Source organism: Ostrea edulis, chromosome 4, assembly GCF_947568905.1.
Source record: "Ostrea edulis chromosome 4, xbOstEdul1.1, whole genome shotgun sequence".
Taxonomy (NCBI): Eukaryota; Metazoa; Mollusca; class Bivalvia; order Ostreida; family Ostreidae; genus Ostrea; species Ostrea edulis.
Window position 1 is genome coordinate 55488056 of NC_079167.1, and position 72089 is coordinate 55560144.

General features: G+C 35.9%; 3 protein-coding genes, 1 long non-coding RNA gene and 3 pseudogenes across 16 annotated transcripts in view; 3 read left to right on the top strand and 4 right to left on the bottom strand.

The window, feature by feature from the left end:
* Window positions 1-1130: 1130 nt before the first annotated feature.
* Window positions 1131-5319, top strand: LOC125672353 (uncharacterized; annotated as a pseudogene).
* Window positions 4045-13643, bottom strand: LOC125672355 (piggyBac transposable element-derived protein 4-like). The gene is made up of 3 exons (XM_048908606.2): window positions 13151-13643; window positions 12478-12824; window positions 4045-4327 (listed from the first exon to the last, which is right to left on the bottom strand). Exons 1-3 carry the CDS (start codon window positions 13334-13336, stop codon window positions 4315-4317), a joined length of 546 nt encoding a protein of 181 aa, XP_048764563.2. The 5' UTR covers window positions 13337-13643; the 3' UTR covers window positions 4045-4314.
* A 7468-nt stretch (window positions 13644-21111) lies between these two features.
* On the bottom strand, window positions 21112-23542 carry LOC125672357 (uncharacterized). The gene is made up of 2 exons (XR_007368947.2): window positions 23375-23542; window positions 21112-23195 (listed from the first exon to the last, which is right to left on the bottom strand). It is a non-coding gene; the product is annotated as an uncharacterized LOC125672357 (long non-coding RNA).
* Window positions 23543-29196: 5654 nt separating this feature from the next.
* LOC125669052 (uncharacterized) lies at window positions 29197-35695 on the top strand (annotated as a pseudogene).
* A 1915-nt stretch (window positions 35696-37610) lies between these two features.
* LOC125669055 (uncharacterized) lies at window positions 37611-42414 on the top strand (annotated as a pseudogene).
* Window positions 42415-46236: 3822 nt separating this feature from the next.
* Window positions 46237-49902, bottom strand: LOC125672351 (uncharacterized). 2 transcript variants are annotated; one of them, XM_056163045.1, is made up of 4 exons: window positions 48591-49902; window positions 48054-48207; window positions 47416-47609; window positions 46237-47193 (listed from the first exon to the last, which is right to left on the bottom strand). In XM_056163045.1, the coding sequence occupies exons 1-4, from the start codon at window positions 49039-49041 to the stop codon at window positions 46886-46888; spliced, it is 1107 nt and encodes a 368-aa protein (XP_056019020.1). In that variant the 5' UTR covers window positions 49042-49902; the 3' UTR covers window positions 46237-46885. The 2 variants fall into 2 exon arrangements, with proteins under 2 accessions (XP_056019020.1, XP_056019021.1); XM_056163046.1 differs by having other exon boundaries at window positions 47416-47521; window positions 48055-48207; window positions 48591-49899.
* Window positions 49903-56547: 6645 nt separating this feature from the next.
* Window positions 56548-72089, bottom strand: part of LOC125672354 (allatostatin-A receptor-like) — a 104144-nt gene continuing 88602 nt past the window's right edge. For 5 of the 12 annotated variants that reach the window (XM_048908600.2, XM_048908601.2, XM_048908597.2 and 2 more), the window contains one exon: window positions 56548-58046. In XM_048908600.2, the coding sequence (XP_048764557.1) occupies window positions 56859-58046 (1188 nt within the window). In that variant the 3' untranslated portion in view covers window positions 56548-56858. Of the gene's footprint in view, window positions 58047-59657; window positions 61201-72089 lie in introns of those variants that run through there. The other 7 variants (XM_056163048.1, XM_048908603.2, XM_056163049.1 and 4 more) reach the window with 4 other exon arrangements.

Here is a 72089-nt window from a genome sequence, read left to right on the forward strand (position 1 = left end):
GGTGAAATCTTAAATAAAACAAATGTCTCAACGAAAAAACAAAACAATTTCAAGTAAGAAAATGATATACTTACGACTTCTTATGAAAGCTATGGCGATTCAGTATTTGATGAATTTATTGATAAAGCCGCATGAAAAAACAATTAGCAATAATTAACACGTGCTAACTGCTCTGGACATTATTGGCTGACGATTGTCATCCTACCTGCCATATACACTGTACATGTACTAATTAAATCGACGCGTGCGCATGAAAACTACAAGGTTTGTTAGTCTCCAGTCGGTAAAGCAGATATCATGTGTACTCTGTCCGTCCGTTATAGCTTACTTTTCCGGACTTTTTCCCGCTATGCTTTCATTTAGGAAATCGAAATTTCGGTACCTAAATATATATATATATATATATAGAGAGAGAGAGAGAGAGAGAGAGTATGTATATCCGTACGGATTTATATCACTCTATCAGCAATTATTTGAGCTCCTGTTTCTGTTGGTTGCCCATTTACTAATGTTTTTGATAATAAGATACGATGGTAGTGTTACTCAACAATGAAGCTTGGATTTGGTGCTACTATATCTCTAAATGATATTCGAGAAAATTTAGCAGAAATAAAAACAAAATGATCTCAAGAAAACCCTTAAAGATAAACAAGAAACATTAGTCAATTATTAAGAAGCCAAAGCAACTAAATAGCAAAGAAATCAGTTCAGAAGTAGAGAAAAGATGCAAAATAATGTAAGGATTAAGCACGAAAAAAATTATAGCATACTGAGAAATATAAAATTAATATAGATACACCTGTCTCAAAAATATACCGAAACTTTGAAAATGTGTCTCATTTCTATTACATTGACGTAGTTAAAATACGCAAGGAACACAAATTTCCGGAAATATTCATAAAATATACCCCTTTAATAATATATGCAGACATGCGCAGAAGTAGTTCCGAGTGGATACGAACGTGAAACGAACCGCGTTGAAAATGAATGAATTATATTTCACATTTTAACTATTATTTTCGCTTTAAAAAACTAGTAATCATTTAAAAATAAATAAAAAATATTTTCTTGATAATTCCTTTATGAAAAGTAACTTCCTGTTTAGCGTTGCCAAGTTTACGTTAGTTACCATGCGTGTAACAAGTATGGCGATGCGGGAGAACTTAAAGAAAACAAATGTTAACATTTTAAAATCAATAACGAAAGATCTTGGCATCGAGTGTAACAAGAAAAAAGATGATCTAATTTGCGATATTCTTGCAAACAGTACTTCTACAGATGCTCTCTCTCTCTCTCTCTCTCTCTCTCTCTCTCTCTCTCTCTCTCTCTCTCTCCCATTGTTGAGGTATTTTCTTCCTCTGACCCTGCACTTACGTAGTTTAAAGAACATTTGCCACCATTCAACAAGGCTTGTTATCAGCTGTTAGGTTCATCAAACAATGTGAAACCACCTGCCATTTCATCTTCATCTTTGTATGAGTTCATTATTTCGAGGACAAGACAGGGAGGTCAGAGTATTAACAAGAGGCCCACAGGCCTTATCGGTCACCTGAATACTAGTGAAAAAGTATCACTACTTCCATGGGCTATGAAATCTAGAAAAAATTCCTGTTCTGAATATCTAAGCTAAATTCTAATGTTCAGCAACAGTATAATACAAGATGTGTTCTTAAAACTTCACTGTCTTCAAAAGTGCATACACTGATGGAAGGCTTTAAATAATAGGTGTATTAATACATGACTAATTTGGACTCATCCTTAAGTCAGTACCCTGGGTTTTGATTGGAATTCACTATTTTTTGTACATCCTTTTCTGCTATTCCTAAGTATGCATTTAGATTTGATACAGTATCTGCAAACTTACACATATATACTATATACTAAGTTTGACCCCACCCTGGGGTCAGAACCCTTACTTTGGGGATCATCAAATTTACAATTTAGGTAAAAGACTACCTGCTCTATCCATTTAGTTTCAATTTAGTATCAACAGCACTAAATAAGATGTTATTTAAGTGTTTTACACATAAACGCTATATAACAAGTTTGGCCCCACCCTGGGATCAAAACCCCTACCCCGGGGATCATGAAATTTACAATTGTGGTAGAGGCCTTCCTGCTCTCCATCACCATGCATTTAGTTTTTCTTACACATATGCGGTTCTTGAGGAGAAGAGTTTTGAAAATTTGGGGCAGTTTTTGTCCCCGCCTTAAGGCCCCAGGGGTGCAGGAATCCTGAAATTTACAATTTATGTCCCTCTTGTTCCAAAGATACTTCATACTAAATATGAAAAGAATAGGAATGATAGTTATCAAGAAGTTAAAAATGTCTATTGTTCACACATTTGATAACTAACCATTTTGGCCCCACCCTGATACCAAAACCCCTACCCCTGGGATCATCAAATTTACAATTTTGGTAAAGGACTACCTGCTCATTCTAAATATCTATTTAGTTTGAATATAGTATCAACAGCACTAAAGATGTTATCTAAGTGTTTTACACATAAACACTACATACCAAGTTTGGCCCCGCCCTGGGGTCAAATCCCGTACCTCGGGGTTCATGAAATTTACAATTTTGGTAGAGGCCTTCGTGTTCTCCATCACCATGCATGTAGTTTTTGTTACACATGTGCGGTTCTTGAAAAGAAGATTTTTTTGAAAATTTGTCAGTTTGGGACAGTTTTTTCCAGGGGTGCTGGAGACCTGAAATTTACAATTATCTCCCCCTTGTCCCAAAGATACTTCATACCAAATTTGAAAAGAATTGGACTGGTAGTTATCAAGAAGAAGTTAAACATGTTCAATTGTTAACGGACGACGCACGACGACGGACGACAACCGATTGCAATAGGTTTAAAAACTTTAAAGGGCTGGACAAGTCTCTGAAACATTTTGATGCAGGATACATTAAGTATTGCCAACGTAGGTAGAACTCCTCCATATGATTTTTAAAGAGATATTATTTGATGTAATTTGTCGTTATAATTATATTTTCGACATAAAATACTAGCTATAGTATGTCTGCATTATTGATTAAATTCATGTGCACCTAATACTGATAATTGTGTCATTATTAAGAAAGAAATGTTTTAGACTCTTACACGGGTGCATTGTGGTTTAATATTGATGACACTACAGTTTACGTAAAGGCCTTTTGTTTGGCTTCTATGAAAAAGCAGATATATCAGGTTTACCTTTGCATGACAAATTCCGGCATCACAAGCAAAGTGGACCTTGCATATTGCCAGTGCCCCATTGAGTTAGTATTAAGTGTTTTACATCAAGCAGTTAAAATCACTGTACTTGTATACACTTAGAAATAATTAAACAATTAATATATATTTAACATTTCCATCAAATTAACATTTTACTGTAGGTTAGCTCAAGCTTGTAGCCATATTGGTGGGTTGCTTTTTGCAATATGCAATGGTGTCTTTACATCATCCCAAGGAAGTGATGAGAGCTGTACATCAACACTTTGTACATGGAAGATGCCAAGGTCGGTCAATCAGAAACCAACACCACTTAGCACTCTGAACCTGTCAAAGCCTCATACCCAGTTAGCGAGGATAATGTTACAGTAACCTCTTCCCTACCACACGTATCAGCCATGGCTAAATTTGATCCTCGCTATTCAGAAGATAAGAAAAATGACACTGACTGGTCTCTGCAGCAGTTTGCAGAATTGGACATTTTCCCTCAAACGGGTATTGATTGCAGACATGTTTACCCTTTCTAACTGATGTCACATTTCAGTATTTGCAGTAGTTTGTCAGTACAAATGCAACTCGGCTTTATATTAGACCCTTTTTTCATGTGAAGAACTCCTTGTTCTATAAATATTAAGCACTGACTATGGATGTCACTGTTTGCTGTCCACTGTTGCTTTCATATTTTACATTTGCAGTAATTCTAATTCTTTTAGATCATTCTATAAATTTGTTGCATTTCACACCATAGCATTTTAAGCCTTGTCATTTCAATGAAGCAAGTGCACACATGTATATTAGATAAATAAATTTTAATTTTATTCTTAATACAAATCATTCAAATATATACCTGTATAGTCTTAATGTGATATACAGGCATATTGCATGAGACATTAAAGTATCATAATGATCTTTTAAAATTTAAAAAGAAACTCCTTAAAGTATAGTCTAGTTTAAAAGAAAATCCAAATGAAATGTACACTCAACAATTTAAAAAAAATGTTTTAAATAATTAGGCATGGCACATATATATGTGGAACATTCCTGACTCCAGAGCACCAACTGCAGTGGACATTGAAATGGAGGTTGAAACATCTGTTCACCCACTCCACCTGAAAATGGAAAAAAAATGATATTCTCTAAAAACAATGGTAAGCCATAAAAATACTTTCCGGGGTATATTATTTATATACAGAGTAAAATGATTATAATACATATAAGTTAGCTTGATAGAGGCATATTTGTTTAATTTTCTAGTTCCACCACCTATGATAGACCTGGAGTTAGTGAGCTATATAGAAGAGCACACACGAGCACAAATACTTAGTGACCTATGGAAAAAACTACTCTCGGAAAAATCATTAGTTCCATCTTTGATGATGTTCTTCAATCAGGAGACAAACCTACATCCCTTATCCAACAGATTTTGTATGGATAAAATTTTGACAAGTAATTCCATTTTTCAACAGTCTAAATGACGCAGAGCATCATAAAACTGAAATCGAATATTTCACTTAAGATTTAATACTTTATATTAATGCTGAAAATTAATCAACAAAATTAGAAACAAATATCTACAATTTTAGATACTCTAAGTTACCACTTGCTGTACAATGGGGAATTGACCATGAAATGGAGGCAAAGGGAGACTATCTACAGATCAGGAGAGCTATTCAAATAGAAACTGAAGTACAGGCATCCGGTCTTACTTTGTGTTCAACACATTCTTTTCTAGGGGCTACCAGTGATGGGAGAGTGGTTGATAATGAAGGTACTGGACTGCTAGAAATCAAATGTCCATTTTCCATCTCAGGACAAAATGTAACATTGTTGGGAATATCTGACATTATGTCAATGAACTCAAAACAGTTTTGCCTTAAATTCAGCGAACTGGGCCCAACATTTAAAAAATCGCATAAATACTATGCACAAGTTCGGGGTGAGATGGCCATCATTGGGCTCCCCATGGTGGACTTTGTTGTATGGACGGCAGCAGAGTCCGACAACATTTTTATTGAGAGAATTTACTTCAATGAACAATATGTGAAACATGCTACCAAAATTAGTGGAGTTTTACATAAGGCATATTTATCCATTATTGTAAAATTGTTGGAAATATATGTATTTTCAATTTGAAAAATTGAACCTTGCATATAACTATTTGTAATGTAAAAATATATACTTTTACAGCACTTACTCAAGTCTCGTCTGTGGTTTGCTTCTTTCTATCAACAAGTGGGAAATTCAAATTCGTTAACCAGCAACAAATTTGAAAAAATTTACTTATGAGAGGCACAATACTAAGGGGGAGCACTCCTTCCAAAATGTGGAAATTCTTTACCCGTCTCCGTAGCCGAGTGGTTAGAGCATCGCGCTCAAAATCACACGGCCTCTTACCTCTGCTCGGCGCGGGTTCGAATCCCGCTCGCGCCGGTAAGTGAGAAAGTTTCCCAGTTTACTTGCGGAAGGTCGGTGGTCTCTTCCCAGGTACACTGATCTTGGTTCTCTCTTCCACCAACAAAAACTGGGCGCCACCAGATAACTGAAAAATTGTTGAGTGTGGCGGAAAACATCAATCAATCAATCGTCACATTGCACACCTATAATTTGTGATTAACTATAAATATTGTAACAAAATTCAATACCTATAATTTCTACTGGAAATGCATAAAAATTACACATATTATTGAGAGTAAACTTTAAAAATTTTCATCCTACCAAAAATAAACTGTTAACTGATGGCCAAATGAGTGATTTATTCAAATCTTTGGTTATATCAATCTGTTGTTACAAATGTATAGTTGTACAGCTTAAGTATTCCTTTTTTTTCAGTCCAGTCTTAATTGAATCACATGCGAGATGAATGTTAACATAATCTGTTGGGATGGCAGATGGATCCTCATAATTGCTACAACATTTATCTGTAGCCTCTTCTGCTCTGGACGAACAATATGATCCATGAGCCAGCAGTGAAAAATGAAGTCTTGCTATCTCCCTCTCCTTTGAGATCATTTCTTCATATTCTTTTTTCTAATGAACGAAAAAAATTCTAAATTATATTTATTAAATGCATAATTGACACAATTTAATTCTAATCATTTAATTGATAGTATTCTCAACTATGCATATTATCAGATATAAACACTCATATATTATAATCAGTTGGCTATATTTTTAGAGGTGTGAACTAACTGAAACACTTGAATGTTCATCCCACCCCAACCCCTTCATTAAGATTTCAATTCTGATTAATAATTTCTTAAATTGTATATTTTATTCAACACATTTACATAACATTAATAACAATTCATTGTAGTTACTTGTCATCTGTATATTGCGTAAATTGATACACACTTACACAGACACTGCCTGGAACCTCCCGCCTACACACACACTCCTTTTCACTGTGGAAAAAAGCAAAGTTTCGTATATTAATATTAAAATTCCTCATATATCATACATTTACATACATTTCAAATTAAATCTGTATTGCTCTTTGTCCAACGTGCATGTACTTTAATAAGTATAGATCTCAGAATCAGTTTGGTTTTTTTAATGCTGGGCATACCACGATCACAAACATGTACATGGAATAGGTTTATCATATATACCTTTGTTGATTCACGATCTGATCGTCTCTTTTCTCTCTACATGTATATCTTCCTCAGATCGAATGTCTCTGTAGGCAAATAATGTGGGGCCGTAATTGTCATCACTGGAGTCTTCTCCGTGCCACCCATAGAGAAAGTGATCGGAACAGATCCATGAATGGCTGCTTGGTTCCCATTTCTCTCGATTAACTGCTTTAATCAACACCCTACGTTTCCTTTTATCTTTGGGAAAGCGAAAGAAATTTACCCTCCTCGATCTCGAGTCAGCATTGCAGACATTGTGACATTTGTATACCCAACAGGTTTTAACCATTTCCTTTGTGTCGCTACAGACGCTGTATCCACTCGGAAGTATTTATACGCATGCGCCACTACTGCGGGACAGATACGTTAAATGAGCTTATTTAACCACTTTTGAAGATATTTGAATAGGTCTGCATAATATCACCACTTTAAAGAGACACTACAGCTCATTTTCCACATTTTAATAAAGTGTTTTTTAAAGCACGTATTGATAAAATGATAAATAACATATCGATACTGATTTGAACAATTGGATGCATCAATTTACTCTCAACTGCGCTTTGAAGATCGTCCGGAATTCAAAGGTTTCTTCATGCTGACTCGGACAATTGAATGCTTATTTACATCACGTGGTTCTGAATGACAGGAAAGGTGTTGTGTAGGAAATTATTTAAATTCCCCTTCAAGGGGGTCCACACTCACCTTTCAAGTATAAGATTATTCCCTGCTCCTTATAATAAGTAATTATATAAATCATTGTTTCAACAGAAGCCCTCCCATGTTCCAATTGACCGATGTTTTTACAACTAACACGTGTGTGTTCAGATAAAAATAGCACAAGTTTACTTTTAAAAAGCAGTGTCTTCGCGGCTAGTCCCAATGGCAGATTTAGGGAGGGGGGGGGGCAGGATCCCCCTCCCTCTCGCCACAAATTGTGAGTGAAAATTCAAATTTTGCACCCAGAAAGCCGATTACTTTGGCTAATATTTGACTTTCTCATTCCCCTTCGGAAATCCTAGCTAGATCCGCCACTGAGTTATAATCGTTTCTCCTAGCCATTTGTTTTCCAACAGTCATACTGATCGCAAGGTCAATTTTATTTCACATATTAGTTTTATCTCATTTTATTTTTACCTCTTTTCTTACAGAATCTGTCAATATTCTGGATCTATCTATCCACTACACTTCCTCTCACTGGACGACATGCTGCACTGTTTACTGTCTGTGCACATGCGTCTGAAGACCGAAAGGAGGAGACTCGATATTTCTAAAACACTAAGCGTAGCTACGCTTAGCGCTTTATTGTTGACAGTTGCATTCGTCATCACGTTTCCGGTTTATCGCCACCTATAGGCAAATTTATGCATCGCTGTAGTAAACAAGTCGTGTTTAAAGTAGTCGTAATTTTGCGACCGATCTAGTTTGTATAGGCCATCAAAAAGTATTAAATTTTACGTTAAAACGAGAATTTTTGACTTTAGATAAGTGTTATTTTCGCAAAATTCATACTTTCAACAATGCAACAAAATTGAAAAAGCGCTGGGAAAATTGTCATTTAATGATTTTTGCGCAAAATGAGCTGTAGTGTCTCTTTAAAGTTTTTACGCATAAAACATCTATTTGTAAGCATTTCACATACAAAAAATTACGATGGTGATATTGTGCGGACTATAGTTATTTCTTATTAGTCCCCTACCGACGAAGTCGAGGGGACTTTAGATTTGCGCTCCGTCCGTCCGTCAGTCCAGTTTCCCGCACTTTTTTCTCTGTTTTTGCAGATATTTATTTTATATTTGATATGTGGCTTTGCCATAACAAGTTACAGATCAAGTTCGAAGTTCGTCTCGGTCCGTTGATTTTTCACTTAGTTATGGCCCTTGGACTTAGAAAAATAGCATGAATTGTCAGTTTTCCAGACTTTGTAAATATGGGGGTTTGACGTAGAGAAGCTGAAATCATCCCTTTTGTCATACAGTTGAGTTGTCAGTTTGCCGTTAATGTCTAATTTCAATAAAATATCTAAGTATGAAGCAGAAGTGGACGACTTTGTGGTGTCCTTTATTTCGAGCTCACAGGGATATATCAAATCGACATATGAATGAAAGTTAATGTTATCATTGTTAATAGACAATACGTCATCGATATATCGAATTGAAGGCCACAGCGAGAGATTTTTTCTTCTCACGTAGAAGTTTTTGAATAAATTCTGCGTCATATGAATATAGAAACAGGTCAGCTAACAAAGGAGCACAGTTCGTACCCATGGGAATTCCAACAGACTGTTGGAAGACCTGATCACCAAAGACCACGAAGATATTGTCAATGAGGAACTCTAGCTTATTTTTTATTTCAACTTCAGAGTACTTGTGCGTGGAATCAGTGGTGTTTAACAAGGTAAGTTTTTGAATGACTGATCACTAGATATGAATATTTCCGTTTTCCATTTTTGTTGAAGAAGCAACTGTTTATGATATCAAAAAGTCTAGTCTTTAATTTATCGTGAAGAATGGTTGTGTAAAGAGTTGAAAAGTCATACGTTTTGATGTTGATTTGAGAAAAGTTTTGTGATTCAAGTTTACTAAAAGTTCTTTAGAATTTTTTAGAATCCACATTTGATTAATACCACTTCTGGCATATGTAGTCGCACAGTGAGTTTGAAGTTTCTCCTTCACAGCTGTTAATATTTTCGTGAGGAGCAAATATAGGGGCTTGGTAGAGCACTTACTGGATCCAGCAATGTATCTTTGTATGTAAGGGTTTTTATGTAGTTTAGATGTATGTAGGTGTGCAGAAATGTTTCTGTTTTCAGATAAAAGGGGATTAGGGTACATTTTGGGGGATCAAATGGGGGTGGGGGAACTCTATGGGAGAAAAACAATTAATTCCAAAATTCAACAAATCTAACTTGACAAATATGATAGGTAGGGTCTTTGGAAGTGAAAAGAGAATGACAGGGCATACAAATTAGTATCAAGATCAATTGACTCCAGTGCCCTTGACTTCTGACTATGAACATAAAAACTGGTATAACTTTAAAACCGGGACTAATAGTAACATGGGATTTTCAGAAAATGGCAAGAGGATGACAGGACCTACCAACTAGTATCAAGGCCAAATGAGTCCAGTGACCTTGACCTCTGAACATGCAAGTATCAATTAAGAACCAGGTCTGATAGAGACATAAAGTCTTCAGAAATGATGAAAAGATGTTGGTATCTACAAATTACTATCAAGTCAAGTGACTCCAGTGACATTGACCTTCAATATATAAACTCATATAACTTAGAACTGGAATTGATAAAGATATGGGACCTCAGAAACGATAAGATCTACAAACAAGGTCAAGTGCAACTGACCTTGACCTTAGAGCATAGAATTGGTATTACTTAAGAACCAGGTTCTGATAGAGATATGGGATCTTCAGAAAGGGTGATGATATCTACAAATTAGTATCGAGGACAAATCACTCCAGTGACCTTGAACATACTAGCTCATATAATTTTAGGACTGGAATTGATGGAGACATTGGATCTTTAGAAATGATAAGAGGATGATCAGATCTACAAACTAGTATCAAGGTCAAGTGAGTATATCATCCGTGACTTCGAACATAATCTGGCCGAACTGGGACTGATAGAGACATGGAATCTTCAGAAATGATAAAAGAATGTAGTGACTTACAAACTAGTATCTTCAGTTACCTTGACCTTCACTATAAAACTTGCCTAACTTTAGAACTGGGGCTGATAGAGACATGTGATCATCAAAAATGATGAAAAGATGTTGGGACCTACAAACTAGGATCATGGTCAAGTGACACCAGTTTTACAGAAGAAAAAAAGGGGGATTTTTTTTTTTTTAATTTCAAAACCAAAGTCTTCGTGATCTACAATTATAAATGAAGTGGATTTTGTCAAGGGAGTAAAATAGTAATACTCGGAAAGAGCCACATTTATACAACCAGTACTTCGTTTGGGAGACTTTATAATCGGTAGATTATAATCATATCTTTTTTTACTGAGTGTTTGTTTGGGTATTGAAGATGTGCATGGCAAATATTTTTATTAGGCCAAGTGAAGCAAGGAAAAATCCACCAAGGGCAGCCAGAGGAAAATTGGGTCAGTATTTAGTGGGTGAACCAATGGAGAGAGTGGCCATAGACATCCTTGGTCCATTACCACGGACCGAGAAGGGTACATGTAACAAGTATGTTGTTATCATTTCGGATTACTTAACACGATGGATAAAGGCTTATCCGGTGAAAAACCAAGAGGTAATAACCATTCACAAAGGTTAGGGAGTTCAGTCTGACTTCCGTGACGTTGTAATTTTTGGTTCAATCGGCATAAAATTGGCAAATTTAAACTCCCGATATTAAAAAAAATATGTTTAATTCTGTCATAATTTTTTTTTACAAAAATGATGAACACTATACAGTTATTGACTGGGTTCGAGGACAACAGATGTTTTGTTTGACCCGAGAACGGGTCTGTTGCCCGAAGCCGTAGGCTGAGGGCAACCGATCCGTTCGAGGGTCAAACAAAACAGCTTTTGTCCGAGGACCCAGTTAATAACTGTTTTGTTATACACCTTTATTTTTTAGGTTGCTTTTACTAGGTGCACATGGTTTGTTGACTTTAAACGGGACAATGTGATTGCGTACATTTATCACCGATTCCACTAGTTTAAAAGAAAACATACCTAACATCCTAATTGATGATTATATTTTTCGTGTATCTGCTCTGCTTTTCATCAACTAAATTCTGTATACCCCTATAAAACAGTTCCTATATGACTCCTTACCAAAAAAATTCCAACATTTCGACTGTTCTGGCGACTGTTGGACCGGGAACTGTTAAAATCGACTGTTAAAAAAGACTGTTGACCGATGACGTCATATGGCGCTAACTCGAGTTATCTTTTCGTGCCGTTTGGATAAAGAGAAATGGTAGCCTGGTACCCGAGGCCTTCCGATGTTCAAAGAACGAAGTAGCGGATTCATAATTTGTAATAATTTTGTAAGGAGTTATATAGGAACTGTTTTATAGGGGTATAACAATATCATTTGCTTTCGCCGCTGAATGATGACGTTACCCTTTTCCCCACAGCGCTTCTTACCTGATTTGCAAAAATTAAGAATTTTTAACACATTTTTTCACAACGTTTTCCATTGTCATATATTAATTTAGCTTACCGTGGATAGTTAGTATAAAAGCTGATACTTTATGACTTTCGAATCGGAAGTAGAAGCAAGTAAAAAATTACGATGAATATAGGGTAAAATATTTTCTTTTCAAGGGTTTATTATCGTTAAATTCGTTTATTTTTATTCGAAATATGATTTAGATTTTTGTTTTCAATTCAAGCAATCTTGTTATTAGATTTAATCTTCATTTAAAACAAAGAAAACGTAATCAATTTAGTTTTACACAAGTTTTAACGTTTTCATTTATTCAGGCTAATTGGAATATTTCTGCAACACGTCGTGTAAATAAGGATTTTTTTTTTGAGGAAAAATATGTGAATTTAGTTTTTCGTCAGACATTGAACTTTTGATCTCGCCCCTTACACTTTCCATATTTCAAAGTAATTTAAGCGCGGGTATTTAATACCAATTTGATAAATACCGTATGACATATTCTCCTTGAGACATGCGAGGTAGGTTCTTCAAATGTGATGGAAATCCCTTCCTGTTTCTTATGATTGTTCCACACGAAAATATCCTCTTTTCAAGTAGTGACCTCGCAAGGGCTATAGATGTGAAAAAACTGTCATAAAATAATTGGAAATTCCTTCCTTCCAATCCTTTGGTCAATTTTTCCACAACCGCATGACCAACAGATGTCCTGATCCCTCTGTATTGATCTCTGCCGAGATACAGGTCCAATTGATGACAAAAGCCAATAACACTGTTACATCGTAACCAAACTTTCAGCCCCCAACGTGTTGGTTTGGATGGAATATACTGTTTAGCCTACAATAACAGCGATCATAATTGACATACATGGTTAGCATAAATGTACCTCAAAATTCGTGGATGGAAAATCTCTAATAACAAAGTAAATATCGGGGTTGATTAACTTTCACATAAAGGCAATGCAAATACATGCATGTACGTATGGGTGGGGGGTGGGGTAGTCTCAATCACTTGTTATTAAATAAGATTGCTTTTTGTCTAACTATTACTTGTATACATTTAATACATAATTTCTCCACTTTTTTCTATAGAAAGGGATGATTGAAATCAAAATTATTTGAATGTATTAAATATATTATACGTGTCAATCAGTATTACAGTACCTTGTGGCGCCCTTTATAGGCGATCATACCCTCGTCAATTGCCTGGTATTGTCGGGGTTTGTAACGTTTTGAGATATTTTCCGATATCAACTTCAAGATGGGGCGAATTTTACAGAGCGGGTCATCAGTGTCCGCGGAACTACAATGGAGGTACTGAGTTCTCTTCTCGTATCTTCGGACTGGCATTACATGAATAACCCACGATTTGCGAGAAACTTATTTTTGCTCCAGTGGAGTTTGTAGTCCGGTAACTTGTTAATACCCATGATGATGAGCAGGCCCAGGTACGCTCTCATTTCATCTGTTGTACAATCATACCAGGCTGGATCATGACCTGATTGCAATTAGAAATTTTATTTTATCAGATTTTGTAAAATCCAAAACTATCTGGGTAACGTGACATTATTTTATGATGTGGATGGAAGTATTCCAGATAATATACATGTCATATCAATTCTATACAAATGGCCCCGCGTTTAGCTCAAATGTAACGTATGAGTTATCCGACTCTGTCCGATAAGTATTGCTACTTTCCCGTTTGGTGTCTATATAGATATAAAACACATAGGGATATTTACTATTTTACAGAGTTGTGACATCATTCAGCAGTTGATTTGTCAGTGTAAGTATCAAAAATGGTAACAATTTGAAATGGCAGGGTGGTTGTTCGAACCATATTATATTTATATATCCACCAAAATAAACACCGAACAAAAAACCCCAAAATTTCTTTATTTAGAATATTTATATAAAGAGATTAACGATAACCCACCAACTTTGACAGCTAGCTCCTTTAGCTATAATTTCTCATGAATCGTATAAAAAAAACCAACAATGTGATGTTGTTCCAAAATAAAATGAATTCACAAATGCCAAAATGAATATGATTACTGTATATTATTACAGAGTCCTTATTTTCGCCCAATGACGATAAAGCGCATTTTCGACCTCAAAGTCAATTTCCTATGTGAGATGTTCACCATTTGTGTCGGCGAAAGGGGTGAATATAAAAAGTACATAACTTATGCGAAATATCTAATTTCAATCTAAATTTCCTGCAAGTTTTCAATAATTAGAAATAAGAATTTAAAAAAGTAGGCCTATGTGTGAATCTAAATGCAACGCATCTGTTGAAAATCAAATCAAAATCACTGCAATTTTTATTATTGTGTACCTACAATAAACGATTTTTAATGATACTTTTGAAAATGTATTTTGTTTACATTTAACAAAGATTACCTGGTATTCCCTTATGTAAATAGACTACATGTACATAAATAGATTAATAATACTCTACCTATCAACACTTGTGTCTCTCTGGAATATTTATTTGTTCCATCGGTCAATACCTCAATGCATCTTTCATCAAAAATCAACTCAAAGAAGCTCTTCTCATTGTCTGACCGTCGCAGATTATGTGAGGGTCCAACTTCACACAAAAATGGCGGTGTCTCTGTAGCTTCTAATTCAGAGGACCATTCAAGTTCTAAAGGCTGTAATGGTTGAACTATTTCATCTTCTAAATCGGAAATGTCTGAGTCCGCAATGGATATATCTTCCGAATCCGTGTCTTCGCTACTGTCGGAACTACATGTATCGAATAAATCTGGCGAATCGCTCATATTGTCACTTTTTGTCGTACACCCCAAGATGTTAAGTAAAATGACGTATGTTTTTACGTTTATAATCAATTATGAATGAATTTTCCCACGTATTGCATTAAAAAAAATTAACTTTTCGTTGCATTAGCAAAAAATGACACAGTAAAACAAATGCGCGTTGAAAGTGCGTGATTGTGGGGCAAAGGTATATGCGTTAAAGTTCGTGATTGTGGGGCAACGGTATATGCGTTAAAGTGCGTGATTGTGGGGAAGGGGGTTAAACTAGTGGAATCGGTGATAAATGTACGCAATCACATTGTCCCGTTTAAAGTCAACAAACCATGCATGTGCACCTAGCTGCAATAATGTAGCCCTCTGATTTTTTTTATTTTTTTTTTGGATTTTTTATTTTTTTTTTATAGGGAGAGGGCTAGATCTACAACTCCTTAGGATCTCCGTAATGGTGCAAATGCGGGAGTGATTCACTCCCGCAACATTTGCGCTCATTCTAAACATTTCCTGACTTTCTTTACGTAAATAAAATGATATTCTATGTTACTTAGTCATAATATAAATTTACAACCTGCAACTTAAGATTTGTGAGGCTCTATTCTACCGTTTTCAACAATTTCGATAAATTCCAATTTCTCAATTCATATTTGTGCGCCATGTTTGATGTACTGAAGTATAAACTTCCGATTGTCAAGTCATTTGCATATGCCATATAAGGTAGTATTTACATCAATGGACAAGTATGGAGGCGAAAGCTATTTCGTCGGTATTGAAAAGGTTTGAATTTAATATCAAGTTAAAAACCGAACAGCAGAGTGTAAATTCTTTCTGCAACAATATGATTTTCCTTTCTTTGTCGAAGTGGCTCGAGTAATTACATTTTCGCGTTGATTGTCAATGTTTAGGTTTTTCATTAGATCCACCTAGAGATCTCGCGATAACAAGCATGGCGGAGCAGACGAAGAATTTTGCATGCTGTACATTGTATTTAATGAAAAACACCTATGTTAGACATGCCCGAGCACAAAGTTGGTACTCCTTTTGGTGTAAAGAACATTTGGGACTAACACACAGAGTTTATTATCGGTTATTCATAAAAATTATTTTGCACCATTACGGAGATCCTATGGAATTGTAGCCCTATCCCGAAAACGTCAGAATTAAAAAAAAATTGGATAGGGCTACATTATTGCAGCTAATGTGCACCTAGTAAAAGCAACCTAAAAAATGAAGGTGTATAACAAAACAGTTATTAACTTGGTCCTCGGACAACAACTGTTTTGTTTGACCCTCGAACGGATCGGTTGCCCTCAGCCTACGGCTTCGGGCAACAGACCCGTTCGCGGGTCAAACAAAACAGCTGTTGTCCTCAAACCCAGTCAATAACTGTATAGTGTTTCGACCAGTACCATTTTTCTTATTGTGTGATTTTGATTTAATAAATTTCCTTAAAGGCAATTGAAGCTATTAGATCCGTCTTTTACCACGGTGTGTAACTCGGATCATAGTTCACCTCGCGATTTGCATGGGTCGTGTTGTTTCATTGACATACTACCCATAGTCCTCTGCGTCTCCGGTTTGTGTGCAAACGACCTCTGGCGGAAGTTTGGTTTCACTGGCTCTCCGCGAGCTATAATTGGTGATATTTGTCAAATCGACCAATGAGAAGAAAGAGTATCAATTGCAAATTGGAATGATACCTGATTTGCTACATTTCATTGTAAACAAAGCGGGGAATAAACGTTTCTTGGCATACAACGCATATTTCAAATGGTAAGCGGTATATGTATTTTAATGAAAAGAATTCACATATATTTTTAAAATTCAGGGTTTTTTTTCTATAGAAATCTTTATTTATTGGGCTGATATATTAAACAGACCACCCCGGATCCCCCGGTGGAAAACGATCTCGCCAGTGCAAACTCCGACTGTGAGGACGCCGGCATTGGCGAGAAAACGACGTCGTCGAACATGACAAATAATGTTCAAGGCAAGATTGTTTATACATTTTGTCACGTCTAAATGATTATGATGCTGTCAAATTTATTTTATAAGAATGATGAAAATGTACATATACATGATTGTATAAGGAAGTTGTTCGAATTTCCTCCACACATTAAAATATATTGACAAGTGTTTTCCATGGGTAATAGTAGACAAAATTAAGCAGTGCTTTTTAAAATGATACATTAATATATTAATGGTTATAGTATTTCAAACTTGTGAATTTGCATTTCATGTACACAGGTTGTTTTGCTGCACCTTATTTTATATACTTTCAGACAATTGTTTGCTGGTCAACATCTCGATGAGTGTCACTGCTAATCGGTGAGATAACTAAATGTAAAGAACTGTAGATCCATGTTGGCTGTGATATTTGCTGGCAAAGTATCAAACAACCACAAACCAGATTGTATTGACTGCTGGAAAGTGAAGTGGTTTTAAATATTAAGGAATTAAATAATTGAATTTAATTTTTATGTCTTTGTTATGAAATTGTAGATGTGGATAGAACATTTCCTACAAATGGAGATATCATCAGTTGTCTTGATGATGGGAGGACATTTCCTGAAAACTTTAAAGTCCTTCAAACAAAGTATTCATCTTCTAAGTGAGAAAATTGTTCAGTGCCTGTGTTTTGCACAAAATATTTAGGATAAAGAACAAAGTCAAAGAGTTAAAGAGGAACAAAAATGTAGAGGCATTATCAGACATTCTGAAACAAAATTTTGAATTCCCCATGCCAAAGGCTGAGATGCCCGTATTTGACGATGACGGCTATCTCAAAAGCTGCATTATCTCGTCAACAATACAAAAGATGTTTTATATGAAAACAGAAATCTGAAGCGGGAATTGCTTAATGAACAAGAGCATCAAAGGAATTTAAATTTACAAATTTGTCATTCTGAAAAAAAGATAAATACGGATGTATATTTAATTGCTGTTATAAAATTTAGAAATTCATTTCAAAATTAAGGATGATCTCCCGCATGTATAGCTCTTATCCTTGGACGAATTTGGCTACACTTTTTTGGCACGCTGTTTTTGGCTATATTTAGCTCTAAAACTTCATCGTTGTTTCGGATTTCAAACATTTCGGTTGAACATCACTGAAGAGACATTATTTGTCGAAATGCGCATCTGGTGCATCAAAATTGGTACCGTATAAGTTTCACATTGATATGTTATTGAAAGTTTTAGATTCTTGCACAATGAAACACCAAAGTACATTGTCTAAAACTACAGATTTGATAGTTTTGGAGAAAGAGTGTGAGCAGTGGGAAAGAAAGTACAATGATCTGTCGGAGAAGCTGGATAAAACTTTTAAAAATTTTGTTGCTTTGAAAGAAAAGGCGAAGAAACTTGATGTCAGAAACTCAAACAAGAAATTGAAAAGAAGAGATTAGAAAATCAGAGAATTGAATTGAATGATAAGAATGAGTTGATAAGGGAGAGAGAATTAGTTTTAGAACAAATTAAAGAAGAGAATGAAAGAAAGGATGAGTAAGTAGAAAACCTGAAAAAGGAAAAGAGAAATTTGTTAGTTAAGATTTGTAGACTGAACAAAAAACAGAAAGAAAATGATGAGTTTGACAAATTTATTGCAGAAAATGCAACAAAAATTATGAATTTGAAACAAGAAATACAGGCCAAAGAGGAGAAGATAATTGAACTAGAAGAGATTAACAATATTTTGCGGGACTCTCAGATTACTTGCTTCCATGATGGTAAATATACCAATGAAATACGGGAAACAATCATGACTTTGACAACGGAATGTGGTTTTAGCTGTAAAAAAGTTAATCAGGTTATTCAAACTGTTTTGAAAAATATAACAGGTAAGACCTTGTCAATACTACCAAGTGCTGGTGTCAGGTCAAGGTTGCTTATTGAAGCAAAACGAATTGCCCAATATCAGGTGGTAGAGGCTATGATTAATTCGTCAAATATTGGTGATCTGACAGGTCATTGCCTGCATCAAGATGGATCATCTAAGTTCCATCAGCATTTTCAGTCCTTCCAATTGACTACACCAGATCATAGGGCATACTCAATTGGAATGACTGAAGTTGGTAGTGCTGATGCAGACACTTTAATAAAAGCTTTTGAAACTAACATATCTGATCTCTCAAAATGTTTGAGAAATGAGGACAAATGTTTTTCAAAACTTGTCTCCAGTATCATATCCACCATGTCTGATCAAGGTGCAACCAACCCAGTTTTCAATAGACAACTGGAAGAACTGCGAGAAAATCTTCTACCTGATGTCATTGAAAATTGGGATGAAATTGCAGAGGTGAACAGACTGGAAAAATGAAAAGTTTCCTCATTTTTTGTAAAATGCATGTATTTGTCAATATGGCTAGTGAAGTAGACAAATCTTTTTGAAAATAATGTGTGTTTGTGTAGAAATCCTTATAGTTTTGAGTGGAAGGAAAGTGGTGCCTCAAGACTGACTAGAACAGTCAGCAAAGCACTAACAATGCATGGCTGTGAAAAGTCAGGGGTGGGATCCCACTTTTCTACATACATGTACCTGCAAGATAAAGGTGCAAAAACAAACTCATAACATTTCGAGGTCATCGGTTTAATCACCTTTTCTATGCAGCCGGGGCTACTTACCATCACCTTGAAGATATAAAAGTATTTCTAGACAGTTGGTCAGATCCAAATGATTTACTAAAGAGCATTTCCTTTGACATCAATGAAAAAGCATACCTAAGCAGTCTCAGAGCTTTAGGCATTATTGACAAGACCATAACAGGTCCCTTTTGGAGAATTATTGAGAGAACGGCAAATATCCTGGATTTAAATCCTGTGTTACTTAATTTGAAATTGGGTTTACAAGATTTATCCCATGATGCAACACCTCTCTTAGAAGGTCACCCAATTTTTCCAGATATTCGAGAATGTCCATAAGGATGAAATCATTATTTGAAAACACAAATGATTCAGCATTTGAAATGTATACACAGATGACTTTAGAGTTAGCTTTTGGTGGCATGTTGTTGATACTGGAAAGGCCAACAAAAGATCAACTTCCAGGGAAAATATTTCATGAACCATCTGAAAATGATAAAAAAAAAGAAAGAGCCTCTGCTGTACTAACAACGAATACTTGGTCTGAAAGAGATTTTGCCCAATAGGATGTTTTAATGAGACTTAAGCCATCAGCATCAACAACAGCCTACGAGTCTGTGATCATGTGGACAAACAATAAAACAACTATTTGGCTAAATTCTCTCTCAGATAAACAAAGAAACTCAATTATTGATGATGCAAAAAAGTCTGCACTTGAAATGATGGAGATGATAAAACAGAGACAAGGGTGTTGGTATGAAAAGAAACTTGAGATATTAAGAGCCAAACAGGAGAAAAAAATTATGCAAGAAAATAAAATGTACAACCAAAAGGTGAAACTAACAAACTGGCAGAGTTGGGTGGTTTATGGTAGAGTCTAGATGACATTCAATCTTACAAAGTAATGGTCTATGGGAAGTCAAACAAAGACCAGCTCCTCAGAGAAAGGTTAGTGGCACAACTGCAGGTTAGAAAAAATGTACTTTCTAGCAAAGGTAAAAAAGAACAATTTCAACAAAGCAGTAAAGGTAGAATGTATTCCCTTGAAGATCTTTAGCATAATCTTATTGACATCATGAGCTCGGGCCGAGATCAACTCTCGGGGCCAATTCCAGGTCCGTGATAAACATTAGAGTGTGATATTCTATATTTATCCTATCAAATCCATATCGTTTGTTACAATGTTGTGATTTTCATTCAGACTAACCGCTTATGATGGAATATTATGAACTCTGAACCCGATGTTTAAAACTACTTGTAAAGTATTTTAAAGCAAACTATGAACAATAGAAACGAACTATAATTGATTTTATTGAACTTGATTGCTTTGATTTGCATATTTTTATAAAATATGTTATGTTTATATTGGTACAACGTTCTTTAAAAGTAATATTTACAAATTTAATTCGCTAACTTAGATAAAAATATGACGTTATCAGTTTGAAACGTTACTACGCCATCACAACAACGATGTAAATAAAAGACAGCTGTTTCAAAAGACGCGACCAGTCAACTGCAGAGAGCGACTCAGCACACTTCAGAAATAAAACAGTGGTATGTACTAAACATTACCAAGTCTAAGTAACATGTAACCACATATTTATTAAGAGTGGCATAAAGTTTTAAAGTAATTTACAAACCATTTATTAGTAGGAACGCCCTGGATTGGTTCGTCACTGTCTATCTAACTACATGTAAATAACGTAACAACCAAACGAGTTACCATTTTTTGGGTATATATAACTTGAGTAAAGGATCGTCGCAATAAATGTTATAAACTTTATATAGAATATTATTCTTGTATATATATATATATATATATATATATATATATATATATATATATATATATATATAACTATCAAGTGAAGGCATTATTTAAAAGTGGACCATCAATTGTCATCGCTCGTCATATAAATTGCGGTCAACAAACGTAACCATTTCTACCTTGACAATTCAATAGAAAATAAACAGCGGCCCATGATTTTGTAACTACCCCATACCCTCGGTTTCGTTACTATATATATATATATATACAATGTATATAGTATTATAAAAATAGAATTGATTAAATTATAGTTAAATTTCCATTGAATTGAATATTAATCAGGCCAATATCCTCATTAAAAGCAATGGATCTCGGCCCCTTTGGGGTCTCGACTCCTTTACTTATATGGAATGGTCAGATACTCTGACATTAACCTCAACGAAATCTTACAGATGCAAGTGTCCTGTTCTTCCGCGTTTCCCTAGCGGTGGTGCTTTTCGGTGTTTTACCGATACGGTGCGATCTTTTGCGCTCCTGAAGTTTACGGATATCGGGTAACTGGTGGTCCATACACTTAACCACTGATGTAAAGGGTATCACGGACTAATCTGACATGTTGTTGTTTTTCTTTTCTTTGCCTACCTCAAGACAGGATAAAGTTGTTTCCTTCTCTCCTCAATCTCTAAAGGAAAATTTTCATTAACCCATATCCTACACCCTTCACGTTCTCGCGGTGCTCTTGTTCTAATAGACTCACAGTCTTTAAAGTAAGTTAAATTGGCCACGATATTCCTTGGGTGAATACTGAATTCGCTGAACTTTTCCATCTTGTTAACCCGCTCGAATGGGATCTCGCAATTTAAGTTCAACTTCTTTAAAAAATCATGCAAAACTTACTCTGTGCTCTTAGGTCCCTGAAAACACAAGATTGTCTATCATGGACCTTGCTTGCAAATCGGTGACGGAGTTTCTGGTGCTTTTATTTTCCTCACTTGTTGATAGTCTGTTAGGGATCTTAATCTGTTCACTTTGTTTGTGTGAATGGTTCGTTTATTTTATACAGACTGTTCTTTGGAATTTCCACCAGTCACTTTCAAGGAATCCAATACGAATCCTATTGCATTAAAGTTTGGTTCCAGGTCTTAGAAGTTACTCTCATAGCAAAGATTTTGCGGATATGACCTCAATGATTTTAACCTTTATAACTTAGTGTTCATTAACTAATCATGGCTAATTATAGAATAATTAATCAATTTTAATGTTTTAAACTTGCGTATAATTTAATTTAATTTGCATGCACATCGCCATTGATTAATGTTTGTAAAAGTGTGTGCTTTATAAATTTTAATAAAAATAAATAATATATGCAACCTACATGTATATACTACTCCTGCTGAATTCATTGCTTGACATAATTTATTATTGCCCAGAGAGTCAGACATTAATTTTTTAAACTAGTACCACTTGTTAATTTGGATAGATCAATATGTCCACACTAATTCGGTAACTTACATTTCATACAAAAGAGCTTAAATTCAGAATGATCTAAAATAAGCGAAAATTAGCATCAATGTCTAGATTGAACGTGAAGAATATGCATCTTCAAGGCAAGTTCAACAGTTGATCTTTCATGCATGTCTTGATGTCCCTCACCTCTATTGACATGGGATCCGTGCATCGAATTCATCCAAACTTCCCGTTGCTTTTCTTAACAGTCACATTCCACTAATTTATTAAACAGTTTTGTTTTATTGAGTAATGTATAATCATCATTTGTAGTCGACTTTTCGGAATAATTTCAGGGATTTTTTATTTTTGTTAATTATGGTTTAAATATCACGATCAATAATTCAGTTGTGTTAAGTTTTTAAGCAGCTGACGCTTTTTAGAGATCTGCTTGAAATTTAACTTTTTCAACCAGACTTTGAAATGTGTCCATTTTGGCTTCCTGAGAAATACGATTTCTTCTTCTGATAGAGGAAGATAAGTGGAAGACTCCAATGCATAAAAATCGGTACTTTTCGCATGCAGGAGCTGGTGAAGAGCACATAACCCAAATATTGTCAGAATGAGAACTGTTAGCCTATAAAAGAATAACAGAATCTTAATATCTTTAAATGCTTGCCTTTTGCAGTCGTACATTATTGCACTATCATCTGCTTAGGATTCAGCTGTTTTCAAATGTACATACATGTACATATCTCATTTTTTACATATTTTAAAGTATCTACACATGTAACAGTTTTTAAGCAATATACTTACCACAATGAGATTAATGTACGGATATTCCCTTTATACACCCCCATTTCTTACTCTCACATTACAGTTATATTTGAGTATTGTTCATGCATTTTGTTCCTTTGCGCCGAACAAAAGCCATGATCGATATTGAAAACCCTTTGTTTTTGTTCGACGGGCTGCGAGGCAGACGAGTGTGTTATCTATAGGATTTAAAAATCTTTAACATACCTTTCTCACCTAGCTAGCAGCTTGAACAACAATTTCAGCCATCTGTGCATAACAAAACTCCAGGGTTTTCTAAATCTGAGATTTTGTAAATCATACACATGGAAAAGGGACGCTTTATTTTCATGTGTTTTCCCTTTTGTTCGAAAGTCATGCAAATATCATTTGATAATTGTACGAAAATCAAACATCATGCAAATCTTTTCGTATGCTATTCAAGCGAAAAGTATGCGATTTTCAAGCAAAAATTCCTATCATATTTTAATGTTATATTACAAATAGCATTTTCCTCCTTGAACCAACCAATTTCAGCAAGCGACACAATTCGTTCATATTAACAAGGAACAGATCATGAACTACTTTAAAGCACGCACTAAAAATTTGAGAGTAATAATTTAAACAAGATGTGTTTGTGAAACACAAATGCCCCCGATAATGGCCAATTCCAAAGATGACCAAGGTCACGAGGACAAATATCTTGGTACCAGTAGAAAGATCTTGTCACAAGAAATGCTCATATACAATATGAAAGCTCTAATATTTAACATTTAGAAGTTATGACCAATGTCATTTTAAAAAATAGTAATTGTAAAAAATAGGTCAAAAGGTTTAGTACCCACGGAAAGGTCTTGTCACAAGGAATACTCATTTGAAATATCAAAGCTCTATCACTTACTGTTCAAAGTTTATTAGCAAGGTGAAAGTTTTCAAAATGTAGGTCAAATATCAAGCTTGTAACTCACAAGGCCAAAAATGTTGGTACGCACAAAAAGGTCTTGTCACAACGAATACTCATGTGGAATATCAAAACTGTAGCTCTTACTGTTTAAAAGTTATTAGCAAGGTTAAAGTTTTCAAAAAGTAGGTCAAACTCCAACGTCACAGGGTCAAAACTGTTGGTACCCACGGAAAGGTCTTGTCACAAGGAATACTCATGAGAAATATCAAAACTCTATCACTAACTGTTCAAAAATTATTAGCAAGGTTAAAGTTTCAGACAGAATTACAGAATGACAGAAACAATATGCAACCCCGATCTTCGATCTCGGGGGCATACAAATGAAATGTGTACGGAGATCTCAAAGTCACACCTCGGACTAAGCTTATGAACTTACGTGGATTATCATCCAAATCTTCTGGTCTCCTAGCTCCAAAATACAGTTCACCATTAGGCCTAATGTTTAAAGGATTTTCAATTTAATAAAATCAGAAGGAGTAACCTTAATAAAGCACGTTTCTGCTGTTATAGTGTTTCATTACTCCCAATATTTTTTTATCTGCACATATTGAAAGCTTCCGCTTCACAAATCGTCACTAATGAGCTATCTAGTCACGTGTTACATGTACGTCGTACGTGTCAATTGCTGCAGCAGCTATGCGTGTGTGAATATATAATTCTATTGAAAGTCATAACTTAATCGAATGGATAGTTAATCTTCCGACATCGATGACATCCCGTTAGTATTCATGATTCAGTCATACATATTTGAACCTGCTGCTGTGCCAAATCTCAGAGAAATTCCGTCAGCAAACATTAGATCTAATATTACATCGACATTGATGGACTGGGACGGAGATCCCGGTCATAAAAAACGTGTAAATATATACATGTATCTTATCATGGAATGACGCTTTTCGTTCGCAAACATTTTGCGTTCCCTTGTAGATCATAATATTCTTTTTAAAGCATTAAGGTATGTACATGTGTAGAGAGTAACATGCATTAAATTAGCCAATAGCCAATCTTAAAATCAGTTCTTCTCAAACCGTTATACTGGAGGAAGTAGAGAAGGTCTGGCTTTTAATTCGATTGATACATTAACCAACAACGTGTTGAAGGAAACAACCGATTAATCTACTTTTTTTCAAAGGGGGGGGGGGGGCGCTATCGGATTTTAAAATTATTGCCAATCAGAAAATCTATCAGCTTCTTAAATCGTATAGTACGTGTTTAAGAGGGAGGACTTGTCATTTAATACATGGGGCCAATAGTCATAACCTTTACCTTGTAATCGTCCCACTCACTATTAAAGCATAAAATAGGGGGTGGGTGGGTGCTGCTGTCATCTATTATATAATTGCAATTTCGTTTCAGAATTGATAGCATTCCCAGCTGATTTGCTGTTGAATAGCCAATAAGTGAACCACATTTACCACTGACAACATGAAATGTAGTCATGGAATACAACTTGCTATTTTCTAACGCTACGTCACCAGTAGGCCTACCAATTATCTTGATAGTGCCAGAAACACCATATGGGGTCAATATTGCTTTTCCTTTCCGCAACTATGGTTTCCCAATTTTCTTGTATTCTTCATCCAGAATATTCACAGAGCAACCACTATCAAGTAACAGTTTCACTTCTTAGTCACGAAGTTTCACTTGAACATAAGGTCCTTACACTGAATTCACATCAATCAAAAGGCGAATCCCATAACAATGATCAGAATTACTATCATCTTCATCTTGCAAATTTTCTGCGTCAACTGCTTTTACAAGCTCGGGTTTACGTGTTTTCTTCATCCGACATATTTTCTTGAAATGTCAATTTTGTGACATCGGTGACACGTCTTACCTTTCGCTGGACATAGACTTCTGCGGATATGCTCCCCTATTGACTGTGGTTTACGAGATTTTTTTCTGCTTTTCTCGCGGTTTAGAACTAGTCTTGTTAGGTTTATGGTGAGTCACTTTATTAACGCTAGTAACAGTCTCTCGTTCCATAGATTGAGCCTGAGAATCCGAAATCTCCATTGCTCTTCCCAATTCATTGATATCATGTAGTCCTTTATCACTTTCTCCGAGTGCACGTCGTCTTAGCTGATTTGATATACAGTTCTGTATAATGTAAAACTTATACGGTACCAATTTTGATGCACCAGATGCACATTTCGACAAATTATGTCTCTTCAGTGATGCTCAACCGAAATGTTTGAAATCCGAAATAACAATGACGTTTTAGAGCTATTATAAGCAAAAACAGTGTGCCAAAAAAGTGGAGTCAAATTCGTTCAAGGATAAGAGCTATGCGTGAGGGAAATAATCCTTAATTTTGAAATGAGCTGCGAGAAAGTTTCCTTGTTGACATCCGTATACTCAAACTTCTTGGATAACTTGCGAAGTTCAGTGACAAACTCATCTAACGATTTACCATCTTTTTCTCTTTAACAATAAAATGTGTAAATCTCCATCCGAGTGGTTTTTTCTTGGTGTAAAATAATCAGACAGTACCTTTTTCGTTGCAGTGTATGTTGGTTCGGTTTCTCCCTTCTGTTTTTCATAAATTTCATACATGTACGTTCTCTCTCCTACGCAATGGAGTAACAGAGTTCTCTTTCTATCATCACTTCTCCTGATTGCATTTGCATCTGCATCCCCTGGATTCACAAGTTTCAAAGCGATAAACAAATTTTTCCAATCGCCCCATCCAACGGTCCCATCTCGGTCCAGCATTAATTTTGTCTGAATCCACATATCAAAAGATGGGTAAAATGGAATAGAACTTTCCATCGTAAATCCTCATCGTCAGATGATATGTCTATATCGCTATAAAAGGCGGATGGCACTTGGATATTTTAATTCATGCTAACAAACACCTAGATGCCCTGCTTGCGGATATATGATAAAACAGTGTATCGTGTGCCATTTTTGATGATCTTTCCTTGGTTTAAGCACTTATACATATACATATAAGTGACTGCTGTGTAAAAAACAAAAACTATGGAAAATGGAAGGGGAGATATCAGGCTTAATGTTCTAAAATAATTCTTCCTAGTTTAAAACGCCATTGCTATTCCCCGAGAGGTTACAGATTATGTCAAAGGCGGTAGGGATGGGCCAAAATGCCCACCACTATTATTCATTAGGTTTGTAACTGACTGTCTACGGATATATAATGGGTTGATCAATGTCATAGACGGCGAGGCGAAGACTAATAAGTGATTTATTTTCTCGAGGACCATTATATCTGATAAGAAGTCAACATATGCTCAAGAACTGATAATCACAATATATAAATCAAATATTGAATTCAACGTACATTATATGTGTTTGATTCTGTGAACAACAATCCCCTCCCCAGTATGATTTACAAGATACATGTATATGGATTCGGTTATGATTCCGCCATATTGCCAACTATAAGATCTACCGGCCAGACATAGTGATATGTACAGCAATCACATGGTACAATTAAACCAATGAAAAAGCGACATTATAGTCCGAGGGAAAATACATGTAATAGCGTTTATGGCAATTTTCAATTGACGGACAAATGGTCCGAATGGTTCTTTGAGAAATATTCTGCCACTTTTCCAACAACATCGTTGCCATTTCTTTGAAGAAAATTCCATGTCACTCTCACAGTGTGTTTTGCACGCAGTATCCTGCTGAAAAACTAATCTGTTTTGTCGATCAATATATACATGTAAATGTACCGCTGAGCAGTTTTAAAGGGATCGATTGAAACTGACAGGTTTTTTTCATATAGAAATAAAGATCCTTAAACATAAGTGGATTAAAGTGTTTTAAACGGGATATACTTTGTATATGTATTATCATAAAATCGGGCTCCGAAATTCATGTTTAAACCAAGTGCGGAAGTGAGTAACACCAAGATTTCATAAGCATTCAACATTTCGACATATGTCAATGAGAAATCAATTTAGAGAGCAAGCACAAAGAAAGGAAGAATAGACAATTTTCATTATAAAAGCTTTTGCGACACGCTGATAGTTCAGTCACGTGACATGTAAACTGCTCTGTTTAGAAAATGGAACGTTTAGATGTCTCAAATACATCTTTGCATCATTTTTTAAAATTTAGATTTGTTGCTATGTTTTACACGAATTAAATACTATCATATCATCAATTAAATATTTAAATAATTTTTAACAATGGTTTCCATGTTCCTTTGAAAGCTTCCTTGAAAAATGACCAATTGGGAGCAAAAATGTGTTAATCGCGCCCCAAACCATGACGCGACCTCGTACACTCGTATTCTGCCTTCTTTATTACTGACATTGAACCTTGATTCGTCAGATACCAAGACCAGTGCCCAATTTTGCGTTGATTTAACCGCTGTCGGACCCAATACAATATGTTAAAAGATACTTCAAGGCTTTATCTCAAAGCACTCCGGCCATATGGAAATTCCTGTGCCCCGTTTCGAAGTCATAGGTGACAACTTGGATTTAACGATTTCTCACTGCCATGACAATAGAGCACAAAGATTGATTGATTGATTGAATATTGTTTAACGTCCCTATCGAGAATATTTCACTCATATGGAGACGACACCACTGCCGGTGAAGGGTTGCAAATTTCAGCCTATGCTCGGCGCTGATAGCCTTTGAGCTATCAAGAACAGTTTAACACAGATATATGAATGAACTTTCAAGAGTCAGAATTCTTAAGATACGATAAGCATCTTACAAAGTTTTCGCAAGTATTGTGTTGCTCATTCCGATGAGGTTCCACCCACTGTTTATTCTCTTACCATACTTTTTTTTAATGGTGACGATTCAATAACCCTTGACTTGGTAAGACGTGGAAAGGTCTTGCCACAAGGATTACACATACCAGATATGAAAGGTCTACCGTTTATTGTGTAAACAATATGACTAAAGTTAAAAGAAAATTGCCATGGACAGGTAAAAAAAACTAGATGCCCCCGAATCTTCGATTCCGAGGACTTAAGAAATGAAACTTAAAATTGTTGTTTTGATGCATGTAGCAAACAAAAAATTGGACGAAAAACTTGATGAAAAAGTTTTCCGTCCAATTTTTACTCTGATGCATGCATCAAAACAAGAATTATAAGATTTATTTCTTATCATTTAATTGTTTTTAAAATAGAAAATCAAATAGTTTTCCTCATCAAAAAGTTCGAATTTACGTTTTTGAAATCGCGCGTAGGAATACATATGCAAGGTGAAGATAACGAACAGTGATCAATCTCATAACTCCTACAAGCAATACAAAATAGATAGTTGGGCAAACACGGACCCCTGGACACACCAGAGGTGGGAGCAGGTGCCTAGGAGGAGTAAGCATCCCCTGTTGACCGGTCACACCCGCCGTGAGCCCCATATCCTGATCAGGTAAACGGAGTTATCCGCAGTCAAAATCAGTGTGCCAAGAACGGCTTAACAATCCGTATGAAACACGTCAGACAGCATTTGACCCAATGCGAGGTTGTATTGATGAACTAGATCGTTATAACGACCATAGAATTTGCGAAATGCTGACTTCAATCGAGACTGTTGAAATCCCTGTACCATCAACTTGTTTGTCAGTAGCTTACCTCGATTTAAAAAACTGACTATACCCAGAACAAGCTCTTGCATATCGAATCAGTTGAGATATATAAACACCATATGCAGGTGATAATGGAATATAGTGTGTGAGAATTCCATCGTCATCGAAAGCAAGTTTTTTTTAACTTGCCTAGATGGTCGAGCGGTCTAGCGTTGTAGTACTATGTTAGGTATAGCTATAGGAATACCTATAAAGGTTTATCTAATACTCTCTTTCGAATTATGAAAAAAGGTTTCTGAGAGAGAATATTAGTAAGGACATGTCCTCACACCACTTCTCCTCAATAAGCTAATATTTTGTATCTACATCTTTCACATGCTGTAGGTCACATTTATGACGACTAATTGTGAGGACAATGTTTTCCTCATAGTCCAATTCTGTCCTCACAACTGCTGTCCATTGGTTGAAATTTGTCCTTGCTTTACACATTTTACTGCGCCCCCCCCCCCCCCCTCTCTTTCTCCATAAATGTTGAAGATGCACGAATAAATTATGTAGTATTTGTTGCAATAGAATGGATCAATAGTAGAAACAAAGTTCTGCTATCCTTCCTTGAGGGCACAGGAGGGAATGCCAACAGACAACTGGAACTGGCTAAAGCTGTGGATGCTGCTTATTATTTATTATTTAGTTACATGTGATAGGAAATATGTCGCACCAATTGCCTTTTCTCAGAATGTGTTAACATACTTCCTTAACGGTAGCAAGAGTAGTGTTAAAATCAATGCAGGTAATTATTTCACCGCCATCGGATATCAAACAAATATATATTTAATGACTAAAAAGATATACATTTTTGTACTTATTTATTAATGAACTTTCAGGCTCTCCATCAGGTTCATCATATTCAACAGTTTTAAATTACCTGAAGAAAACAGAACCCCTCAAAGCTCCTTTATGTGGAGACATTGTCACTTATATTGACAACAATCAGGTATGATAAATTGCGCCCATATTTGTCTCCACTAAATAACGCAAAATTGAGCGCAAATTTAATGTCGAACTTTATGCAATATCATTTAATTTTTTCTTTTCATTTTAAACAGGTTATTGAGGGAAAGTGGCATATGTAGAAAGCAACTATAAATCAAAATCAAGTGTTGTCACCAGTTATTCATATCGTGGCTGACGATGCCATTAACCTGCTACATGGTGGACTCCCAAAATAACAGCAGAAGAGGTTCAAAATATTCTAAAAGATATACAGACGAAACAAACTACCTTTTCCCGATGCAGGTATTTAATTGTGTTCTATAGTTTCTGATGTAAATACTTTATTTTTCAAACATTTTTAAAGTTTCAAATAAATAGTTTTAAGGGACGATTTTGTTGACCTCATAAGGATATAATTAGACGGTTGGGGAAAGGTAATTTGTAGAGGAATGTTGTGTTCTTACTGTGTGATATTGGAGACATGATTGATTGATTGATGTTTTCCGCCACACTCAACAATTTTTCAGTTATATGGTGGCGCCCAGTTTTTTATTGGTGGAAGAGAGAACCCAGATACAATGTACCTGGGAAGAGACCACCGACCTTCCGAAAGTAAACTGGGAAACTTTCTCACTTACCGGCGCGAGCGGGATTCGAACCCGCGCCGACAGAGGTGAGAGGCCGTGTGATTTTGTGCACGATGCTCTTAACCACGATTATGAATTATTTGATTGAACAGGTGCACTTCTTTTTAAAGTCATCACCCGGATAGGAAACCCACAGTAAGCACGGGCGACCTATAATGGAGAACCCGTGTTCGTATGAATCTGTAGAAAAGGTATAATTTAATTTCCATCAAATATTTATTTCTGATAATGTTAATGATTTTACCTATACATGTATTTTTTTCCCCATCACCTTCGTTTTCAGGTATTTGATGAAATTTTGAAATCCACTCTACAAGATTCAGGTAGATTTTGGACCATTGTGGGCTGTAACGCTCTTCTTTTACATTAGGGAACCGTATTCTGAAGAACATTTACAGTTGTCCACACTGCTATGCAGAATGCCTGTCCTCGGAAGAACTTTTGGAGCATTCGGTTAAAAATGGCTACGAGTGTGATCCAAGCAAATGTAAAAAGTACAAGAACATAATGCTCTTATCAGGTATACGCCATGAATATATACATGTATAAATATTCACTTTAAAATACATTAAAGATTTAGACATTTTTGAATAAATGGTTTTTTTGGTTTTTTTTTTTTTTTTTACAAAAGGATTAGGCCATTATGAAATAAATGTGGTTAAGGCTTTGATCAAGCTTCTTTGGACGTTGGATTATGCAGGCAATATATATTCTTCACCTCAGCAGTATCTATGATACAGTAAGGAAAAGGTTTTTATCTTAATATAAGACGAATGTTCGTTTTTTTTATGTAGGCTTGCCAAAATGTTGATTTTTCTTTCCTTTCCTGCCTATCTGCAACTGGTATGTAAATACACTCATTCGTTTTGTTGCTGCTGCATTTAAAATGATTAATGAAAACATTGTTAATTAATTTGATATTTGTTTCATTAAGATCACCACAGAAGCTGGCAGATTCTTCAGATTTTCATGCACAGTATGGCCTGTGAACTTCTAAAACCATATCTTGACCATGCCCGTCTCCAGGAAGAGTTGCTAACAGCGGATGGGTATTTTCAATGGGTACCTCAAAGACATCATATGTTTGCTTTTATTAGAACATGTATCCGGAGAAATAACTCCGATGCAATTAATGTTGCCAAAGCACGTTTTGCTCCCCTCTTTTATGAAATTAGCATGCCATTCTACATGGAAACACTTTTTAGAGATTTGGTTTTGCGTTCTAAATGTCCTCCTAAATTGCTTAATTTTTTTTTTTAGAATCATGAGTCCTATAGTGTATCTGGGAACAACTGCAAGGGAGAAGGTGGAGATTTTGTTTTAGAAGTACATAACAGGACTGTGAAGCGGTTTCTGCCATCAGGTCTGCCAGATGAGCAAGCTTCGAGCATGCAGGAACGTTGATAGAAAGGCAAAGGTTCAATAAAGTATTTTCTTACAAATAATGTGTGATATTCTCTCTCTCATTTTCTACACCTTGAAATATTAAATGCAACACTTATAAATGAAATGAAATATGATAATCATGAATCACCGAAATTAATGCATAAAAACAAGAACAGCTAAAGCAGAAATAAATGAATAAATAAACAAGAGATGTTTGTAAAACACATATGCCCCCCATGGTGCAAAATTGAAAAGGGTTATACATACACATCATTTAATTGATAGTAGTATCATCAATTCAAAATATTGAGCAGGCAATATCTTCCTATGTCAAGAGTGAATTGACCATGTGACCTAAAAATCAATAGGGGTAATCTACTCCTTATGCTTTACCAGTGTACCAAGTTTGGTGTTAATCAAGCAAATAATTCTTAAAATATAGGAGACAGCATATTACTATGTCCAGTTCAACAATTGACTTTTGACCTCAAAATCAATATGGGTCATCTTCTCCTGAAGCTGTACCAGTGTACTAAGTTTGATGTCTGTCAAGCAAAAGGGTTATCAAGATATTGAGTGGACAGTATATTACTATGTTCAGTTTGACCTTTGACCATGTGACCTCAAAATCAATAGGAGTCATCTCCTCCTGAATATACATCACTGTACTAAGTTTGATGTCTGTCAAGCAAAGGGTTCTCAAGATATTGAGCGGACAGTATATTCCAATGTCCAGGTTGACCTTTGACCATGTGACTTCAAAATCAATAGGGGTCATCTTCTCCTGAATACGTACCAGTGTACCAAGTTTGATGTCTGTCAAGCAAAGGGTTCTCAAAATATTGAGCAGACAGTATATTCCAATGTCCAGTTTGACCCTTGACCTTTGACCATGTGACTTCAAAATCAATAGGAGTCATCTTCTCCTGAAGATATACCAGTGTACTAAGTTTGATGTCTGTCAAGCAAAGGGTTCTCAAGATATTGAGCGGACATTATATTCTTACGTCCAGCTTGACCTTTGACCATGTGACCTCAAAATCAATAGGGATCATCTTCTCCTGAAGATGTACCAGTGTATGAAGTTTGATGTCTGTCAAGCAAAGGGTTCTCAAGATATTGAGCGGACAGTATATTCTAATGTCCTGTTTGACTCTTGACATTTGACCTCAAAATCAATAGGAGTCATCTTCTCCTAAAGTTGTACCAGTGTACCAAGTTTGATGTCTGTCAAGCAAAGGTTTCTCAAGATATTGAACGGACAGTATATTCCTATGTCCAGTTTGACCTTTGACCATGTGACCTCAAAATCAATAGGGGTCATTTTTTTCTGAAGATGTACTGGTGTGCCAAGTTTGATGTCTGTCAAGCAAAGGGTTCTCTAGACATTGAATGGTCAGTATATTCCTATGCCCAGTTTGACCTTTGACCATATGACCTCAAAATCAATAGGGGTCATCTACTCCTTAGGATGTACCAGTGTGCTAAGTTTGATATTTTTCAAGCAAAGAGTTCTCAAGATATTGAGCGGACATTATATTCGTATGTCCAGAGTAGATTGACCCTTGACCTTTTGACCTGAAAAACACTAGGGGTCCTCTTCTACTCATAACCAACCCACATATGAAATATCATTATCATCAAGTGAATGGTTCGCAAGATATTGAGCGGACAACACATGGTCTACAGACCGACCGACCGACCGACAGTTGCAAAACAATATGCCCCCTCTTTTTCAAAGGGGGGCATAATAAATAGAAAAAACTAAGAAAAAAGCTAAGAACCACATACAAAATCAAAAAAGTATTTTCTTTTAAAGTTTCTGCCCGGTGAGTGGGACAGAACCACTGTAGTCTGGACAGGGCTGCTTGGGTCCTTACTTTAAACCCAAGGGAATGGCACCAGTACTTGCAGGGTATTTTTCTATTGCCATCACACCCAATCCACTTCTGTTGATCCCCTCCCCACAAACTCGGCATTTTTTGGGGTCGCTCAGATTTGTAACTTCAGCACCCGTCTGAGTTGATGGGGTCGCTCAGATTTGTAATTTCGGCACCCGTCTGAGTTGATGTGGATTGTTGGCTTCAATGACTGTATGGGTTATTACACGAAGGGAGAACAACAAAAATGAATCACTATTTAATTAAGAACCAGTCAAACTTATAAGAAAATGACTAAAACAGCAAAACTTAATTGTAAAAAGAAATAAAATATTCCACAAAAATTGCGAAACTCAATGAGAAAGTTATATTAAATACTGCATTTTAAAACGTAAAGAAAAATGCCTCTCCATAGATGAATCTACTTCCAGAAGGGTCCTCTATTTTCAAAGATACTTTTGCCCCTGATACAATCTCCAAGTCTCTTGCCTAGAAATAAATAATATCTTATGCATGTATTTCCAGATTCATAATCATATGGTGGAATCACTTGGCATATCAGATGAAAATGATTCCGATTACACGTATGCGTCTGGAATAAAGACCTGTTCAGGTACATGGATGTCCCTCTTCTATTTATTTCTTTTTATTTTGTCAAAAAATAGTTGAATTAACAATTTTGTACTAAAATTTGTTTATCAATGTAATTTGGTGTTTAGAGCCATCAATCGAGATCACGGCATCCTGTCTTTTGATAAATTGGAGGGACTGTGTGGAGAAAAATTAGAAGAAGGCAAAGGAAAAATTACAGAATTTTGTTTTCAAACCTTAGAAGGCTTATGCTGACCATGTATCAAAAACTAAATCACTAGATAAACGATTGCGACTGAAACCAATAACCTTATCCAGAAAACAAAGAGAACGATTAGAAGACTATTATATAACTACATGACAAAAATCAACTTGAATTCAATATGGACGAAAAATCAACATCGGAATGAAAACAAATCAAAAAGAGGGAAAAAAGAAGGATACATAAAGTTTTTAACAAATCTACAGAACACTTATCGCAAACCTTCAAATTACAACAATTCAAACTGAAGTATTTAATTTATAGATATTATCAAAATAGTGACATTTTTAATACTTTTTCAATTAATGTGTCCTTTCTTCTGCAAAATGACTTCGTAATATATGCAGCTTTGTCATTCATCTGCGCCAACCTCTTCCTCTCCCGTTTCCCACCTATTGCCACCATGCTCTCTTTGCCAGATTTGGATATCTTTTTCTGGAGTAGATTGAAGTTTCAATTTTATACACTTCTCATAATGATGATGAAATCGATATATTTTTATTAATATGTTTTTACTAATTATATATGATATTTTTATGATACATTGTATATTTGTTTTGAAAGTGTGTTTTATGTTTGTACAAAATCATTGTTGCTAAATTTTCAGAAAATATAATTTATTCAACACAAGATCACGTGATCTCTTTACCTTTAGCGAAATCGCAACTGGAAAGAAAAGTCGAAACAAAAGAGGACGACTTATTCAGTCAATTTACCCTTAGGTGGCAGGGGACAGTTTCTTTGGTTTTGAAACATGTGGATAGGGGGTATACACCAAAGTCAGATTATGACAGACTAATGAAAAATCATATTTCCCTTTTATGTCAATACTTGTATTTCATATTAGTGTAGTTAATAAATTATGACCCTAAATTACATGTAATCTATAAATACTGGTGCTGGTGCACAAAACATGCTCTGAGCAGGTTCCCCTTTTTTGCTTTGATTTTCCCTCATTGGGCTAATCCGCACCACCCCCACACCATCACAGTACCAAACATGGGGATTTAGACACTGTGCACAATCAAGAACCCTATCTGCCCTTCTCAAAAATCTACCTCTCATATGGGGCCATCCACCTTCCCTCACAGCTACAGACCTTTTGCTAGACCCTGCATGTTTTCACCGGAATTTCTTCAGCAACTGACCACGTGTCTTAGTTTCGTATTTGCACCCATCTATATGCTAGGAATCATGGTGACACCTACATGTTGTATATCAACATTTTTACTAAGCACTCAGCTACATTTGACATGCATCCTAAAATTATTGTATACATTTTTACACATGTAATATCACTTCAAATACGGGGTAATTCCATTTTTTGGAAAAGTTGACCGGGCCTATAGTGCGAAACTGTCCCCTGCTACCTTACTGACTATTAAAATAATGACGTTCCGTAGAAAATATGCACCTATACGTGATCTTTTGCGCTTTATGATTGGTCTGGATATTTTTCAATATGAAAGTAGGATTCAATGGCTGCCGATAGATGCACAGTCCAAATGTGAGAGGTATATGTTTCGTTTGTACGCTGTAAATTTCAGTTCTAACTTAAAATCTGGTTGGAAAATGGCTTAAAATTCGACTCCTTCGTTAATATGTTAAAATTTCCAAAGATAGACAGCTGTAGAGACAGTATTTAGAGGCAGATATATCCAGGTTAGATATGAAATACTTGCCACACCAGGCGCGTCGGCAAGTTTTTGACATTGGGGCGGCGAACTGGATTTTAAAAAAAAAATGACATGGATCGACATGCTCACGGATATTTCTTCTTTGACAAGTAAATGCTAAGGCGGAAGTCGAGTATTTATCTCGGTTTCACGGGATATATTTCCTTCCGTTAGAGAGGGATAATCGCACTTTGGGGAGATTATCTCACTACAGAGATATTGTTCCCAATCTGTTAAATGTACCACTATTTGGGGCGCAATAATTACTTCACGCCGCTCAATTGCATCGTTGAAACCTCGCCACTTCTCATTTCTGACTAAAACGAACGGAAGTTGTGATGCTGGGATATTTCTGTCGCAGCCAACTAATATTAGAACGAGAAAACCCGAGACAGGGTCTTCCAAATACCATTAGCTACACAAAAAGGGAGAATATCGATAACAGTAATCAAGTAAAGGCGTTGAACCTGGCCATTAAAGAGGGTGAAAATTACATTATAACTGGCCAAGTCCGTTGTGGAAAGACTTGCACAAATATAATTAAAATCCTCACAGTGTTGGGTGGGTAATTTATCATGAAAATCAGAAAGAACCATGGAAGCAAAATTGACAATGCTCCACATTTCAGTGTATATGATCAGACCAACTGTATATATACTGTAGCATTGGTTAACATTCGTTTTTCAAAAGAATTGAATTTATTTAAACAAAATATTTCATCAAACCCCATTCCAGGCGTTAATTGATAAAGGAATGTCAAAACTTATAAGGCAAAGGAATGTCAAAACTTTAAAAAATCATTTCTCCCTCGTGAAATGGATTTTTATATCCAACTCCTCTGTTACTTTGACACCGATTAGAATTTTGTGTATTCGTGTGCTGACATCATGCGTAAAGATATCGAACGGCGAGGAGGCCACCTAATTCAAATTGATGCTTTATTTGTCGGTGAAAATAGGGTCGTTTAAATGATGATTGCATTAGTCATGATTAACTCGTAGAATAACCATTCAATTACTGAATCCTTACGTCTTGTTGGATCCGCAAAATAAATTGTAAAAGAGAGGCAAAGTAGCTGGTGTTGCTGAATTCCCACTTCTCAATATGACCTTCGCTCCAACTCTACCCCTCTCATAATACAATATGGCATCTATTTCGCACTACAGTGTATGTGGATAAAATACTTTTATCGAGGAAGCACAATTTTCATTGGGTTACCTCCTTTAGTGATTGATGCAAGCACAGTTTATGTACAAGTTATCTAACTCGTGTATTAAATGAGGAGTTGTTGCAGCAACCTCTCTCTTTACTTGTAACAATCCAGTTGCGTTTTTAAATAAGAAATGTCTTATTAGCGGTTTAATATTCAATTTAAAACAAGAGGTACTGTGAGCAATGCTCACTAAGAATACCCCCGCTTACCCCAATCTCCCAAAGGGTGTTGGTAATAGGTAAAACTTCAGTATTATGATCCAAAAGGTATCTAGGAACACAGCATCTCCATGCGATGAAAAAAGCCATTAAAGAATTTAAATGGAAACCATATTGCTACTTCGATGTCCAGTGCGCGTGACCTTTGACCTTTGACAACAAGTTGTGGGGGTATACTGGAATCGGGTTGTCCGTCTGTCTGTCCGTCTGTAGACGCAATGGTTTCCGGGCTCTAAAGCATTATCCTTTCCACCTACCGTCACCATATCATATATATGGACTACCCATGGGATGAAGATGTTCCCTATCGATTTTGGGGTCAAAAGGTCAAAGGTCAAGCGCACTGGACATCGAAGTAGCAATATGGTTTCCGGGCTCTAAAGCGTTATCCTTTCCACCTACAGTCACCATATCATACATATGGACTACCCATGGGATGAAGATGTTCCCTATCGATTTTGGGGTCAAAGGTCAAGCGCACTGGACATCGAAGTAGCAATATGGTTTCCGGGCTCTAAAGCGTTATCCTTTCCACCTACAGTCACCATATCATACATATGGACTACCCATGGGATGAAGATGTTCCCTATCGATTTTGGGGTCAAAAGGTCAAAGGTCAAGCGCACTGGACATCGAAGTAGCAATATGGTTTCCGGGCTCTAAAGCGTTATCCTTTCCACTTACAGTCACCATATCATACATATGGACTACCCATGGGATGAAGATGTTCCCTATCGATTTTGGGGTCAAAAGGTCAAAGGTCACGCGCACTGGACATCGAAGTAGCAATTAACAACACCCTTTTCGGAGATTGGGGTAAGTGGGGGGTATTCTTAGTGAGCATTGCTCACAGTACTTCTTGTTAAATTTACTTTTTTATACAAGCATATGAACCAAACTGTATTTAAATTCACTGAATTTTTTTATGAAACAATGTTGCAAACATAATAGTTTTCCTCAAACAAACAGAATATTTTTCGGAAAACATAGAATGCAACTTAGAGAATGGTGGGTTATCTTTTACTAATTAAATTGATTAAAATACATATACATGAAACAGTCTTTTTGAGTGATTTTATAACTGTATAATATTCAATATTCAATTATGTATTAGAACCAACAAAAAATATTGTAATAATCGCAAAAGTGTGACGATATTAGCTAATTGTAGACCGGCCCTTTTACATTGAAAAACAAAGCTTACTTTACATTAGCTGAATAGTCTTGGGAGCCAAGTTCTCCGATAAAAGAAAATTTAAAATGCATCTAATGTAGCATACTTTTTTCATTTTCAAGAGTATGCTAGAAATAATCAGATGCGGAAAGGGGGTTTCTTTATGTGTCAGAAGTTTCTCCTGACACTTATCTGATATATCAATGGAACAGGACACACACACTTTGTACACCACCTTACACCGTATATCGTTGACCCTTTACACTCAGCTGCTCGCAATAATTATGTAAATTAGATTTTCTTACAACACAGTGATGATCGGGATCAGGAGAAAATAGAGGGACGATTACAAGAGAGTAACAATCCAGTTGTGAGGTTGGTGTTGTGTTTTTATACCCCTGCAAAGGATTGATTGATTGTATCTTGCTTAACGTCTCACTCGAGAATTTTTCACTCATATGGAGACGTCACCAAGACCGGTGAAGGGCTTCAAATTTAGGCCTATGCTCGGTGCTTACGGCCATTGAGCAGTGAGGGTTCTTTAGCGTGCCACACCTACTGTGGCACGGGTCATCCGTTTTTAAGGTCATCTCCGAGGACCCGTGACATTCACACCTGATGCCGAGTGTTTGGCGATGGAACTGTCACTACCTGTTGGGGGGGGGGGGGGGGGGGTGTTATAGTGGATTCAGCATGTCCGTCTGTAGACCTGAGTTTGTCCGTGCACGATCCAAGAAACTAGTGCATGCATTTTTCTGAAAATTTGATCTTTCTGAAAATTTGTACTTGCATTACTCACGATATAAAGATATGCTCATGGTATTTTCATATTGATTGGACAATTTATCTTCAATTTACTGTCTTTTTTTCTACTTATGGACTTAAACATTTTTTAAACTAAATAGTATATCTTAAAGGGACTGGTTCACGATTTTTGAACAAAATGTTTTTTATGTGAAACATTAAAAATATAACTCATTTAATGTTGACCTTCTGAGTGCAAGAATAAAAGCAATATTTTAGCCCATAAATCTGTGTTACGTAAAGAAAGACGAGAGTCTTTTTATGTATATACAAACAAACCAGTGAAATATAAAGCATCTTAATTTTGGATAGTCACAAATTTTAACTTTTAGATGACACATTTTACCCGAAGAATGCTTGAAATGTGAAAGATATAATAAACTTAGATCATTAACCATTTCTTTAGAACATTTTGTAAACCAATAACATGCCGCAATCTTTGTTTACAAAACAAAAAATGAACTCTCTAAAATGAGCTTCTGTGATAATGTATAACCTTAATTTTTAAGTGAAATCTTTTAAAAACATTAGACAGTAGATTCTGATCATCAAAAGTGAAAAACAAAATTTTGGGGGAAATCGTGAATCAGTCCCTCTAAGGTAATTCCACCCCTCTGGAATTAAAGGTTCAATCTTATATTTGATTGTTGATTCTTCAAATAATATATCTTGGTAACAAATACAACTGAGTCCAACACAGTGTCAGAACTGGAGGAAGTTTTCTCGTCAGTAGCGGAAAAGATGCTGCCAGAAATCAACAAAAGGACAGAGACGATTATTTCTCAACGCCTTGACACATCGCCGTCTGATTGATTGATTGTATAACGTCCCTCGGGAATTTTCCACTCATATGGAGACGTCACCATTGCCGGTGAAGGGCTGCAAAATTTAGGCCTATGCTCGGCGCTTACGGCCATTGAGCAGGGAGGGATATTTAACGTGCCACACCTGCTGTGACACGGGACCTCGGTTTTTGCGGTCTCATCCGAAGGACCACCCCATTTAGTCGCCTCTTACGACAAGCAAGGGGTACTGAGGACCTATTCTAACCCGGATCCCATCGCCGTCTGAAGGTAGCAAAGTCTCATATAGGCCTAGTACAGCAACTACACATGTATCAAATTTATCTGATTCAGATCAAATTGTTTGTTTCGACACAAGTTTTCCTTCATGTTCATCACCTCAGAGCATAGCTAGCGTGCATGATGATCTAGGCATGCAAGTTATTCAATCGGTTAAACAAAAAATCATGAAAGGGAAGTTTGTGGAACTACATACACTTTTAAATAAGCAAACAGATATTGTAAGTAGAGTTTTATTCATGAATGGTCAGCTTACGTTAAAACCTGCAAATACGGTCAAAATTACAACAATTGATACTTGGCTAGATGCATTTTTTTTATCTATATGAGTATGTATTTGTCAGCACATTGAACAAACTCACAGCCTTCTTAAAAGTACATGGCAAATGTCAAACTCGGTGCCAGCCGAGTTTCTGGAGGTTTAGGTTGGAGAGAGTATGACCGTCAATTTCGACTAAAAAGAGCCAAAGACAACAGTATTCCCTGAGACAAAATTGACCCAGAGATATGGCTTCATTTTTATAACCCCCAATACTCAGTATATAAGAATTTTCAGGGCAGCTAAAAAAAATTTGCTATGAGTACAACAACAAAGGTTCTTGCCGGCTACAAAATTGTCAATATCAACACCAATGTAAAAATTTTTTTTAACTCCAATCAACTTGAACAGTATGTCTACTTAGCAATTTTTCCTAACCAAAATATAGCTAATGAATTACAGAACGGTTTTACATTAGGATTTTATCTACATTATGATGGTCCAAGAGTTTCAACAACCTGTAATGATTTAGTCTCTGTGAACGATCAACCTAAAGAGGTAAAAGAAAAAATTCTTTGGGTCGCATAGCAGGCCCTTTTGAACATAAACCTCTGTCTAATTTAAGGCTATCGCCTATTGGGGCGTAGCAAAAAAAAGGATGAGGGTGGGCGTCTCATCCACCACCTTTCATATCATTCTAATTTTAGTGTAAATGACTTCATAGGTCCTGAAGCATGTTCTATTCATTACACTTCTTTTCAAGAGGTTTAGGGCATTGGGAAGAGGGGCTTATCTTGGGAAAATGGATGTAAAATCAGCATTTAGATTACTTCCGGTTCACCCTATGACCATCAATTACTTGGTTTCAAACATGATAATCAATATTATTATGATATGTGTCTACCGATGGGTTGTTCAATCAGTTGTGGGAAAAGATTGCACATTTTGTTCACTGGGTAGTAGATGTGAAAACTGGAGTTCATATACTGAACCATTACTTACACAAGCTTGTCATATATATGGTTATAACAATGTTATAGCTGATTCTATTTCTCGCAAACAGTGGACCAGGTTTCGTGTTCTCGCCAGCAATTCCGATCAACACCCGGCACATATTCTAGAAGATTTTTTAAAAATGATCTTGGAGATGAAATTAAACGCCTGACACTCAATTCGGTATCATTAAATACCAGGCAAACATTCGACTTTTAGATATATCGATGACGATTTGTCTATTAACAATGATAGCTTTCATTCACATGTCGATTTGATATATCCCTGTGAGCTCGAAATAAAGGACACCACAGAGTCGTCCACTTCTGCTTCATACTTAGATATTTTATTGAAAGTAGACATTAACGGCAAACTGACAACTCAACTGTATGACAAACGGGATTATTTCAGCTTCTCCATCGTCAACTTCCCACATTTATGTAGCAGTATTCCATTATCACCTGCATATGGTGTTTATATATCTCAACTGATTCGATATGCAAGAACTTGTTCTGGGTATAGTCAGTTTTTAAATCGAGGTAAGCTACTGACAAACAAGTTGATGGTACAAGGATTTCAACAGTCTCGATTGAAGTCAGCATTTCGCAAATTCTATGGTCGTTATAACGATCTAGTTCGTCAATACAACCTTGCATTGGGTCAAATGCAGTCTGACGTGTTTCATACCGATTGTTAAGCCGTTCTTGGCACACTGATTTTGACTGCGGATAACTCCGTTTACCTGATCAGGATATGGGGCTCACGGCGGGTGTGACCGGTCAACAGGGGATGCTTACTCCTCCTTGGCACCTGATCCCACCTCTGGTGTGTCCAGGGGTCCGTATTTGCCCAACTATCTATTTTGTATTGCTTGTAGGAGTTATGAGATTGATCACTGTTCGTTATCTTCACCTTGCACTTACCTAGTCTAAAAGGTTTTGAGGAATTCAATTTGGCCTCCACCTGTTTCACACATTTGTATGTTTATCGCCCATTTATCACTGCAAGGTTTGACTAATGCTACGATATCATCATATATATCAGGAATCAGTTTTAAATGTAAAATATTGGGATTCTGTGACAACACCAAAAAAAAATTAATAAGGAAATTATTGGAAGGAATCAAAAGGTCAAACCATTCAGAAGATTGTAGACTTCCTATCACAAAACACATTCTTGAGAAGCTTATAAAAACAACATCTTTAGTCTGTTCGTCAAACTTTGAGTACATTCTTTTTTCAACGGCATTTTCAGTAGCTTTATCATGCTTTCCTTAGAGTTGGTGAATTTAATTCAAATCAAATTATTTTTTTAAACACATAAAAATTGGAAAAAACGAAAATCTGGGGAGAATTTCATAGAGCTTATAGTTCCTTTCTCAAAAACTGACCAACTTGGGAAAGGCCATCGATATTGTTGCAACAAACAACAAATTCTATCTGTCCAGTTGTGTGGTTGGAAAGATACTCAGTACATCGCAATGAGGCCAAAATTTGATGGTCAGTTATTATTATACAATTGGATGGTAGTCCTCTCACAAGGTTCAGTTCTATTCAGTTTTAAATAAGTCGCTTCAACTCGCCCGATTTCCGAACTCACACGATACAAATCTCACTTTTTCCGTATCGGAGCCGCTTCAGATAGTTTTTCTTACGGTCATTCAGAAACAGAAATAAAAAAGCTAAGGCAGATGGAGCTCGAATGCCTTCAAATGGTATATCAGGATTAAGTAATGGCATCAATTATTTCCCATTTTCTATATAGGAAGTGAAAAAGTTATTTGACTTGTTGGTACTTAAGTTGTAAAATGGGCGTTCTATTATGAAAGAAAATCCATAGATGGTGTCGATTTGGGTTTAAAACGAAGAAATTACAGAATTTGTTGGCAAGGAAAGGGAGGTATGAAATGGTTTGACCTCATTCCAAAAATTAGGCTTTTGTTTAAATATGAATCCCCTCCCAAAAGTTTAATTATCCATTGTGGAGGGAACGATATAGGAGAAATTCCATTATTGCAACTACAGTCAAATGTTGTGTTCAACACTCGAGAAACTTGAGGAACAACTTCCGGAAACAACAATCGGTTGGTCAAATATGTGGCCAAGAATTTCTTGCTGCAGTAAGACTCAATAATTTTTATGAATCATCTAGTCACGGTCAATGATGGGTTCTTTATCAAATACCCAGAGATTACTTGGGATTCAAAAGAAATGTTTAGTAGTGATGGTGTCCATGTCATACTTCGGTAATTGTGTTTTTTGCTATTCAACTTACAGAGGACATTACAAGGAATATGTTCTTCTTAAAAAACAAAACATAGATATTTAAATTGAGCTTCATGATGTGGCCACACCTACAACGGACAACCATTTGGCGGTTATTCGAGACGCCTCCTATGATACAAGTGCTTTTTACAACTTCTGCTGAGTATCTGCTCACCCAGTACCAGTATGAATGTTGTCACTATTAAAGTTTTTTAAGGAATTCATAAGAATAAGAGTTATAAGGATACGGTTTTATAAGGATAAGGACTATATGGTTTATAAGGATAAGGATTAACGTTATAACAATTAATTTACAATTAAGTACATATATGTGACCGCGACTGCGAAAAAGGGCCCAGATGAGTAAAAAATCGAAATTTATTTTTTTGCCTCTTTATAACCAGAATACTTTGAAGAACAAATACAGAAAAAACCATTTAAATATCTCTAACAATAAAGAAGATATAGTCCTATATATACAACACATCCAGTAAGATTCATAACGTCATCAAGCGTTCTGACGTATTTATAACTATCAGTCAATACTGAGACAGTCATTTTTTATTTAAGCTTTAAATATTTATTAACCCCTGCTTAAAACTGTCAGATAAGATCAAATAAGCTATTGTATAAACCATGTTTCTGAGTTATTATGACAATGGAATTCATAAGGCCGACTATAATATAAGGAGACTGTTGTCAACAAATGAACAATACAATCATTTTAAACTATCTAAGATTTCTTCAATTACTAGTAGCCCATTGGACATTTTCATACATTGAAATTCACTTGCAATCAGTCAATTATTGATTTCATTCCAAATTAGTTAAAACAGTTAAAAATCACCAAATTCTTTTTTTTTTTCAGGAGGTAGAAAAGGTTTCTAAAATGACCATGACTACATTGCCTCTTTAATACTTCATTTTAGACCTCAATGAAGAAGACAAAAACAGCAGTTTTCATTTGAAATAATAAGATAAGCAGAAACATTTATTTGCACAAAAACAAGCAATGAATGTTTAAAACAAGTAAACAATGAACATTTGAATAAGAATTACATGCAAGTTACATCCAAATTGAAATTATATCATAGTCATTCCTACAAGATGTTTACATGTAGACAAAATATCATATTCCAGTAAAAATGAGCACAGCTAAAAATTTACAAATCTGTACAAGTATCAACTGCAAAACAAACATCACAAAAATAGACAACTATGTAAAATAAATAATTAATATCAATAGATGAATACATGCTTGCATCAAAATGCACTTTCATTAACAGTATATACTGCTTATATCACACATTACATGTATCATAAATTATCTAAGGAGTAAAGATTTCCTTTTCCCCATGTGCGATGTGGCAGCGGAAGAATCGACTGTCACCTCCTTTTTAGGTACCACTAGTTTCGGACATGATGTGTCTTTCGCAGTAGGGGACCGACAATGTTCACGGATTTCCTCAAATAGATACCATTGTCTCCTAGGCTCAAGACTAGGTGCTAGAATATCTTGGGGCAGAGGATCATCTATGGAGGGAAGGATGTTCCGATCTTTCAAGAGATTCACACATACAGGGACAAAATTGCAGACCTCCTTACATTAAACAACACCAGGAGTATCAGCATTCACTCGGAAATGATGATAACCTCTAATATTTTTCATAGGTTTAAAAGAACGCTGTAGGAATGACTTCCAATTACTAAATTTCACAGGTTTTTGTGGATCGGACACAAGCTGAGGAATGTTATGCCCTCGCCGGGATGAATGACGGACTGTTTCTGCAACCTCATTCATTGTTTCAGCAGTGGATGAACGCCACTTCACTTTCCATACTCCAAAATGCCAGTCTGGATCAAACTTGGTGTGTCCTGCGACCATCATGGAATATTCCACAATCATATGGAGTCCTAATTTAAAGAAGTTACAGTCCTAAATTTTCTATCATACTTTCATTACATTTTACTGTACTTCATGTCACTTTAACAAGTCCTACATATGAGGTGCTTGCCCTTACTCAAGATAACAATAATCAGAGATGAGTAGTTAAATGAACATGAATAATTCAATAGTAATTAAATTGAAAGAACAAAATATACTTTTAATAGTTAATACATATATATGAAACTTACCAACAAGAACTCTCCATAGTCCATACCATAAGACAAAATTGTTTTTGTTTTGTCCACTGTAATTGTCAAAATGTATGGAGGCTATTTTCTCTCCATGGCCATGGTGCTGAAAGAAGTGGTGAGCCATACTAATGACAGAATTTGCACCCTTCCCAGTGTTCTCAGCTTCATCAATCAAATAGAACACTTGCCTTCTTACAAAAATTAAAACAACTTAAGTGAACTAATCATAAAACTGCAACTTGAATAATGTTTAAACATGCAACATCATTCATGAGGGGTAAAATTTAGAATGTGACAATATATTGCTTAGAAATCCAAAAATGAAATAAGATTTTATACAAAGATATCAAACATATTTAATAAAATTTTAATTTACTGTAAATAGATTTCATATCAAACAGCTGACTGAATTGATTTGTAACTGATTCCTAGTTTATTTAAAGATTTTACTGTTTCTTCAAATAAGATTTCATACAACACATGAAATAGGTACATGAAGTATGTAACAATATGTCAAGTACATATTCACACATTGTTTCTATGTTGTCTGATAATTTGCACGGTTTGTGTTTATTGTATTATTCAAAGAACTTAATAATATAATTAAAAATATGTTTTATTTAGAAATTTATATACCTGAACCCTCGCAACACACACCAAACACATTACACTTCCTTGGTGTCTTGAAAAATATGGGTCCCACTTGCTGGGCATGATGAGGGAAATGGACCTGTTGTGCATAATCCCAAGAATAATGCATGTGCATGTCCACAGAGCATGGTGGATTTCCTAATTAAAAATATAATTGAATATCATGTGTATGATAGTTATAGGTATTTGAAATAATTTTCTTGTAATGTAAATTCAATTAAAAATAGAAAGATGTTATATTTATCCAAAAAATTAATTTTCCCTCATGATTTTTCAATGATCAAAGCCAAATATTGAAAAGGGCGTTATCTACATTGTATATTTTTTTTAACATCATGATCATGGAGTTCAAATTGATATTTTAGAAACTAAAATTTACAACCAGAATGTATCAACTCGTGTATTTTCAAACTAAAAAGATGCCCATGACATACATCTGTATGTATATTTAGAATATACATGTATATGCCATAAATTAAGTATGTATGCAAATGAAAATTTTCAGTAGAATTTGAATTTACCTGTCTGTTTTGATTCATCTGGTAAGGAAAGGAATGTTTCTTTACTTAGGGTACATTGTTGTCTGTAATAGTCCCTTTGCTGTTTTGCCTCTGATACATGTTGAGTGTACTGGGACAGGATTTCTCTTTTTTCCTCATCATTCATGTTTGAAACCATAGCAAGTTTATGGGAAAAGTCTTGACAAAGTTGACAGAGATCAGTGCATGGTTTCATAATAGTAATGTATGGATATAATTCGTGCCACGTTCTCTGGAAAGTCCTTAGATGTACACTTCTAAAGCTCATGTCTTCTGCTAGTCTCTCATATAGAACATGAATATATGCAGTTGTTGTGTCTGAAGGAAGAAGAACTTTCTCTGATTTGTAGTTTGGCAATCGACCTGGTAATGGCAGTGCATGGTCACTAGCATACTTGGTAAGGAATGTTTTAATCCGCTCCCGATCACTCATTGGTAAGCTATTATGTGGTGCTTTGCCACTGTTACCACGTTTTCTAGGTAAAAATCCATCTGTATCCAGAGATCTGGCAATTTTATGTAGCTTCTTCCTCTCAACAGCATGGACAAAACAAAACGTTGTACGACACACTCTGTGGCCATTAAAGAAATATTCTTGAAATGGTCTTTCTCGGTTTTTCTCTGTGTTTCTTGGCCTGTGTTACAGAACCAGACCGTCTGTGTGCAAATAACTCTGCCTTAATAATAGTGTCAAGTTCCTCTCTAGTACATTGAAGACAGTGATCACGGAATTCACATGCTGATTCAAAGTAAATTTTTGTGCTACATGGCATTCCATAAAACTCCTTACAACTGCAATTGTCATTTTGAAATTTCGATCGGATTATGTATTCCTTAATGTCCGTATCATTAACTTCATGTGGTACATAAACATCTCCATCATTGTTGTTATTTTCACAATCGGAATCATAATTGAAAATGTCATCATCACTTGCCTGTGTCTCGCTGTCACTGGATAAGTCACAAAACTAAATTTGAAGCGATAAGTTTGGAGAAATATAATTCATCAACACGTTCAATATCTTCTAAGAATTCATGGTCTTGATAAAGAGCAATTTCTGGTGGTATACTTATCGATGTTGCTGTGGAAGTTTGGCTCATTTCGTGACATTTCCGAAGCACTTTCACTTTGACCGGAAATGTAAACACGTCTGCTTTCACTTGACAGAGTTATTACTCTTTGAAATCGCGGTAAATTCAAATTAGATCGACAAATGAAGTCGTTACAATTTGAATATCGCAAACAATTACAGATAGGAAATAATATTTGTGCCTTTTTGTAATACATACATCAAATGCAAGGCAAAGAGGAAAAAAATATAACCACGTGTACCGCAACAGTTTTCCTCGCGTTTTTTTTTTATTGTGACGCAAACATCTAGAGATTTCTATCGCCGATTTCTCATTATGACGTGCTGCCGCATCTGGGCCCTTTTTCGCAGTCGCAGTCACATATTGTTTACATTATGTAGGTCGTGGCCACAATTGCCAACTCAAAAATAAACTATTATAATAATGTACACTTGTCTTCATCGTCTTTAATAATAGTATTCATAACAATTTCATGAAACTGTTTCTTTAAAAAATATACTAAATGTTTGTGAAAAATAAAGGAAATCTATCGCATACTGGATTTGATAAATAATTTAATGAAAACAGAGTAATTGCCCTTGGATTCCATATTTTGAAACATAATTTATCATTGATATATATAACGTAGACTTTTGAAATATTTTATAGTTAACAAGATTTTTTACTATAACTTATGAAAAAGACTCCAACAAAATTTATGTTCTTTCTCTACCCACGAAGTTTATAAATCTTATTAAATCATTGACTTTACGAAATCTTATGACGTCACAAGAGGGTGGAATTACGTTAAAAATTCATGAAAGGATTTGATTTAAATGTTGTAAATACATTGTTCTTGTTAGACTGGTTAGGCGTTTCTTATTTTGTATTAGAATATTTAAAGTATTAAGGTAGTGATTGCATGGGTCATTGAAAATTAATGAATCTGAATTTTTTTTTTTTTTATATATATTTTGTAGTTGACAGTGTCTGTAACTCATTATGAAAGTATCATATATGGTTTTCACGGAAATTGTGACGCTACGGTTGTCATAGTAACCCCTCTTGTTGACTTTCCGTAATAAATGGTACAGGTATTTCAGGTTATGTTTAAAAATGATACAAAAGGGGTAAGGGATACAAATTTTATATCAAATTGAAGTTAAAGCCTTAAATGATATATAATTTGTATTAATATGTCCATTTATTTTCATATGAAGTAGAAGCAGGGCTGCTTATGATCAATTTCGCAATTTTTAGAAGGCAATTATTCACCAAAGCAGACATATTTTCACCCCCTGAGGAATAAATGACCAATTAATTTTTAAATATGTTTTAACATATGTTAGGAGGATTTTTTCCTTAGAGTATCAGTATCGGTTTTCAGGTTTACTATGGCGCTATGATCGCTATAGTTACCCCCTCCTTACATAAATGCTACCAATCGGATCACGCGCTCGTCCTTTTCCGTAACCGGTTACGGAAATAGCCGAGTAGTTACGATTGAAATGCTACAGGTGATAATTACAAAAGATATGCATCTTACATGCATTTATTTCAACTCATATTAAAACTATGAAAATGTTTTGATGTTTATTATTGAATTTATTCTACATAGAATGATAGTATTGCTGCTTTGGAGATGTTTTTATTACTTTCTATTTGAAATTACTTGTATATTCATGCTCTGTAAGCGTATGTTAAAAACGCGGGAAATGTAACTGTGCATTGTGACGTCGATACCTGCAACGTTTTTATTTTATTTTTTCTCCTTTCAAACCAAGCGATTATCAAAGAACAAATTTTAAACTTTCTTACTTTTTATATTATAAGAAATAACTGAACTAACTGAGAAAAAGACATTAACAGCAAGTGCTGCTTTTCAGAATACACACTTTTTGATTTCTTTTAACATCCACGTTACATATAATAGTAGCATTTTAGGTTTATGTGCACTAACACAATATACATGTTATGGAATTCATAGCATTATATATTATGATTTTAATAGGCTTAGTGGTTTGTGAATTAAATTTACGTGCTACAAGACTGAAAATTAACAGGGGAGGGAGTGGGTACATGTATCATGGAGACTTAGGGCCTAATGACTATTTTATTTAAAAAAGATAATTAAAACATAAGGGATTTTTCATTTGTATATTGTATTTCATTTGTTTATTTCTAAACATATTTTCAATTTACCCTGTGTCTGGTTATAGCTGACAAGTCTGTTTCCATTGTCTGTGCTTAAGCGTTTGACGTATTCCGGAATCGGAAACGAAAATAGTCTCTTTTTAGATATCACATGAATAAACCACGTGATGCCTTGCAATCACTACCTCCAAACTTCCACCAGAGTTGGTTTGCTCACTGTGACGTAATGAGGCCTCGACGAGGAGTTTGTCACTACCTCAAAAAGTTATTTTAATTTCTATTTTGTTTGAAAGTGTCTCTATGTCTGGAGAATATTTCAAAAACAAAATAAAAGGTTTGAATCGGACCTCTTACATACATTTTTAATACATTTATGTCGCCCCCCCCCCCCCTCCCCCCTAAAATTTTCAAATTTAAGATAAATCATGGCAGATTTATCTTGTTTACAAAAATGTCCTATACGATAAGAGAAGCAATAATTAATTTCTTCCACTCCCGGAGAAATATATGACAAAATCTTTTGATTTCTTGAATTACTTTATTGGGAGAACTTAATTTATTTTCCAAAAACCCTTATAATTTGCGTCATTTTATTAATTTCACCTTATTAAATATGATAGAAAATAGTACAAAAGACTAATTAGGAGACATATTTCAAGCCCTATAAAATCTGTAAAATCCAGGATCTTCCGGGGACTTTGCCCCCTGGTCAACCACCAGGGCTTCGCCCTGGACCAAGTGGAGGCCTCAAAGGCCCCAGTAACAGAAATTCCTGGATCCGCCCCTCACTTTAATTTGCTATTTGTTTGTTTTGGACCACTGCACCACCCAGGGTCACAGTTGAATATCACGTAATATTGTGACACTTGATTATACCCCCGCAACAAGTTGTGGGGGGGGGGGGGTGTTATACTGGAATCGGGTTGTCCGTCCGTCTGTAGACACAATGGTTTCCAGGCTCTAAAGCATTATCCTTTCCACCTACCGTCACCATATCATATATATGGACTACCCATGGGATGAAGATGTTCCCTATTGATTTTGGGGTCCAAAGGTCAAGCGCACTGGACATCGAAGTAGCAATATGGTTTCCGGGCTCTAAAGCGTTATCCTTTCCACCTACAGTCACCATATCATACATATGGACTACCCATGGGATGAAGATGTTCCCTATCGATTTTGGGGTCAAAAGGTCAAACGCACTGGACATCGAAGTAGCAATTAACAACACCCTTTTGGGAGATTGGGGTAAGCGGGGGTATTCTTAGTGTGCATTGCTCACAGTACCTCTTGTTTATTTTCCCTTGACCTCTTCTCAGGGTCATAGACATTTCAGGGTTATGGACATTTAAGACTAATTCTATTACTACTTTGATCATGACTTCCGTATCTCCCAGGGTCAAGGTCACATAAACTTATAATTTTGCATTGAAATGTTCAATGTTAATGAGATTGTGTAGCTGGGCCTACCCGTTGCTTTGGAGGTCCAAGCTTGATAGTATTATCAGCGTGTCCAAACGCCAAATAAATGTAGCCCATAATTGGTTGGTTTTTATTGCGCTTGCACGAGATAAAAGCGGGATAATTTCGGATTACGTGTTGGTACACTCGCCATTGAACTCTAAGAAAGAATTACATTTCAAATTTTAGGCATGATCTGTGGCGTTTGGATGCAAGAAATCGCGCTGGACTTTTGAAGAAGACAACGCGCCATGTCATGCTACATTAAGAAGAAGTCAGTGTAACATAGCACTAAATATTATTGATCAACAAATCAGTATAATAAAAATTTTGAGTGCTTTCCCTCCTTTTCTTTCCCCACGAACTTTATAAAACGTATAATCTAAAGGAAAAGTAACCAAATACCTTTACACTGAATTACAATGTAACAAATGTCGAGAATACTGTAAACGTACGATATTTGGCGGAAATCGTTTTTTCAACAGGTTAGCGTAGATTTGATTTAGCGCATTCCTGAATTACTTTACACATCTAGATTTACGGATGGCATTTAGCTATGTACTTGATTTAGCGGAAGCTGCGTTCCGCCAAAGGCGCTAAATAGAATACACAACCAAATGTAATACATTTACAGTATTCTTGGAAACATTGAGTGTGTGTGTGTGTGCCATTTTCTGAACAACCGCCGCGGTGACCAAAAGGTTAGATCGTTCGCCCCGCATGCGGAAGGCCCGGGGTTCGAATCCCGGCCGCGACACACCTAAGTCGTTAAAACAGGTAGTGACAGTTCCATCGCCAAAATATGAATGCCACGGGTCCTCGGAGATGACCTTAAAAACGGATGACCCGTGTCACAGTAGGTGTGGCACGCTAAAGAACCCACACTGCTCAATGGCCGTAAGCGCCGAGCATAGGCCTAAATTTGAAGCCCTTCACCGGTCTTGGTGACGTCTCCATATGAGTGAAAAATTCTCGAGTGAGACGTTAAGCATCAAACATTCGACGCCACTACTATAAATCTTAAGTTTGCGTTAACCTCGACGCGATATCATCCCGTGGGGATCCGGATTAGAATAGGCCCTCGGTACCCCTTGCTTGTTGTAAGAGGCGACTACATCGGGCGGTCCTTCGGATGAGACCACAAAAATCGAGGCTCCGTGTCACAGCAGGTGTGGCACGATAAAGATCCCTCCCTGCTCAAAGGCCGTAAGCGCCGAGCATAGGCCTAAATTTTGCAGCCCTTCACCGGTAGACTCCGTGGTGACGTCTCCATATCAGTGAAATATTCTCGAGAGGGACGTTAAACAATATTTAATCAATCAATCAATCTGGGTTAGAATAAGAATAGGTCCTCAGTATCCCCTTGCTTGTCATAAGAGACGACTAAATGGGGCGGTCCTTCGGATAAGACCGCAAAAACCGAGGTCCCGTGTCACAGCAGGTGTGGCACAATAAAGATCCCTCCCTGCTCTATGGCCATAAGCGCCGAGCATAGGCCTAAATTTTGCAGCCTTTCACCGGCAGTGGTGACGTCTCCATATGAGTGAAATATTCTCGAGAGGGACGTTAAACATTATTCAATCAATCAATCGACGCAATATTTAACCTGCTATCGTAAAATGTACCTACCCTTTAAAACATGGCTATTGTGTATGAATTAAAGCGTTGAGACTGGCCACACCGTATATTTTTTGCTGCCAATTTTCACATGATGAAACTGTAATTCAGTCGACTGAGAGGTCTAGAAATGTTACTGTCACGTACCTTTCAGAAACTGTTCAGTCACTTTTCAGTATACTGAGTGACATAGCTTCATCCTGTGTTTATTAATTTGATAAAAATATATAGTGAAATCTTTCATTCATTCTGCGACCAAATCAAAGCGAAACTGTGACACAGAAAATGTAATAGATCATAACCTGGAAACACTGTTTGTACCTAAAAAGTGTCAACAGGATTGTTCATTGTTCATCATTAAACTCCGTTGTCTCTCTTAGGTTGTTATGGTCATCTTCAGGAAATTCCAAATGATTTTCATAATCTTTAGGTTTGTGTATCTTCTGATAACATCCGATCTCAGTTCATTCTACGAAGTGTATCACCATGTCCACCCGTCCGTATTCATCTCTGTTACTCAGTACCGTCAGTTCCGAGCATATTAAAAGTAACGTGCACACTAGACGTCGTCCTTTGGAACCTGATAACTGTTTGTTTCGGATGTTGAACCTATCCTACATTTTACGCTTTGGTGACTGTTAGAAATAACTTAAATGTTTCTCGTTGTTGTGAACTATAAATCAGTAATTATTAAAACATATATATTCATTACATTTATTTAGCTTTGAGGTCAATGCTAAGTATGATAAATAACACTAAATGTACATGTAATAGTAGTATATGCTTCTGCTATGTGTCGTGGTTGTATTTCGCGGTACTAAATTTTCGTTGTCGAACTTTGTGTCTTCTATAATACAGTGGTAGATTTTGTAGGCGCTGACTTAGAATTGGGTCCATCCTTTTGACGATGAATTGTTCTGAAAAACCAGCTTTCGAGAACCACTTCCGTAATTAGTGTCGAGAGGAACAACATTTCAATCCACTGCTAAGAGTGATTATCAATATACAACAATCCTGTTATTGTATAAAAAGGGGGTGTGTAGATCCTAGTTCCAAAATGGGAGAGAGACAAAGGCAGACTGAAATATTGGACGTGTGCCTACTAGATTACTGTATTGTTACTTTACTGGCCAATACGTCATTTCCCCTGACTTCAAATTTTATTTTCACGTAAAAGTGATTTACTTAATGTAAAGGTGATTTGTTTTATGTAAAAGTGATCACCTGTTTTGCGCGATTTGATTACATCATTATTTATGAAAATGAAATATTAAAATCGGTTAATCAGATGACAGGTAGTTACATTTGTACTTTGATTAGGTCAATTGTATATAACCATCCTTACCCTGGTTTTGATTGTTTGATTAATTAATATAAGATCATTAATTGATATAAGATCATATCTAAAAACAAGTCTTGTGAACCATCCCTCTTTTAAGATATCACATGAAATATGGGGTTTGTACGTGCACAATATTGCATATACAATATAAATTAATATTCTGTGGGAAATGGTTATATTTGATAAGTCGAAAGATTTAATAACGAGCACAGATACCTGGTTCTTGCATTTATGTGCAAATTTTGTGAAAGTCAGTTCATGATATGTTTGTTTCCATGTAAATAAATCTTGAAAATCGTCTACAATAGTTTTATTAAGTCAACACAAATAAAGCACAATCTTTTAAAGTAGTAATTTACAAGATAAAAACATTGATGTCGTACAACACATCTTCACTAAAACCGTTCTCAATAGAATATCAATACGCCTTCTCATTGAACAATGTCCATATATACATGTATCATAGCAAACAAAACCACGAAACTACAGGCAAGTAACATAGTCATAATACAAGTTTGTAATGCATGTACATTGTAAGTACAAATGTGTAATTTCTGCATGGCGATATATTTTCGGAAATATTTATACAGCAAAACACGAACATGCTATAATTCAGTCAGTGCTTTCAGTTCAATGCCTTCTCCAACATTACAGTTTCTGTCTTTGCCATTTTCACTTTTACTTTTGGAGCTACCATTATTAAGTAATGTATCTTTTGTCTCCATTCCTCTAATATTGGTTTTTTCATAATCGAACTTGCTGTAGGGTTCCGGTATACAGCAAATCAAACGACGGAAACTTCGTCGAAAGTTTTCAGACAGAAAAGCATACAAGATTGGATTGACACAACTGTTCATGTACGCTAAACAATTGGCAGCCATATGTATAGCTGAAGACTCTATGGTCACTTCAAAGTCCGTATTTAAGTATTGCACCAAGAAAATTACTTGAATTGGAAGCCAGCACAGAGCGAATATTAAAACGACGATGACCACCATTTTAGTGACTCTTTTTTTGGCTTTGAGGCTGTCGGCTCTCTGACTTCCGCCCGGAACTACCCCGTATAAAAGACGCTTCAGAAGGAACCCATACAGAAGGCAGATCAGCGTCAGTGGTATCATGTAGCCAAATGCAAAGAAGCATCCGTAAAATATTTTCAGAACGAGTTTGTTTTTCACTCCCGAAAGATTAAGACAAGCTGACCTTTGGAATCCCATCCAATTGTAATCAACGACGCCATATTGGAGGAATATCGGGACATTCCCACAGAAGATAAAGGTCCATGTCATGTATACCAGAAGGTATGTGTTACGTCGGTTGCGGAGGCGCATTGATGGTATTGGGTGAACAACTGCCAGGTATCTGTCGAGAGACAATAGTACCAAAGTCCACACGCTTGCATACGCAGAGACGTGCATTAAAAAGTTGGCGATTTTACACCAAACTGCACCAAATGGCCAATACCACATTGCGTAGCTCGCTGCTGTGAACGGGACACAAAATATTATGAAAAAGAGGTCCGCCACGGCCAAACTAACGATGAGGATGTTGGTAGTATTTTGCATTTGTTTGTAAGACCATACAACAAATATGACTAAAACATTGCCCACAAACCCGAGAATGACGATTAATCCAAATATTGCTGGTATTATGTAACGCACGAGATTCTCAAATCTCAAGAAAGCCTCGATGTCAACGAACTCTTCCGTATTATTGCAGATTGTCCCATTTTCGCAAGACACGTTGTAAAGCATGGTTGTAAAATTACTCGGGTTGCCACTAATGTTGGTCATCTAAAAAAGAGAATAGAATTAATAATAAAATGGGAAAATAAGAAATTATAAATTAAAGTAAAAAAGTTTAACTTCCGTATGATTATTTACAGGGAACTACAATAAAAGAAGCACCTTTTACCGCGAAATCGATCTGGATTGCCTGAACTTGGATTTTATCAGCTAAATAATTTAAGAAAATTTAACATGTCATGAAGCTTGAACTTCCATCGAGTTGTAGTGCCCTCTCCACCCTTTTAATACCTCTAAGGACCATGTAAGACATTCAACAAACGGAAATACCAGAGCATAACGTTTTTCGCTTGTTTGAGATTATACAGTTTAAAATATCGAGCATTTTTAAATTTCTAAAAGTATAAACGAAACAGGAAATTTAATTTTTAATGCCTGAATATTGATCTCCAGCTTGTAGGAGCTAAAGGAGACCGCTAACAGTTTGGCTAATGTGTGATGATAGATGGGATGTATCACGAACACACAAAATATGGAGCGTGTGTATTTTCAAATACAATGCCAGGACATTAAATGTACATTTTAATACGCGTTTCGAAATAAGAGCTCTTTTGTGTAGGAGATACATTTACTGCCACTCTGAAGGCCTAAGTGGGACAGAGTGCACCTACAGTCTGTGAGAAAAACAATAAGATATGTTTAAAGATGTACATGTGTATGTAGGAAATGTATAATACTATCAAAAGAATGGAAACTGTAAAACAATGTCACATGTACAAGTAATATCCTAAATCTAGTACTTGTATGTACATGATATAATAAGCATTTAATTATCAATCGAATTCGGGTTATGAAACTGTGTATGGGAAACTTATTGCGTACATTCACTTGTGCGTTGATGGGCATTTGTCCCACAGCCCGCGTGTAAACAAATTGCTTCACCCCTTCCTGTGTATTAGAATTCTCTAAAGGGAAATAATTTGGATGTATCTCTGAAACTTGTGCATTTAGTCAGTTCAACATAAAACAAAAATAACTCTTAAATAAACAGATTTATTATAATCACTCTGAGATAGATCCTGAAAGACTCCAATTTCTGAATGTCCTCAAAACCTTACATAATTTTACTTGTCATATAGTTTTGTAAATGAAATCTAACTCTTTATGCACATTAAAGTAATAAAATGCCACTTTATTTATTTCCTAATATTACCGCAACATTTAAAATTCACTTTTCTTAATTCTAATTTTCCCCCAAATTTCGGAAATTTCAGAAACAATTGATACTCACCAATCCAAGTACGAAGTAACGAGTAGATCAATGAAACTTATAGCCGATTAGAAAATCCAGCGATACATAATATGATATTCCTGAATTGAATGTGATAATTTTGCTAAAGAGTGTGTGACCAATATTGCACTAATGCATGTATATTCCTGATTCAGAGAACATGTTCTGTATCAGAATCCGGTGTACACACACATATATATGTATGTATATACATTTATTGCATTGACGCACAAAATCTGGTTCTCTGGGAAACCTAAATATTTACCATTATGTATAAATGTAAACCATTTGTGTTTTCGCATCTGATATTGCGTGGGTCCTGCTATACAAGCATTGCATTACCTTATAGGATAAATACACCGTGTCTATTACGAATTTTATTGACTTCATGTGAAAATGATAACGTCCATATAATTGGTCAGTGGAAAGAATTTGCTTCGCAATACACCATTTTTATGACTGAAAAAGGACTGGGGCTGAATTGACAACCCCTTTCAATCCATGGTAATTAGTTTCTTTGATGTATGTTATTGTATATACACGTTAAAACGAATAGTTAATTAGCCCCTGCTGACTAAGCATGATTACTAATGTCCCTTGAATTCACTGCATGTCTCTGCTCAGCAGTACAGACATTTACATTATTATATCAATCCTTAAATACAAGATATCTTACCTACCCTGTGGACTACAAATTGTTTATAGTTTTCATTTCGAGGTTGTTTGCTGAATTACAATTAGAATCCTTTCCATTTTCTGATATTTTTGCGGTGTTGTTTAATAAACATTCTTTCGAATTCACCCCAGCGTCTTTGGTTTCATTGTTTAACAATGTTTCCTTTGTATATGTGTCCTTTTCGTGACCTCTTGCGTGAGTCCGCTCATATTCAAATTTGTTCAATCTCTCGCGTTTACAACACAGTAGATTTTTAAAACTTCGACGAAAGTTCTCCGAAAGAAATGCATACAAAATAGGGTTCATGCAGCTATTCATGTATGCAATGCAGTTGGCTGTCATCAGAAATGATGTGTTTACAATGTTTGTTTCATAGTGCGGGTCAAAATGTTGAATCATGAAGCAGATGTGAATAGGAAGCCAACATATTGCAAATACAACAACCACTATTATGATCATGCGCGTGACACGCTTTTTACTTCGGATACTCTCGGCCCTTTGGCTTCCTCCCGGCACTACTCCATATAATAGGCGTTTCAACAAGAAGCCATATAAAACGCAAATAATTTGCAGAGGTACAACGTAGCCGAAAGCGAAAAAGCAAGCGTGAAAGGATGGCAAAGTTTCTTTCTCCATATTGATACAACTGGATCGCTCCGCTCCACCATATTCATACTCCAAGACACTGTACTGGAGGAGTAAACGAATATGTCCCACGCTGAAGATGAACCATGTCAACACTATAAGTATATAAGCATTGCGAGTATTTCGAAGTCTCATAGAAGATATAGGATGAACTACTGCTAGGTAGCGGTCAAACGACATTAATACTAAGGTCCATACACTTGCATATGCACACACGTACATAAGATAGTTGACGATTTTACACCAGATATCACCAAACGGCCATGTTGGCATTGCATACAGAGTAGCCGTGAAAGGCACACAGAAAATGATAAAGAAAAGGTCCGCAAACGCCAAACTGACGATAAGAATATTTGTGGTGTTCTGCATTTGTTTGTAGGAATAGACGACAATGATGACGAGAAGGTTTCCCACCAGGCCTAGGAAAACGATTAGTCCAAAGATTGTTGGAATGATGATTCTGACCAAACTCTCAAAAAACAAGGCACTCTCGTCCGCACCGGTGCCATTGGTAACATTCTGGAAACCACTCGTGTTAATGTGTGCGTCCATATTTTTTTTAAAATATGACTCACTTACAATAACAGATTCTGTGAAGAAAATATATTAAAGGTTTATGTTTACATTATTGCTGGGACAGTCAGACATTTAACCTCTTTTGGACACATGACGGGTAGGAATTGGTTTATCATGTGCGTAAATTATAATTAGATTAATTAAATAGAATTTTGAAATTATTGAGGTCACTCACGTGATCCTCCAACTATTGCTGGATTTACTTTTTGCAATCGGTAGATCTATGCTTTGTTTTTGCATGTATTTACTTATACTACTAAGTGACTGTACGTGTGTGTGTGTGCATGTATATACTTATATGTGGTTGTGAACAAGATTACATTCAAATCGTTTCAAAAGATAAGTTTGCTTACTGACAAAAGTAGACTGACTTTTGGGAACATTTTATCCATGCGTAGTTGCATAACAGCTGATAATACACATGTAAGGGACTTTTACTGCTTTGATAGGAAGCTATGTCAATGCAGCAGAATACCTAAATCGATCTGTAATTCAAGCAAAGGCGAAAAGGGATCAGGTCTTTGCTGAATGACCGCTTCATGTGTTCTGTAGACAAACAGTTTCGGGAACTTGGCGGAGGTTTGCAGTCTTTGACTGTTCTCGTTTTAACACACGGTGAAATTGTCATACATGTACATGGTTTGACAGAAACTATAAGTACTAGTATTAGGCTAGATCTCGTACGCAAGTAATCATCTCATTATTACGAGATATCACTGTTCGTTATCTTCACCTTTCATCACGTCATAACGACGTAACATCTTGTTATAACGTCTTTGTACAGAGTCGTATATGTTGATTTACTTCGCAAGAATTTGCCAAATAATGTTATGACAATTTACATAATAAAACACTGTCGACTTAAGCAAAAAGATAAAGTCATACATATATTTAGAATTGTCTTATTATCATGACATACATATCCCTTATGAATATTGGGCTCAGAAACTTTTATAATTACAAAACTTATCTCATACAATTATACGGATGTTTGTGTATTTTCACTGTAGGGTACCTGTAAAGTGCGAAACGAAATCTACCGAAACAAAACGAAACCCACCGAAACGAAACCTACCGAAACGAAACAGATTGTATAACCGAACTCTTTTAATTATAATAATTAAAAATGGTATCTTAGGCCCCTGTGAAAGTTACCACATATAAATAAAATTCGCCTCCCCTTTGATGTAGGCTTTCGGCTTGACTGTTACAAAGTTTTAAATGTTGGAAAGGGGGGAGTAAGCACAAAGTACATATCCGTAGTTGATTAAATGCCATGTACAATTAGTTTCGGATCCATACATTTCAGAACCGAGGGTTACAGTCTCAGAGATCTGGGGAAACACACTATACGAGGGGTGGGGTCGCCGACGTTGGATCCGCCTTTGGGCATAGATACATTGTTTGAAGAAGCTGGTGTCTGAGAAAATTGAAAGCATGAAGAGCTCTTAACCTCTTATTTTATCTCTAACTGCTGAGGTGCGAGTACTTTCAATAATGGAAAAACTCTATACATTTGGGATGTTGCTAAGACGGGGAATTGAAAACGGGACGGAAAACGGACTTTTTTTAATGCAATAATATTAGGAGGAGGTCGGCATTTTGTAAACTGAAAAGGCTTATGAACAAGGGGATTTTAAGCAGAAATCACAAAGAGAACGGGAGGACATATTCAGAATCCACCGTTTGGTAAACTGAAAAGGCCTATGAACAAGGGGATTTTAAGCAGAAATCACAAAGAGAACGGGAGGACATATTCAGAATCCACCGTTTGATATACTACATACAAATACACAATATCCACATGTATACATATATTTGTCTTTAGAGCAAAAAATACTGAAACATGTATTTATGTCCAAAATCGGATTCAACGCCGACGACCCCATCCCCCGTTTAGTGTGTTTCCCCAGACCTGTGAGACTAACCTTCCGTTCTGAAATTTATGGATCCGAAGCTAATTGCACATGGTATTTATGTACTTTGTGCTAACCCCCCTCCCCCCCCCCCCCCCCCCCTTTCCAACTCTTAAAACTTTGTATCAGTCAAGCCGAAAGCCTACATCTAAGGGGAGGCGAATTTTATTTATATGTGTAAACTTTAACAGAGGCCTAAGATACAATTTTCAATTATTATAATTAAAAGAGTTCGATCATACAATCTGTTTCGGTAGGTTTCGTTTCGGTGGGTTTCGTTTCGTTTCGGTAGATTTCGTTTCGTTTCGGTAGATTTCGTTTCGTTTCGCACTTTACAGGTACCCTTCACTGTACACTAAAAACAATCCACAATACCATGTTTCTGTGCCCTCAGCATTCAATTTATTGAAATGACTATTGATTATAATTTTGTGATTTCAGTCGAAGGTGGCAGGGTATGACACGTACATCTCCGCGTTAATCCTTCACACTCCCCTGTAATCGTGACAATGAAACGAAGCAAATCTCCCGGAGTGAAACCTTTGTGCAATAAAAGGTGTGGGGACCGATATAAGAAGGCGATAAAACTAGATCGATATCTTGATTAATGTCAACTTCATGTATAATATCATAATTTTCTTAAGGTTAGAGATATTTCAGAAGTCGACGTGTTTTTGCAATGCGATATCTCAACATGATATTAGCGAATTGTTGTGAAGTAAATCATCAAGTGCATAGGACATAGTTTGGATCGTACATTATGATGGAAAAATAAATGCTGTCAACTCTCATGTGCTATCATAGAGTTATGCGTAAAATTACATACAATAAAAAACTAGAATTTCAATTGGTGTTGATCGATGTTCCGGAGATTAGTCGCGACGAATCGACTTCGCACACGTGTACGAAATATACATGTGTAGTTATAACGAGATGGTTTTGTCGCTTTAATGAAATATTAACACGTTATAACGTGTACATTATCTCATTTAAACGAGAGAACTAGCTCTTTGTAACGAGACACTATACTAAGTCCTTATTACAAAACAATTATCTCATTGAAATGAGATAAATAAGTCCTCATAACGAGATAGTTATTCATTAAGACAAGGACATTTTCTCGTTGTCACGGGATAACAAAGACGTTAAAACGAGATACTAAATTACAAAGTCACAACGAAATGCTATCTCGTAAAGAAACGCGACAGTGATCACGTTATTAAGAGAAAATCAACTTGTTATTACGAGATCATTTCCATTTATTCCTTATTTGAGATTACTAAGCTTTCGTATGTAGGAGATGAACAGTTAAGTAGAAAAGAAGGTTAAATGTCGGACTTGGTACATGTAATAACTAACTACAACAATTTCATAATTGTCTGAAAATCGTAAAATTTTCAACACATGTTCTATTGAGAGATACAAAAACAATCAAGAACCTACATGGTGGGCTGAATATGCAGTATTAATCAAATTGATTCTCAAACAACAGGCCCAAAATGATTGAATGACCGTGGAATTTTCCCGTTCATGACCTTTTTAATTCCGCAAAATATCGACAGATAAATTTAAAAGTTTGTGATCCGCCTGATTTTTTAATCAATTAAAAAGATGTTATGTAATATCCAAAGCAGGCTTTTGCAGACTTTAAATTCTTGGAAAACTGCTGTTTTTTAAATTAATTTGTTAGCTTACAACCACGAAATGTGTAATAATCTGTAACATCAGCTTTTCGAGTTGACTCTGTTATGTATCCATCAACGTAATATAAGACCTTGGAAATAATAAAATAAAGCTACTTTGTTATCTTTTTGAGTTTTATCAATTTTCTTGTTTTAATGAACACATTTATCTGTGAAATATTTCTTAAATATAATATCATAATGCATATACTTATTGGATGATATAAGTATGTCCATGGAATTTTCCTTGATCAGATTGCTGTTGTAAATTGCAGAGCGATTAATAAAGGCATTATCCTGGACGACTGTAGTGTTTGGTAAGGAAAATCTTGAAAATGATGAAGATCTTAATTTCTCCCCGCATGAAGGTTGATGGGGCACAAAGAAGTGGAAATTTGATTTGGCAGACAATTCGTCTGCAATGATTGGAGTTCAAGATTAAAACTATTACAATCGGAATACTATCTTTTCAAAAACGTATCGTCATTAGGATTAGGTCCTGATGAGGACCTCACTTCCCGCCGTGTTTCTGAACTCTTGATGATACTGCAGTAATTGCGAAGACATAATCAAAATACTTATCGTGATTGCAAATGAAATGATGAATAACGAAATTTTCTTCGTTAATTCTTTTCGCTTTGACCTTAACTTAGTACATGTAACCATAGATATGCATGAATCAAAGGACACGAATAGTTTCACGTTAAAATTTTAAGATGAGGTGCCACGGTATCACGTTAAGTGTATACAATATACACAAGAACACATCTCGACGCAGTTTAAGTACAGTAACTCGGCTATTGAGACGAACTCATTACTTTAAGTCTTAATGAAAGTATCGCTGGTCAGAAACGATATTGAGTCGAAAATTGAAAGGATGTAAATTGGAAATTTGTTATGTTATACACGGTTTGTAAAGAAATATAGTGAGGATGCCAGTTGCGTGGGTTTTTTTTTTTCAGTATCAGAGTAGCAAACCCCTTTAACGGAAAACACGTCATCCAAACTAGAGTCGTAACTTGACTGTCATTACATGTAAAATGTATCAAATCATTACACTGAAAGATTTATGGACGTAGCCATTCCGGACGTCCATCTGGTCGATAGCTTGTAATCGATTTCACCGTGGCCGATAAGGATGTTTTTTTACGCTGCGCTAACGGACAAAATACAACTGCAAATACACAGCGTCCCTTACAACATTTTCTGCGACATTTGAAACGCCCGGAAGCAGTAATAATTACGAAATAAATACTATAATTATAGAAAAAACAACGGGACTTTCTCCAGTAAAATTGTTTTGAGGAGTCCGTTTTCTTGGGTTTGAAAAAAAATATTGGATTGGGGTAATGAAATAGTCTGTGATCAGACTAATCTCAAGAACGATGTAGTGATATAATCAACTGTATTTTCTCTTATTCCCGCTTGATGAAAAAATCTATCTGCGTCACACTTTGCTTGTTAGGAAAATTGAACCAGTGGGCATAAACTGTAATTTTCAAACCAAGGCCTGCATGTTGTTTGTTCTTATATGAGCCATGTGTTTTCAAAAATGCAGTCATACATGAATTCTGTTAAACTGTTAAATTTTACTGGACTCGATAACTTTATATCCGATTCCATACATGTGAGTGCAAAAATTAGCTCTTGCTACAAACACAGCAGAGAATATCAAAAATGCTATTTCTGAGATCTTATGAGATTGAAAAACAATTGCCGCAATTAACGAAAACCGATTCTTGATAAATCTGCACAACTCTAAGAATTATGAAATGTCATGTGGTGCTTTTGCGTCATTCAATATACAGAATTTGATTGTACAAACAATGGAGAGAAATCTGACTAATTTGCCGATAAAGGAACACATTGGATTCTTGCGTTCTTGAAAGTACGAAGAACAGCATTTAAATAGAACTATTCCAAGTTCCAACTTAAGGTAAACGAACTATGTAGACTCACACTGCTTCCCAGCCACTCATGTTTTGCATCGGAACTCAACATTTAAATGAAAACTGATTTTTATTCTATTTACTAGAGAAACAAAGAAAAACACATAGAAATAATAAAGCATACACAAAATCCCTTCAAAATGTGCAAAGATATCTCTAAAGAAAATCAATGTTTTGTTGTTTATTTTAAAATTCCACAAGAATCATCTCGAGTTTAAAGATGTTCATCACCGCTTAAGTACGGTTTCGTGACCATGGTTTGCATTCCCGACAATTTTCGAATAAAGGAAAAGTGAGTTACGACATTCAGACTGCAAGACTTGCATGCCATGTTACTATTTATCAGAGAGCTATCAGGAAAAGGTTAATGAACGAGCGAGTGGAGGGGGTCTGATAAAACGTGTAGAGTAAGGACAGTTCTTTACCATTCAACATGCATTGTGAGGAGAGAACTGCACTACATGTATGAGAATAAAAAATGCCCTTACAGTTACGTCCCCATAAAATTGACCTATAGGATGTGAAAGGTTTACAACATATTAGATTAATTTGATACATTTTGAAAAAATCATATCTCTGTTCCATGCGATGCTGTTTACATTTAACGAAACAAATCTTTCTGTATTGGAAATTCTATATGTTGTGATGCGGCTCACAACAAATGCTCTTTGTAATATATCCATGCGCGCTGCGCCCGATAAATAACTGCAACTATCCAAAATTGGTTATCATTTTGATGTAATTTCGGTAGAGATTCTGCTCGGCTGTATATATGGACCGACAGCTTCACAGAATCTCGGAGCAGTCCTTCATATTTCATGTCTGGTAATCTAGCAATTAATGTGCACTTAAGTGACCTGGCTGTTAATCTAAAGATCTGTCACTATAAATGCTGCATTTTTTACCGTCTAGGTACATGTATATATCCCCACCCCAACCCAAAAAAAACTTGCGTTCTAATGAGGAATCCCATGACGTAATTTTATCTCAAGTTCCTATTATATATAATAGGCTAGTCTGTTTTTCATTACATGTAGGAGATATGGTAGGTATGGACAGCTATTTGAAGTGAACGGCAGTGTCATCTAAGTGCTCAGTAACTGCCAAAGTTGAACATGAATTTCCAGACATGAAGTTATGAATAATTGCTCCGAGAATCCGGACGAGCTGAATCTCCGCCAAGATTACGTTCTGGTCCTACATGAACACAAGCAATGAACAGCACCAAAAAGCAATTGACGTTGTGTAGGTGATTTCTAGTGCATGTAAAATGCAAAATTCTTACATGCACAGTGTGTGCACATCAAGAAATGTGATTTTCTGTGAAAATTAAATCATAATTAAAATTACGAGCGATCTTTGATTGGTTTTCTCCAATTCACAAGCTTTTAATCCAACAATTCAATATCTATACATATTCAAAATAGTATTGTATGTATGCAATGGCTAAGTATAGAATAGTAAAACTATTCATTGACTAGTTGTGTGGGTGACATAACTGAATTTTTTAAAAATAAATAGTGCCTTTGTTGTAATTTTTGTACCTCAATACATGTATGCCACAATGAAATCATAAAACACATTTGTGCCCCATCTGGCGTTGTGGTCATTGTGTGAACAAATCTTAATCGACACTACAAAAGGATGCTTTCATATTAATTTGAAACAATTTACTTTTGTTCATCTTGAGAAGAAGATTTTGAAGATTTACTTTACATGTTCTTTTAGTCCCATTTAAGAATGTTTTTCCCATACATGTATAAAGACGTCATCAGATGTACAATATATTTAAGTTTAAATGTCACATGCAAAGCGTTCAAAGCTGTTGCAATGAGGGTTCCTTATTAAGGTAACACCTATCATGACACGGAGCCTCTGTTTTAAAGGATATTACTGAAAGATTCACGTTTTTCACTTCTGAAGCCAGGCTCTTGGCGAAGGCAATCACTACGTATGTTAAAAGGTGTAGGGTTGACGCAACGCCTGGGTTGAGAATCAGTCTCAAAACCTCATGGTTTTCAAGCGAGCGCAATAAACACTACACTAACGCAACCAGTTTGTGCATATATTTTCATCTGAAAACATTGATTCTTTTTGTTGCTCGTTCTTGGGATGGGGTCATCTGAATCTATATCAAACGAGAATGTTTACATATCAATTTGACACTTTGTATCCTGGTGGTTCTTGAGAGGAACCCCCTTCATACTTCTCTGGAAAATGTTAAACCATTAACTATTCCATCTTACTTCCCATTTATATATCTTTGAAAATGAGCTAGACCCTTAATAAAATGAATCTTCTTTACTTAGGTTTGTGCAGTATTGGCCTCACTTTGATTGAAATTGACGAAGTGGTTCTGGAGAAGTCGATCGAAATGACAATGCCGAGGACAGCAACACAAAATAAAGGATGATCCAAGATCCAAAATGCCGCTATAGTGCGGGTGAGCTCAAACTAGTATAGAGTGGTTTACTGATACGTGAAGTCCTGTCTGTAACATATCAAGTGTGTATTGCAGTGTCGACATTGACGAGCAGACGACATTGAAGTAGTAAATGTTACTAAATAATACCATTGACTATAGATCAGTGCATGCCAATATTTAGTTAAATTTCAAATCCAGTTAGGACTACTTTCACACCATTTTTCTATTTGGACTATATCAACTACGACGATAAATTCAATTATGTAATCAAAATCTTTGTAAATGTCAGCATAAAGAACTGCAATGACATGCATCTTGCATAATCTAAACATCGATGGCAAGGCAGTAATGTCACAGAAAGACCAAACCTTCATCATTAAAATTCAACATCAAAAGAGGTTTCCTTGAAAGTAAACCGTGAATCGGAAAAACCATTCATATTGAGGCTTGTCAGTGCTTTCTGTCACGCTGTTTAAAAGTATTCACAGAGTTCAGTATTCGGATAAGGACTCGCTATACATTGAACAGAGTCTTTAAGAAGTATGAAAATTGCAGATCATCTTCTTAATCTTTATCTCTATAAAATCAGAGAGATAGAGAAAGGTAGTTCAGGGTCAGATGGCACTAAATTTAAGGCACCACGTGGTTTATCCATGTACTATCTAAAAAGAGACTATCATGGTTTCTGATTCCTGAATACAGTACGTCACACGCTAGAGCATCAATAGATCTAATGGCAGACGAGGTAAACATAAGGTGCAGGATAAAAGGAAAATTTGTATAGAAAACTACAAGTGAAAAATCACTAACGGTATACTTATCTTTTAGTATTGTAAATATTGAGTTAGATTGAAGTGGCGGGCACGAACATTTATATGAAAAGGCGGCGGAAAACGGTAGATGCACATATGGAATTTGATGTCGGCCTCCACGTAAAAGCCAGTGAGCACACTTAATTAACATGGGAGGATGGAGGACGGGTGAAATATTTAACAGATCGAATGTTCTGTAGAAAGTGTCCACACCCTCTCAATCGACGAACACCTTTGGGAGGATCCATGGTCTATTTATACATGTAATCAAATTAATGCGACAGTCTGCATTCTAGCTTTGTTGCGACAATTACCATCGTGACTTCGTCTACAAATCTTTAATAGGTACATGTATACAGATATCTACAGCTAGGGTAAGTCTCCGTGATGCATGAAATATCAAACTCCTTTCCCCATTAATTTTCAGTCTTACAAAACGTACATATGTATATCTAATCAATATATTATGTGACCGCTAATATAATTATAATATACAATTTTATGGAATTTCACAACATCTGCAGTGTTAATGAACATGGATTAATTTAAAATACAGGATGTACATGTATAATATCGGCGATGTGATAATAAACAAGAGGCCCAAGGGCCTAGAATCGCTCTTCTGATAAATTGTACAACCCCACCATTTCTATTCTTAGCCTCTTAGTATTCTAAATCTTTAGTTAAATCCTAAGAATTCAAAAAAAGTAGGTCAATGTGACCTACTTTTTGGTTTACACATTTTGAGAACCAAAGAAATATCAACTGACAAAGTTTAATGATTTTAAGCCATTTAGTATCTGAATATTGAAATATAGCTGTCAAATTCCAATCGTAGGTCATGGTGACCTACTTTTTGGTCAGCGAACTCCGAACATGTAAGACCCATCAACTGACAAAGTTTGATGACTGTAGGTCAAATAGTATCTGAAATATATAAATATAGCCGTCAAATTCCAAAAGTAGGTCAAGGTGACCTACTTTTTCGTCAACACCCTTCAAACATGCAAGACCCAACAACTGACAAAGTTTGATGACTGTAGGTCAAATAGTATCTGAATTATATAAATATAGCCGTCCAATTCCAAAAGTAGGTCAAGGTGACCTACTTTTTGGTCAACACCCTTTGAACATGCAAGACGCATCAACTGACAAAGTTTGATGACTGTAGGTCAAATAGTATCTGAAATATATAAATATAGCCGTCAAATTCAAAAAGTAGGTCAAGGTGACCTACTTTTTGGTCGACACACTCTGTAGACTCAAGATGCATCAACTGTCAAAGTTTGAAGATTGTAGGTCAATTAGTGACTGAAATATATAAATATAACTGTCAAATGCCAAAAGTAGGTCACAGTGACCTACTTTTTGGTCGATACACTCCGAAGACTCAAGATACATCAACTGACAAAGTTTGATGATTGTAGGTCAAATAGTGTCTGAAATATAGTAATTTAGCTGTCAAATACCAAAAGTAGGTCACGGTGACCTACTTTTTGGTCGACACAAACCGAAAACTGAAGACGCATCAACTGACAAAGTTTGATGATCCTAGGTTTTACAGTGCCTAAAATATGCATCTAAAATTGAAAATGTGAAATTTGAATATTTGCAAAATTCAAAAAGTAGGTCACTGTGACCTACTTTTTTTTTTTTTATAAATATGTTTCAAGGCCTCAAGATGCATCAACTTACAAGATTTGATGATTCTAAACCTCTCGGTATTTGAAATAATAACTTAAAATATATCTATAAATGATAAGCCATAAAATTCAGAAAGTAGGTCACGGTGACCTATTTTTCAGTTGACGCATTTCAAGGTCCCATGATCCACCAACTGACAAGTTTTGATGATCATAGGCTTCAAAGTGTCCAAGATATGCATCAAAATTAATTTTAAAATAAATACCTGCAAAATTCAAAAAGTAGGTCACCGTGACCTACTTTTGAGACAACTTGACACAAGGTCCTAAGATGCATCAACTGTCAAAATTTGATGATCCTAGTCCTTATAATGACTAAAATATCTAAGATTTAAGGAATTTAAAAAAATTTAAATTTAGGTCAACTTTGAAGTGACCTTGAGACCACACCCTTTGCCCCAGGGTAATGCCTTGAA

Excerpts from the sequence above, each read along its gene's own strand:
- LOC125672355 (XM_048908606.2), bottom strand. The coding sequence starts at position 13,336 with ATGCCAGTCCGAAGATACGAGAAGAGAACTCAGTACCTCCATTGTAGT. Across the intron at positions 12,825-13,150 it reads CCTATAAAGGGCGCCACAAG|GCTAAACAGTATATTCCATC; the intron begins GTACTGTAATAC and ends CTGTTATTGTAG.
- LOC125672351 (XM_056163045.1), bottom strand. The coding sequence starts at position 49,041 with ATGAGTGATCGGGAGCGGATTAAAACATTCCTTACCAAGTATGCTAGT. Across the intron at positions 47,610-48,053 it reads GTGTGTTGCGAGGGTTCAGG|AAGGCAAGTGTTCTATTTGA; the intron begins TATATAAATTTC and ends AATTTTTGTAAG. Across the intron at positions 47,194-47,415 it reads ACTATGGAGAGTTCTTGTTG|GACTCCATATGATTGTGGAA; the intron begins GTAAGTTTCATA and ends TCTTTAAATTAG.